This window comes from Cyanistes caeruleus, chromosome 1 (genome assembly GCF_971803275.1).
Source record: "Cyanistes caeruleus chromosome 1, bCyaCae1.hap1.1, whole genome shotgun sequence".
NCBI lineage: Eukaryota > Metazoa > Chordata > Aves > Passeriformes > Paridae > Cyanistes > Cyanistes caeruleus.
Window position 1 is genome coordinate 15,314,136 of NC_141701.1, and position 72,089 is coordinate 15,386,224.

General features: G+C 37.8%; 2 long non-coding RNA genes across 2 annotated transcripts in view; both read left to right on the forward strand.

Annotated features, from left to right (window-relative positions):
- LOC147655328 (uncharacterized) overlaps window positions 1-924 on the forward strand; it is a 9,708-nt gene extending 8,784 nt beyond the window's left edge. Inside the window, exon 4 of the long non-coding RNA XR_015284170.1 lies at window positions 1-924. This exon is cut by the window's left edge and continues 702 nt beyond it. This is a non-coding gene — a long non-coding RNA (uncharacterized LOC147655328).
- A 28,814-nt stretch (window positions 925-29,738) lies between these two features.
- On the forward strand, window positions 29,739-34,347 carry LOC147655329 (uncharacterized). Its single transcript, XR_015278697.1, has 3 exons — window positions 29,739-31,435; window positions 32,671-32,762; window positions 34,221-34,347. It is a non-coding gene; the product is annotated as an uncharacterized LOC147655329 (long non-coding RNA).
- Window positions 34,348-72,089: the final 37,742 nt, after the last annotated feature.

A 72,089-nucleotide genomic window follows, 5' to 3' on the forward strand; every position in this document is an offset into this window, starting at 1 on the left:
TTGTTTTTTTTACTGCTTGCAATTCATAATCCCTCCCAGAGGTTTTGCCTGCAAAGAAAGGACCAGACATACCTGCACTGGGGAAATACTGAATTTCAGTCAGTCTTCCAATGTGTTTTCATTGTTCAGCTACTGTTAGCTGTAGGCAACAACAGTGGAAGGGGCACATTCATAAAAGCTATTAGAATAATTCTCTCATTGCCTTTCCTTTCTTTTCTTCTTAGTTTGTACAGTTTGGAAATCATTATAAGCCACTCTACATGTTTATATACCTATGCATTCACATTTTTTATTGGATACATAAAACCTTTCTCCCCTATGTGCATAAATCCATAAAAGCAGCATAAGGAGTGGAAAACACGACGTGTCTGGAGAATTTATGCATGTAAGAATTCTGCAGCCTGAGAAAGGCAAAGAATATACAAATGGTTCTTTCTCAATACATTCCATCTATTCAGTGATCTTGATTATAGCACACACAAGAATTGTGTGACAGCTGCTTGTCCCCCATCATTCTTCAAATAGTCCACCCCATCCTCTGCCACATGGTGTGTTTATCTTGGCCACCTACCCACCTGTTCAGTATTATTAGCAGTGTGATAATTTATACAGTAAACTGAAAACACTTCAATCAAAGGCAGGATCCAGTGCTATTGAAACATGTTTCGACAACCATAGCCAGGTCAGGCCAAAAGATATATTTTATTTTTTCTTTGAAAATAATCTGGAACTCTTTTTTTTTTTTATTTTTTATTTTTTTTCTGATTGACAATAACTTACCAGACACAGTTGTCTGTGGTCTAGTAGTGTTGCATTTCACAGAAAACCTGACATAATCTACTGCCAAACCTGGGATTTTCAGCAGATCACAAATATTTTTAAATTAAAAACTCATTTCTTCAGTGATAAAAAAAAAAAAAAAAAGAGCATCTGTTTTGCTCATGATTTTTTGAACCTTAATATAGGCAGTAATGTTTCTATAGGTTACAGTAATTGAGAGAGGTACTGTTTAGTACTGAATAACTTCAAAATTATGTACTGTAGAAGACACCAATACCACTTAGGATTTTGTTTACAGTGGTGGAAGAAATTGTGTTTATAATCTCAGAAAAAGAAGGAGATGTGTTGGGAAGTTAGATGTCCATAATTTCAGGTTCTAGCTCTTGCCACTGAGGAGTTCTCTGGTTGGAAATACTGGATGAATCACTTTGCCTATCACTGGGCTGCCTCACGGCTGTTCAGCACCAAAAAATGGTACTTTGTGGGCTTGAAGAAGAGGTAAACGTTAATTTTCAGAACATGACAGTAGCCTAAAACCAGGTTTGGATGTTTTACAGTTTCCTCCTGTGGTCTTATTCAGTATCCTTTAGTCTGAAGTCTTAAAAAATTAACCAGTCAGCCTTACTGCTTTGAAATTTCTTTTTCCAGTGACAAAATAAGAACAGCAACTATTACCTAAATGTCTTTGAAATGCTCCTGCAGTCCTTTCAAGGAGAGAGTCACATTCAACATTGCATTATTGCTGCAAATTGTAAATTCTGTGCAAATATGCCTCAATGTTCAAGAATAAACATCCTTGATAGATTTAGGTATAGTTATCTTGATTGACAAAGTGAAACAAGATCCACATAGATGTGAAAATGCTGTGACTATACTACAGAGTCCTGTGGGGTAAATCCCTTCCTTAAAATGCTAATTGTTCTTCTGGTGTGGGACTATACAAAGAACAATAGCTTATCTTCTGATGCAAAAAGCAGCTTTTATATCAAATAACGTCCCAGAAGCAGAATACAGAACCCAGGACAAACCCTTTGGCGAGAACTCACATGTTCTTGTATTCTTCCTTAAGGAAGTCAGGTTTTCTGGTTTCAATACTTTCTCTTTCCAAATTTCCAGACTCAATACATTTATGGTTCTGAATATTCCAGATCATCTGGAATGGGTTTAATGAGCAGACTGGGGAATGGAGCAGACTAAGACAAGCAATCTTTTATCCCATAGAACAACCTCTCAGCATTCTCTGCTTCTGAACCCATTTAACACACAAAGAATTGCATCAGTTGAACTGTTTTCAGCCTAACACAGTTGAAAAAGTTGTGATGTTTTGAAGTCCTTGGCAGGCAGGTTCCAAGAGTTCCAAGAATGGTTCATATTAATATAAGTAATATGAATAAAATCTGGTTGGTTTTGCTTACCTATTAAAAAAATAAATTAAGCACACAATGTGTGTGTGTGCATTTTGAAATTATTAATGTTTTTGTGAAATTATCTAAAATAAAGTAGCTTGATGGGTTTAGATGCTACATAAATAAAATTTTTAAGTAGACAAGTTTTAAAATAAGACACTTAAAGGAGTGCCCAAACGATTTAAAACTTTTTTGCTTCCTCCATGTTGCTTTTCTAGGTCTCTGCTTCTTACAGGATCTTAAATGTGAAAGGAACTTTTTTTTGCAGTAATCTTTGCTGAATAAAGACATTATCTTCTTGGAAGATTTTAATTGAAAGATGGGTTAATCATAAGTTTTTCAAATGATTCATTCAAGCTTTGTTCTATTGTCAGATGTGGTTTGGAAAATTCCCACCTTTGCTTATGATATATTTCTGAACCAGAGGCAACCAACCAAACAACATAGGAAATTCAACTTAACTACAGTATTAATTTCATGCTTCTGAGAGACGGCTGGAGATTGGAAAGAAGAAAATTTTCTTTTAGTGCTGCATCTGTTATTGTTCTATCAAGTATTTTGGTTTTAAAGAGAGGAATGGAAGGAGGAACACATTTCTTTGCACTTGAGCTCCCTTAATAATAATAATATTAGTAATATTTGAGCTGCCTTTCATTACATACCAGTGAAGGTAGAATTAAGGAGACAAGTATAAACACTGTGCTGTATGTATCTGATGCAGATTTGCTGAGAGAACTGCTGAGTAGTCACTCCCTTGCTGGCATTGGCCAGGGTGGTACTGGCTGCAGGAGTGTGGAATATGATTTGAGCCATATAATCCCCATGTCTCCCTTCTACACCATTTCTGAGCTTCTCATTTTGTCTGGGATGGCTCTGCCTCAGCTCATCACTCATTCTGTGAGGAGCTGCCTTGCATCCCAGACCCCTACTCTGTATTTGGATTTTCATTGTGTGAGAGAACAGAGAGGAAAAAAATACATGTACATGTTCAGCCCATGTTGATTGATTGTTCCTTAGCTATGAAACAATTTTCTGTACCAATTATGTCTTTGCAGATGACAGAAGCCATTTAGTCTAATGACCATAATAATTAATTTTCATTATAAATCAGATTAGTAAATGATGCTGAAGCCTACATTCTTTGCAGAACTAAAGCACAGTATCTTACATGAGCTCTCTGGACAAATTTTTCTATATAAGGCACTACTTTAGAGATATTTGAGTCAATAGGAGTAGCACTGACTGTCTTTGACCTCCAGGATTCAGTGGGATGTCCCATTGTCCTACTGTTCCATGGTCAGGTCCTTGGTAATAGCTTTCCTTTTGCAGTCACAAAGGGCACAAAGCACCCAAGGCTGAGGATTCACCGCTTTTATAGCATGTTTGTGGGAAAAATTACTTAAGCTGTTGGGTTTTTTCCTTCACCGTAAAAAGTTATGACAAAGCAAACAGTATTCTGGGAACAACGTGATGTTTTTTTATTTTATTTCCAGAATAATGTTCTTGCTGAATTTTTCTAAACTTTTGGTCCTCTGGTCACTTTAATACACATAAAGACCACCTGTAAAATATCTAAGTGGGTAGTGAGCAAACAATCAAAACTTAGTATAACTTATATTTATATTTTTACCATTTAGTCTTCTGAAGTAGACAACCTGTGAAGTTTATTCAGAAAATTCACAGCCTCTTGAATGAAGAATGGTAAGAGATGTTCTCTACAACAACTATGCAGAAAAGCTCTATTTATTATTTCAGGCCATAAAACTTCCAAAACTTCCAAAATACCTCACCAATTTGTTTAATTTTCCCCATTCTTAAAGTCTGTGTGTTGAGTTGAATTGACTGTTTTTATTAATTGTAAGTATGCAATGAAGAATGTGGATAATCACTGTGCAGCTTGTGTCTTTTGATGATTTTAATTTAGGATATTAAACACCCATTATTTTTGGTGTGAAATGGGCCACCATCTCATGTGGTGCTGCTGTCTAACTGAATGTTTCTAGTCATGCAAAGCATTGTCAAAGCATAGATTAACAAACTACAATTGGTGACGAATATACACTGAATTATCTGGTTTGCACATACCAAAGCCTTGCACACGCAGCCAAAGCCAGTGTGCCAGCCTTACCTTTCAATAAACACACTTTGGGGTGCCATTCTGTTCACTGGCTTCACCAAAAGAGTTGTCTTGGGCCAAAATAAAACAAAATAAAACAAACACAAAAGAGTCAGAAAGGAGACAGAGGAAACAGAAAGTGAAAATATGAAAGAAAGTTAACATCACTTCATTGATTTATTCACATTTTTGACTGCATGTTACCAGAAAGGTAAAAAAAGAGGAAGAAGTAGATACCCAAACTGTAAAACTAGACAAGGAAGAACCTGAAGGCAAAGCTGGGATTGCATAGCCAATATCAAGAGGAGTTAAGAATCGTTTTCACTAGGGAGGATACAATTATTCAGTGCATAGGGATTACCTGGCAAATCTGTGTCTGACCAAGGAAAGCTGGAAAGTATTATTTCATTAAATTGTGTCTCATTTATATTCTTGTCATTAGCACATAACTGATGAAAATAATGTTATATGAGCTGGCATGGCCTTGTCAGTTCCTTTGTACAATATTGTTAAATGTGGTGCTCTTCTCTAGCAATAACCTAGTCACATCCAGCTCCTAGGTTAATTTATAGACTTAATTTTTAATCCGTGTATTCCATTAAAATAGAATTTGTTAAAAGAACATCATTGTCAGGATGGTGGTATATTTCCTATGTTATAGCACTGCATTTAGACTGAAAATATTGGACCACTTTAGTGTCTTATTGTCTCAGATATCTTCAAAAAGGGAGAAGAGTTAAAACAATATCAAATATCACCCTGCCGATCTGTAAAGGTTGATGGTACTGTGTCATGAGAGCGCTGCAGGGAATGCAAACATTTTCCAGCCTGGGCACAGCGTGACTGCAGCACTGCTGGCTCGGTTCTGCAGAGCTCTTGTGTCTCCTGGGGCAGCAGGAGCAGGACTTGCTGCAGCGGGAAGGGAGCAGAGACTCCCGCAGGTGCAGCCAGCCCCGGGGAGTGGCAGGTATGCGTCTGCTCGGGCAATCTGGAAAACCTGCTCTTACATTTTAACTAAATGCGTTTTTTATATTAAAAAAAATTTGGTTTCAAGTTGTTAATTTTAGCCCCCAAATATTTTGCTGGCCTGCAGTTGGGAAGTGGTTTCTTAATTAAAATTAAAAAAAAAAATAAAATGAGGAATGTAAAGACGTAAAGTGAACTTGATTGATTTTACCAGTGTTTAGTTTCTAATATAATAAAGGCCCTGCCATAACTACAAAAGAAGATACAGCTTTTGAGAGATCTACCTTTCAATTCTGAAGGAACTTTAAGTTTATTCGATAATATCTCTCTATGTTCTAAATAAAGGACTTCTGGAGGCGATGGGGCTGAATAGCTGAATGCAGAGTGCACATTTTCACTGTAGGGGACAAGCAAAAACAGTAAAGCCCACTTTTATTTCTACCATTTCAAAACTTTGAATGTAATTTCTGTGCCTATTTGCTTCAAATACAAACTAAGGAGTTTTCGGTTTCCTTTCCCTTTCTTCAGTAAGAAGTCAAATGTATATTTTTCTTTTTATTGTGAGAGAAAATTGCAGATGTTCATAAAGAAAACTTACACAGTGTTTGCAAACAGGAAGAAGGTCCTTAATTCTGAGCACCACAAAATCAAAAGGAGGCTGAAGCTCATGTCAAGTGCATTCAGTATTTTGGGTTTATTTCAACAGTGGCCATCGAAGGGGTGAAATATTCCCTTTTCCCCTAGGATCTCCCCTTCTCTGCTGCACTCCTTGAGGAATGCTGTAGCCTCTCAAACATCCTTTGCTGTGCTTTGGAAATGAGGCATACAGAAAAAGGATGTTTTAGCTGAGAAGGTGGGCTCAGATTCTACAGGACCAAGTGACAGCTTGGTTACCTCATCTGTAAAGTACTCTTTTATATTAACTTTATACCACAGCCATTGCTACTGGAACTGAATGGCTGCCAACCGTACATTAAGTTATATGACTATACATCATTGAAATTATCCTGTTCTTTCATCCTTTTCTTATAGGAGAACATATGCATTCAGTGGGAGTTTTGGGGTTGCCATTTCCCAGTTGACCAGTCTGATCTCAGTCTTGCCATTGCTATTAGCACCAGGCCTGCTCAGATGGATCTGCAACACAAAGCACCCGCTGTTTGCTCAGAGATGGCACCACTGCCTGGATTTAAACAGGTTTTTATGGTTTTTTGAGATATATATCTTTATATTTATGGGATAGAAGGCAGAACAAAGACCTGAGGCTTGTATTTGAAACAGGAGGTAGTTAGATTTGTCATGGTCCTTATTTTATTGGAAGATTTAATTTTTTTCCAATTTAACTTAAAAATTTTAATTTCTTTTATTTTTTTTTTTTTTTAATGGTGGGCCATTTCTGTTTCCAGAAAGTCCTTGCTTGGTGAAAGAGTTGTATTGTCCTTTAGGGAAAGAACTGCATTGCTCCAGGGAGTGGGGAGTGATGAACTTGACCACGCTTCACATCTTTAAGGTTTGGACAGTATTTCTGAGCTACTGGGCTCAGAATTGCATGCCCAGAGCCACCTCAAGGCAATGCTTCATTGATAACATCCATTAGTGACTGTAGGAGGTCCAGACACAGAAGAAAATGTCTAAGATGGACAGACACATTTTTGTTTGAAGGGAGTCTCCAAACACAAGCAACCTGTGATCAAACCATGCAGGACAAGTCTGATGAAGTACCAGGAGACAGAGGTGAATTAGGAGTGAGGTGACAGCCAGAATAGCTTTGCTTTACTCATATGTGTTTCAACATTAATGTTATTTTAACAGACACACACACACAGACAGACACATACACACGCACATGCACGCACGCACACACTCTAACTTGCTCTTCCTGAATAAAAATCTCTGGGCATTGCTCCAAGCCGTTACACCACAGTCTACTCTCAGGCAAAATTGCCAATTTCTGCAACGGGTGCTTTTATGGAGCTGGATTTTGAGACTGAGCTGCTACACAGTATCTCTTTTTTGGTTTTTCTTCTGTAACGGAACATCCTTATTTGCCTATCTGGCATAGCTATTGTGAGTTATATTTACTGACTGGAAACTTGGCAAGTTCAATATTTTTTCTTGGTAACAAGATACTACCCACAGTTTTTACTTACTGGGCTCTGCAGCAGCCAGGTGGAACATACATCATTAGTTTACTGAATAACGAATATACTTTAAATCATGATTCAGAAATGCTCAGTTACAGTATATTAAATTAGTAAAAAAAAAAAAAAAAAAAAAAAAATTAATGTAAAACTGGCTTTCCACAGTAGAATTAGCAAAATCAAAATAGGCTTTTTATCAACTTTATTGAAACTAATTCAACTTTCCAAGAACTAAAAATTGGTTTCCTGTCTTGACTGTTTTGGAATTACTTACTGTCATCTGTTTCAGACGTTAAAGGATATGATTTAATATCAGCAATAAGGCCTCTGTTCCTACTTTGGCAGGTGTTAATTATTTAAACACTACTCATTTAAATTTGTTTCCAATCACTCTTCTGAGTGATTTGCTTTATATGTTTCTTCATGTATATTTTCTGCACACACAAATAAAATAGGGGGAAAGTCCCCCAATCAGTAGCTCCATTTCTTCTCTTTTCAGCCTTTCTTTAGATATGGATGTAGAAACAGAGGGATATTTCATGGGTGATGGTTTTCAATGACGGAACATAATATATAATACATCATTTTTATCTCCTTTGAAATAATAAAAACTTATTCTCTTAGGGAGAGTGCTGTGGTTTCTGCATGCTAATAGCTGTACTCTGAGTGAATGAATTGTGAAATGGGTCACAGTTCCTGAAGCATTCGTGGAGGCTGGAATAATATAGACAGACTTCTTTGCGAAAAACATGGGGTAAGAAACCTCTAAAACAACTGCAGTCATTCCTCTACACCTACAATTCCAGTAGTCTACTTGCAGTGACAAAATCCCACAGTTGTAAGAATATTGTCTGGTTCTATACAGCTACTTATTCATAAGATGAGAAATGTCTCCCTTGCTGTATGTGCCTGAATTATCATCTAGGATCATGCTACAGTCATCCTATTTTTTTTTGCTTTTGTTTTCTAACTTTACCTTTGCCTTGCTTTGCAGCAGTGCAGCAGAGAAAAAGGAACTCTTAGCTCTGTACAACAGACCTCTGTCTGGTGTGAAGTGAAATTCTCATTCCGTGACAGATAACTTGTAATTTAATACCTAATTCTTGTCAGTAGAATAACATAAGGGAAAGCTAGACCAGAGGGAAAGGCAACCATAAGAGAGGGAATTTTATGCACCACTGGGAAATGAGAAGCTGACAACTATAGGTATTTCAGTTCTACAAGGCAAGTCATTTCATCCTGGTAATAAATGGAAAAGGTGGGTGTTTGTTTAGATTTAGGCCACTTGGTAATGATTTTAACACTCAGCTAAGCCTCTTGCCAAGACAAGCACTCCAAAGCCAAAATCTATAATGAACTCTCATCTTCTCAATTATAGATTCAGCTCTGACCAAAGTGATATCCAATATTTCTCTCCCCACTCCACAAGTGCAGAGACGTGCTGATGGACGTGCGAGCAGCCAGGTTCTGCATGGCTCCTGCAGTTCCCCAGGACCCCCCAGCCCACCCAGCTGCCACGCTGGGGCACCAGCACCCGTCACCTCCCCTCTTCCTTCTCCTTACCCCCGCCCCCGCCGTCTGTTTCATGGAAAGAGTGAGCGCAGAGAGAGAAATAGTGCCAGTGATGCTGGGAGGAGTAGAAGGAGAGGATGAAGGGACTGTCCTCCCTCCACCTCCAGGATCCTCCCAGCCCCTTCCTATGGGTGGGAGACTGAATCAGTGGAAGCAGCCTGTGATTGTGTTGGCAGGTCTCTGCAGGGTGGCTGAGCACGCCATGGCTTCTGAAGCACTGGGACAGTGGGCAAGGGACACATGGCTCTGCAGCACCCTGCTGCTCTTAGTCCGTGTCCATCTCCTTGCTGCTACTTCAAGTGATCTCTAGTATCTCCTTCTCACTTGCTCTTGTCACCAAGCTCACTCTTTCTGATGCTTGTCCAGCAAAAAAACACAGAAGGTAATTTTTATTCCAAAAATTTTTATTTTGTAATTTATCCTCCTGGCCTTATTCCCTAGCTTGGTTTTTTTCTGCCTTTTCCCATTCCTTTGCTTGTTTTTCCTTGTATGTTTTCATACATAATAGTATATTTGTCTTTTTATCCATATTGAAATGAAGGCATCTTGATCCCACCTGCCTACTGGCTGGCAAACCTCTGTCTTTGTTCTCTTATAATTCCACAAACAATCACCTGTCTCATGCCAGCTCCCACTAACCCTACACTCACCAAAGACTTGGTAAAACTTTTGTAAAATGGGACATGTTTAAAAGGTGGAGAAAATAATTCAAAAGGATTTTTTGTTTGGAGGAATAGATATGTATCTACATTGGGGATAAAAATGTAGCTGTAACTGTGGGGTTTAAAGAACAGAAGAAACTGATGCATTTTTTGCAGGATGATCTGCTTTGTGCGGAGACACAGCCAGGGGCTCTATACTGCTGCTGTGGATGCTTGCTTTTTCCAGCAACTTGTGGTCTGCTGCTGAGTTAAATGGATCACTAACTGCTTTTCTGTAGACTTTTCAGCTCATTGTCCACCTTCTTGACAGAAGCTGAGGAGTAAAGAGAAGGATTACAAGATATGTAGGAAAGAACAAATTATTTGCCATGCAAAAGGAGCAAAAGAATGTCTTTCCACCACGGAGGCAGAGACTGCGATTAATTCAGAAAATAACAGTGGAAAATAATAAATAAATGAGGAAATAAAAGCCAAAAAACCACAACCCCAGACTAGGTCTGTGTTATTAAGAAGTTCTGACTTTTGCTTAGAACAATGAGTCTGTTTCAGCAAGAAAGCCTTTCTTAGTCCTTTGTGCTTCCTTAAATAGTAAAACCTCCCTTTATATGGTTTTGTGTGCTTCATTTATACTGTGTTACATTTTTTTTTAATTTTTTTTCCTGTTCAGCAGCTGGCAGGGGGTGACAGAATTTTAGAGGGTAAGTGCTACACACAATACATAACCCAGTCAGTCTAGTCTTCCAGTTGTCAATTATGGGTACTCAGGCTTTATAACTCTGCTCATGAGTTCAGTGTGACTTCAGAGAAACTAAGAACCAGAAGTTTGGTCTCCTGTTCATTAAAAAAATGTAAAATATGTTGGACAAAAGCCTAGATGAAAAATTAAAAGAATTATTATGATAACTGTTATTAATATTCTCAGATTAAATCTGGTTTTAGTTCTTTTTTCTTCCAGTGACTTGCTTGTGTACAGCAATCTTGGCAGAAGGCATTAAATCGTATGTAGGTTAATCACTTAATGTTTCTGAATTGCTTTGAACATGAAGTGTGTGCCAAGTACTACTAATATTATGTGAGACATTATGATAAGCTAATGTTCATCTTCAGTCTTTTTTCTCAATCAGTAATACTTAAGCTTTGTTTGGTGCTATATATACACCATATAAATATAATTGTACTGCATGAATTCCTTCCCCTCCCTTCACTGTAAAAGAAGAGAGGCATAATATGTAAAGAGAGCAACATTCAAAGAGAAGAACTTTCTCATTCTGACCCAGGACTGAAAGGGATGTACTGGGATTCCTAAGCCCAAGGAAAACGAGTAAAGTCATCTAAGCAGAAAATAAATTAATCTTTTTTTAGGAAAAAAAGTAATTATAATAAATTATAATACCTTTTATTGTTCTAGAAATATCAAGTTCTTCTCCTAGTGAGATGATCAACAATTTGTTTATTTTCACTGCTTGGAAGTTGTGTTTTCATTTTGTGTAAGCTCAAGTTCTTAATGTCATGTTTTCAGAAGTTAAATTTACTTTGTTACCTGCCTTGTCTAATTAATTCTGTGTATTACTTAAATAACCCTTTTAAGACTCCTAGATGTGAATCACCATTTTGGGAAAAAAAAAAATTAATTTTCTGGGCAATCGAGTATCCTCAGTAATACAGACAGCAATTTTCCCCTCCAAAGCAATACATGACATTGACATGATTTACAACTTAATTACAGATGGAACCTGTTAAAATTATTTACCTTTTCCACATAATTTACAGATTAATCAACAACTACTAGCAGTAGATCTGTATGTGCCTGTGGATTTTCAGCTCCTAATGTCTTGGGTGAGTTTAGGAACTTTGATGGATCTTTGGAGATGCATAAGATGCTTTTATAGTGGCAGTGGTCAGACTGCTATAATGATATGCCCCATTTGTTTAGTAGTAGGAATAGAAGTGGTCATTCTAATTCCATTGAAGCTTCTTTGAGGCTTGGACAGGTTCCATTTCAGTAGTGTACATTTTATAATCTAAATAAATATTTTTTCTCCTTTTACTCCCAGACCTTGCACCTTTCATGTGACAAACCTGTCTACGTATCTGCAGACTACAGAGTGAGGGCATCTCCTGGTAGGCTGGAATTCAGGGTACACATACTCTGTCCAAAGGTATTGGTTGCATATTCTGACGGTCTGCTTCATGACATAAAATTGGTTTGGGTTTTTTCCAAGCAAACCATATTTTTAATCAGTCATGTTTTCTTTCCATGAAAACACAGAATTTTTGTCAGAATTAAGGAAAATAACTCTCTGAAAAACCTTTTGAAAACCTATTAATTTTTTTCAAAATATTTTCATAGGCACGGTCCTTTTTTTTTTGATCAATATTAAGGTTAATGTCTAGTTTCAGCAGACCAAAAGCTAGAGCGTGTGTCTAGCAGACTAATAGTGTCTGTGCAAGTATAATTGCTTCCCTAATCAAGCTCTGAAAATGAAGGCCTATGTGTTTTCTGCATCTCACACAAGAAGGAACTTAGGGACTTAAATCAAACCATACAGTAGGTTGATCAAGTATATTGAAACAAAAATATAAATGTGAAACACCAACATATCATAAATAAAATGAAATATATCCAAAACCAGTTAAAATGCAAATCATGAATTAAAAAAACAACACAAAAAAACAAAAACACAAACCCCCCACATTTATCTTACTAACTTAAAACCCAGCTTGGGCAAAGTAGTTTCTATTCCTTTGGTTTCCATGAACACAAGATTTTATGAGTACTGATATTGAATTACTACATATTATCTGAAAGTGCAACATAAGATCTGTCTGGGCAGCCAGCAAGATGTCATTCATTATTGTTTCACCTTGGGGACTGGATATTGAATCTGAAAAAATAAACACCCCATGTATGTTTCATTCATGTGACAGGGCCTTCTGTTACAGCTTCCTTTCTGATATACAGCTTCTACCTGATACCAGATAATGGAAACCCTATCAGATTCACCTATGTTGTAACTTACTCCTTAAATACCCAAAACATTTAGTCCCCTTGAGCTGCTCATTAAAAAGAAAAAGGTTAAAAGCATGTTTTTCTGTTAAGTATTGATATGTGAAGTGCTGCTCCTATTTTGAAAGCTCAGTAAATGTTTAATGTCAGTTTTGTCTGATCTTGTGTGTTTATAAATTGAATTCTGTTGATTAATTTCCTCTGGCAGCACTGCAAAGTTTTGCTACCAATGGGATGAAAGAGGTCAAATTTTAGTTCCTTGTCAATTTCCCTTCTTGCCTATCACTTTCACAGCTTTTTACAATATCACGAATCGCCCATGTTTTAACTGACTTCCTGCTTATGTATGAAGAGATTCGGCCTGCTCTCAAAACTTTACTGATTGGTTCATGTTAGGAAGGTGTTTCCAGAATATCACCTATCTTCTTATCCCTGCTCTTGGAGAGCTGGTAGTCTAGGCCAAAAGAAATCTCTTTTTCCCTCGCTTGTTTGTGAACTCTGCATGTTGGCCCCCTGTTGGCACCACAGACTGCTGGGGAAGGGAAATGTTTACCTAAGGAGAACAAAGCCATACACCTGGTCTTCACTTCCAGCCCTATGAAAGAGTGCTCTGGTCCATGGAAAAGTAGTGAAGATGCAGACCTGCCCTTCCCATGCCAGAAAGGACAAATCAGGCCATTCTCTCACCTGAATGGAACTGGTGTCCTGAAACCAAACAACATGAAGCATGACAAAGATCTCATCCAGAAAACCCTGCCTTGCATATACAGTCATTTAGCCAAAAAATGCCCTTAATATTTATGGGAGCATTTGCATTATACTTTGAACAAACTGGTGGTGTTAGCTTGGACTCACACCCAAAGAAGTATTTAGGTTCTGAACTTCTTGGGAGATTCTTTGCCTGGTGATGTCAATCCTCCCTCCCATACCTTTCTTCTCCACTCAGGTACCACCAACATGGATAAATACTGTGCCCAGAAAAGAGACTTCATAAAGGAAAAGATTAAGATTCCAGGGCTATTTGAGACAAATAGAAAAGAACTTAAGCCAGTGTGATTGGCTAAACATTAATGGAATTTAGAGAGACTTTTTAGATAAGCTAATTAATTTTTATGAAATACAAGTGGCAGCATCCTTAAAAAAACATTTAAACATTTTTATTTATTTTTTACTAGACATACTAACGTGCCAAATTATTGAGGCAAATAAAGTGAGTGATCTAAACATAACAGAAAAATGCTTATTATTTCCCCAATCAAATATGGCTTCACACTATCCAGGCAATTAAGGTTAGAAGTCCTCACAAAGAGTCAGTTATCAGTGTATTTGGGAGTGTGAAAAATGATAATAAACTAAACTTTAAATCTAGCAAAAAATGCAGAAATTTTCTATGAGTTTTTTTAAAATTGAGCAGAGAATGTCCTCAAAAACCAGGTCTCTATTTCAGGGTGAGAATCACCATATTTATGCACAAACCTCAGTGTGATTTGTAGTGCAAATGAAAAACTCCACATGAAAATGCCTTGCATTACAATTCCTATTAAATTAATTATTAATTTAATACAGCAAATTAAAAGCCAGTATAAGCAGGTAGAAAACCCCAATGGCATTGCATCCGTGCATGATTTACTTCAGCCTAATACACTGTCTGAAAAATTTAGACTGAGTTACTAGCAACAAATTTTTGAGATTTTGTAGCAGTTGCAGCCAGTTGTCTGACACCAGTAGGAGACAGAGACAGGAGTAGAAGGGTTTTTTGAAAAATAAAGTCAGGGTGCTAATAAAGTGATTGTAAATGGTCTGTTTAGTGAGGTGAGCAAAACCAGGGATGGAGTGAGAGAAAGAAAAGCACATCTTGTTCTTGCTTTTTTTTCCTCTCACGACTGAAAAAGACATAAACCTATCTATCAAAATAAGGGGAGACAGCTCATTAAGATAAATTAACCAAAAGTTCAAAATACAGCCTTGGCCATTTTTCTTTGAAATATGTTAAATATGATCAAATACTTAATATTTGATCTTGGACTTATATTTCAGGTGAGGGCAGCATAAGTATGAATTTAAATTAACATCTTCTCCTGACATGCTCTGACAGTAGGCTTACCTCCCTTCCAACCAGTGCTTTGAAAGGCACCTTTCTGTAACAGGAGAAAAAAACTGGTGCAGGAGCATTAAATTCCAAATGTAATTTATCTTATTTACATATACACAGTAGTTCTGGGAGAGGAGAAGCTACACTGTACGGGGGCAAATGCCTCTTACAGAGCAACCTGCTAATGTGAGCACAAGGTATCTTAGAATATCCTATGCTGCTTTCATTGCTATCCCCACAAATATCACCAAAGACCGATATTTTAAATAGAAAAGCATAACTCTAGTACAGAATATTTGCTTGTACTCCTAGATGATCATGCCATTTGGTGATATTATTGATAAGTACCTTCGTGCAGTACTTTAGTTCACAACACTCTTCTGAATTTCCAGGAAATGTTTTCACCAGAATATAAAAAGTAAAAAAGGAAAAAAGAGAGACAAAAATGCCTTGTGTAAAGTTTTTCATTCTTTTTTTCCAGTTAGATTTCAGGTGCTTTATGAGAAGAAATAAGCAGTAAAGAAATGTTTGGTGAAAAGAAGTTGCAGTGTATTGGAAGGAAGGATGTGGTTAAAGCAAATGCCTAGAAGGCAGCAGATAACAGTTCTGTTCCCAGATCTGGCACAAATGCTCTTTTTGACCTTTCACCAAAATATTTCTGTGCTTTGGAACCAGTTTCTCTGTAAAATGGGGATGATAACAGTGCTCAACTATTCTTTCTGACAGAGAAGCTGGGAAGTTTTTATTTATGCTTGTTTCAAGATATGACAACCTGAGAACAATTAAAACAGGATCGGTTTAGACATGAAGGTTTAAGTTGTTCCTTCAAATAAAACATTTAATTTATAATATTAGGTTCATTTTATGCTAATTAGGTGCATTATAAAAAAAAAAATCATCATCTGATGAGGATTTGCTCAGTCCTGCAAATAATTAGCTAGCAACATTACTTCAAAATTCAAGTTTCTTTTCCTACAGTCAACCAAAAGTAAAAAAAGGAGACAAGGAAAAACTAATAATTCTTGTATCTTGTATGTGACCAAGAAGTTTAATTTCTGGTAGAAGATTTTAGCAGTAGTAGCGTGATCTTGATTCGCTATTAGAGAGAATTAGAGGAAAACAAAGTCTCTTTTTGCACCTTCTAAAATAACTTAGAGGAATGCTTTGATTGTTTTTTAAAATTAAATACACATAAAAAGTGGCATTTCCCTATTTCTTTTCCAATGAGTTCTGGAGCTGAGAAATCCCCTGGGCAAGACTTTCAACTTGCTTTCCTTCTATTGTGGAGCAGAGAAGCGTTGCTGAGGCCTGCAGAGTCTTCCCGCTTGTTTGAAGAAGGAGGAGACTATTTTCTACTGAGATTCAACGCCCAAGCACCGAACAAACTATCTCACCTCTTTCTGGCTTTTTAATATGGGAGGGTTTTAGCCCTTATCCTTGGAACCTTGTTCCAGACAGGGCACAGCTTAAGAGTCTGGCCCAGCAATACCCACCCTTAACTGAAGCAATGCTTACACATAATAATGTTTAAATTATGAAATGCTGATTGTGAAAACAATAGACATATTGAACCACCACATCCCAGAACAAATGAGAGAAATATTCCAGAGCTCCTATCAGAGCTTAATAGGTATAATTTTGCTTGCGATATGGTAATACACAGCAGCTTTCCCTGGACGGCTGTGTAAAACAAAGAACTGGTTGTCAGCCTTTCAGAATCAGATGTTAATGATATTTCATGTCTTTGTTGAGTCTGTGGAGAGCAGCTACTGCACCTAAAAGGGAAATGACTTCCATACCAACCTCCCCCAGCCAAAGTCGTTCAGATTGGGAAAACTGGATGAAGTCCATATTTATACTTCAGAAAGAGGTGTAAAAGAAGATTTCAAGACAGTATTGACTGAGCTGTCCCCCAGTCTCTTTACCCAAAGTTATATCTTATCACTGTGATGAAAGTTTTTAGTTCAATGTATAACAGTCTCTTTCCCCCCTCCCTCCCTTTTTTTTTTTTTTTTTTTTTTTTTTTTTCCAAACATATACGAGGAAAGAATGTAATGTAAGCAAAACTCCAATGTGTTTCTGGCAAATGAGGAGTGTTTTCTACATCTCATATATTTTTGGAAGCATTTAAATCCAGAAGTAATACATCTTCCAAATTGGGAAGAAGGCTTTTTATTAGCCTGATGCCTGCACACAGCAGCGAAGGGCAGTCTGCCCCAGCACCACAGCAAGCAGGGACCGATGCTTTGTCTGAGCTAGGCTGGGAGATTGGAGCCAGTCGAAAGAAGGGTTTCTGTAGCTTTATTGCTGCAACTTCGTTGTGCTCTACTACTGTATGTCTTCGCTTCTGCAAACTTTCTTTCATTTGTTTTAAGAAGAGGTCTTAATTCCAGTGCAAAATCCATCCAGAAAGGAGGGCCCCTCAGCACTGTATTCCAGCTGGTGGGGATTAGCTCAGTCCTTTTACCGGATACGTATCATTTTAATCTTAAGCCTTTAGACACTGTACAACATACTATTAAGTCTGTTACCAAATAAAACACTAAAAGGCTGATTCACTAAGGGTTACACACCCTTTGCAGGGAAAAAGCTAACATTTACAAAGGGATAACTGCCAAAAATCACTTAAATTTCATGTCTTTCCTATTTATTAAATCCCACATATACCATGTGTACAGTAACTTGCTTGGGATATGCCCCTGGGAGAAGCAGAAGTCAAAATAAAGGAGAGAATGCTCCCCTAAAACATGTCTCTGGATCTAAAGAGAAATTTACATTGGTTCACATTAGAAAATCTGAAAAATTAAAGTTATGTTATTCAAGAATAAAATGAAACCTTCCAGAAAGTGTGAATCATTTACTCAACTATGATAACGAGTAATACATTTCCTACAGGAATTAGTGGTTAGGGTATGAACCCAGGGCATTAGCAGACTAAGGGAGTCATTTGCTAATGATCTTGTGCCAGCAACTTTGACTGCAGTTTGTGACTCGGGTACTTAAACTGCAGCAACATTGCAGCGCTTGGTTATTTAGGGAAATGTGGGGGCAGAGTCATTGGACCTTGAACCACTCACTTGTATTGCTAATAACAAATGCAGATGCCTGACTTTGCTCCCTGTGGAGCTTCTTAAACCATGCTTTATCTGTCTGTCCGGGGTGAGACAAAAAAAAATCTCTGATATTTATAATGTGCTCTGGATAAAGGGAGTGATCTAAATGCAAACTGTGATAGCCAGTGTTTATTGGCTAGCCTGTTGCTCTGACACAGGCTCAGAAGCATCTCACCACGTTATTTCAGCCATTCATTTGAAGTTAATCACTATAGTTCCTCATACTAAATTAATGCCTATGCTTATGGTACCATCTCAGGGCATGGAGATCATCTCAGGAGGTCATTAGGTGTGGCTGTGGCAACAGCACTGTGAATGAAACTGCACTGATAGTCTGTGTCCTGCTGAGCGGGTAATACAAATGATTTAGGTTTTCTTCCAGGGGATTGGGTTGTTATTGTTGTTTTCAGTAAGAAATAACTCATCTGTTTTGGAAAACATTGTTTAATGTATAATGGAATATTCCACTAGCACTGACAGGCAGAGCTGTGCCATGCCAGCCAGCCAGCCCTGGGAGTGACTGCAAATCAGGGAGCAGGCACCCCACTGAGGCTGGGTTCTGTCCCCACCCCCACTGTTATTTTCCACAGAAAGAACCCTGTTCTAAGGCTTGTTGGTTAGAAAAAATTAAAAACCTGAATGTATGCTATGACCGAGTTTTTTGTTAGGGGATAAACCAGCATAGAATAATGCTATATAGAATTTGCAAAGGTTTTTTGCATTCAAGATATTTGAGGAAGATAAATGGTAAAATCACCATATTCATTAAGCCCTGGGATAAAGTACTATTGGTCCTGCTGTGCAGATGTAGAAGTTGAACTAGAGGCAAAGATTTTTTGTCTGGGAACTGAGGTAAAGATTTTTGTCTGGGAATTGAGGTAAAGATTTTTGTCTCAGACAGGTTTATAATTCAAAGTTTCTATTCAGTTGCCCTGTGTTCAGACCATGCAATTCTCCCTAGCTCCATTTTATTGCAAGGATCTTGGTGTCTTCATTAAAGACCTAGTTTGAGGGTTCATATGATTTTTGTTAAAATGTCAGTGTTCATATATCAAAGAAAAACGTTTCAAGGCTATATATTGTGGGAAAAGTCTGGAAATAAAAAGTATCACTCATATGTAGCCTGAAGGCTGAAAGGACCACTAGACAATGTAAAAAACAATCAAAACCAAAATGTGCTTGTTTATGTAACAGTCATGATTTTAAAGAGAATTTTGTGATTTTTAAGGGATTCAGCTCATGATTTTTCAGTACTTGGCTAGCCTGTAGTGGAGGATTTACATCTGATGACCAAGTTCCCCTGTTGCTTCACATGCAGTCAGTTTATTTTGGAGGATCATCAGACACAAACTCTGTTACATGTTAACAGCATTGCCAAGCTCAAGGATTCAAAAAATCATGAGCTAGTTTATTCTACATGGCAAAGCGATTAGTGAGAGAAAATGCAACAACAACAACAGCCCAACAAATGATCTTAATATTTGCTCCGTTGTCTCCTCTCTATGAGGCCTTCAGGAGTGCCATGGTTCAGTACCATCACCAGAACCGGCCTATTTATCTTTAGGGATGAGAGGGATTTCTGATGTTTAATGACAAAAATATGGGTCTTGCATGGTATTATCCGTGAGCTGTTTTCAGGGGGAATGCAGTGAGAGACTTCTACAGACCGAGGTGGTCTGAACAGCCTTTACTGCTGCAGAAATTGGAGGGGCAGCCCCTGGGACCCTGCATTTTCATTTGCAGAGCACCATCAGGGGGAGCTCGGTCACAGACTGAGCGCCGCTGTTCCGCCGCTGCCTCACCTGGAAAAACAGCACCTCCTCCTCCTCCGACCAGCAGTAAACAAATGCAGCCAGTACATTCGTCCTTAGGGTACTTCCACCGCCTTAATCTCACTGTCGTCGAGGCTGGCAGCCAGAGTAGAGGTGAAAATTTCCATAAAGACCAAAGAGGAACAGAATGGCCCGTTCAAAGTAAATAGGGACAATCCTGGAGTCTCAGATAGAAGTTGCTGTGATTACTTGTGTGGTTCTGCTGCCTTCTTTGATAGTCCCATTCAATTGCAGAGCCTTGCTGTAAGTTTTTGTGACACTTAATAAGGTACCTTTATCAACAAAATGTTTCTATAGAGGGACTGCTGTGGCTTTCTCAAGGAGCCATTCATTCAGCTGAAGCCCCTCTACTCTGAAAAGTCTTCTCTTGAATCCTATTATATGAAAGAGAGTGGGCCAAGGAATTGCACTGAATGTGTGCGTGATACATCTTGTGATCCACTATGCAAGAAGGTACAGCAGCCACAGAGACAGCAGTCAGATGCTTTTTTTTTCATATAAGAAAGGAATGCTCTTATTTTTAGAAAGTTAAAGTGTTTTCTTTTTTTAATTCTGTGAAGTACAGAACTTAGATATTGTGACTTGGGCTCTCCGTGGCCTGAAAATCTTCAATAAAGACTGAGGACTCATAGTGTCTTTCTTTAGTAAGATGCAATGATGGGTAACAATAAAATAGAGGATTAGGATGATCTCCATTTCATCTATATGTGGGAATAAATGCCACATAGATGCTATGAGTAATGGAAAATGTTGAGTTTTTCTGAAGGATAACTAAGAAATAATTAGTTAAGGAAAAGAAAACTTTACCCTAAAATCCAAGCAACAGTTTGGCACAATAAACACAGATTTGTTGCTAAGATTAATTCTGTTTAAGCTAAAAATTTCTTTCATTTTTAATTGGCCTATCATTCTTATGGCTGAGAATATGTGAGAACCTAGGAATTAACTATACATTTTTTCATGCTGATTATGGCACTTAAGTACTTCTAAAAATTTGCAGAAAATTTCCTCCATTACTCAAATTATGCTGTGAGTGAACCCTGATGAATTCATTCCCAAAGAAATAGATTCAAGTCACTGCTGTACTATTGCCAGCATCTGTAAAACTGCCTGGAAAAAAGCATGGAAACTGTTAATGTAACATTGCTCTGGCCATTTGTACAACAATGCCCACATTTAAAATAGTAACCTTATTCTCCTTTGTAATGGGGCAAAGTAGAAGGAATAAAGTTACAATCATGTGAATATTGCCAGAACACCTTCTGAGAAACATATTTTTACCATGGTGATGCTTTAATGGTTTGGACGGCCTCTGCTCTATTGATCCTAGAACATCAAGGTCCCACGTAAAAAATGAGTTTCCATGAGACTTTACAAGAAGATGGTTACTAGAACCTTTCATTTCTGTCATTTCCAAAATGTAAAAGGCAGCATAAGCATTCTTTTTGCTGGGATGTGAACTTATTCCTGGTGCATAACTGCTTCATTTTGTTGATGTCTCTTTGTCTTTCTTTCCAGTCCATCACTACCTTCAGCAGAGTTTTTGAAAGACTAGATCATGAGGTCCTTGTGGCAGGAAATCTCTTTCCTACATTTGTATTTTAGCTGCTAAGAGAGCCCACAGATGCCACACAAAAGTGGTAATGAACATAACAAGACTACTAATGTACTTTTTGCATTGTGAAGGGAATGACATTTGCCTGCTTCTAATAAATCTTGAATAACTTATGGCAGCATTAAATATGTTGCATCCCACCTACAGGAGAACTGCTGCAGGAAGTATCTCCAACCCAGCAGAAGTCCTGGTATTTCTCTCTTGAACTTTCTCTTTGCCTCATGCAGACAATAGTGTACAATAAAACTGTTGCAAAACTGTGAAATCACAATAAACCAACCCAAACTACCAGAGCAAACAGACTTTTATTCCAGCGATGCCAGGACTCTTTTCAGCCTCAAGGATGGGACTGACTACATTGAATGGGGTAGGAATTGGATCCTGACTGCAGCTCTGATGCATATAATAACTTTCTTACGTTAAATGTGCTGAAAACAGTCACTTCTTGGTACTTTGAACTGTCATGTTTCAAGACTTCACCATATAACTTTATTTCTTCTGGAGTAGAGTATATTGCCAGATCAAGAATTCCTTAGAATGTTAGCTGTGTTTGTCAACGTGGAAATCCACAAGACTAGGACATCTGAAATATTTGTTATTTGTAAGATTTCAGGGCAGGGGGCCTGGCAGTATGTTTAAAAGTATAGCAGAAAGCAGTGCCTTAATGCATCATACCTATATGGAGGAGTGTGTTGATTTATACAGAAAAATTTCAGTATGCAACTATTTGGTTTTGGGCAATACAGATAATCCTGGAGAGGCAACATCCAGCCTGTTATGCATAACCTAGCATGCTCAAGACCTTACTTGCCTACTTTACTTTGAGGTTAAGGTAAATGTCAGAATAGATCAGATGTTCTGATTTCAAAAGTATATGGGACTGAAATGGAGCCAATCATGATTCTTCTTGAAAGGCATGAGGACCTCTTTGAAAACCATGGGAGCTTGAATTGAAGACTTGTCTGGAATGGTCTTGGAGTCCATTCCTCACCACAACTAAAATTACGAGGAAGGGCAGCAAAATAGGTGAAGACATTGGACAGAATTTCCTTTCCAACTCTTGGAACCATGAACCATCAGAGAAGAAAGACAGAAAGAGTGACAGAGAGAGATAACCGATGCAGTGAACAAGTCTTGGGACACATAGCCTTCCAATGTCACCAATACAGAGTGCTGAGGAGAGGCACACCAAAAAAGTATTAAACAGGCAGTAGCTTACTTGCTGACCCAGAAGCTACAAGGCATGAGAGAAGGATGTGACGATGGAAGCTTCAGGGGCTATAGTAAAGAGGTGACAGTGACTCAAGCTGAATTAGGGTGTGCAGTAAGGGAGTTAAATACAGGAACCTCTCGAGAGCTCCATCGCTGAATGATGTCAGTAAAGAATTTGTGGCCAGCAGAACTGGGAGAGCATTTTGGAAGGTGCATGATTGTCCTGCCAGATCCAGTCCCTCAAAAATTGACCTTAGGGAGTGTCTGCCTTAGGTCTTACAAGGTAGGTATGACCATCTGTGAAAAGGTCTGTAACAAAATTCAGTAGCTATTAGTTACAACAAAAAAGTGAAAAAACTTCCGTGCTTTCCAACTCCGTCCAAAATACACTTGAGAGTTTTGAATAACTTTTTCTATTCTGCTTCCACATTCTTCTAGGAGAACCTCTGAACTGCTTGATTATAATTGATTTGTTCCTTATACACACTGTGGTAAAGGGTTTCATGACTAAATGGTCTCTAAGTTAATAGGAATCCCTGTTCCTTCAATTTTATCCCTGTTTCTCCAACTTCCTGCTGCTGTCTGTTGCCAATCAAAAGTCTTGAATCCATGTTGATTTAGCTCTGCTTATGAGAAAGAAATGTAATATTGTGAAGGTAAAATTTGAAAAAGATGAGCAGTGACATGGCAAATGGAATCTCAGATTATTCATACGTTAATCACCAATACAACCTTGGCGAACAGAACTTCAATAAAACACAGAATATGGATTCAATCCTGAATTTAACCCAGCTGCTGGTACAGGGTAAATTGAAGCCAATGAAAATCATAAAAAGAAAATTCTGTAAGACTAGAAAATTATAAAGACAAACTTTCTTCTTTGAAAAATGAGAGATGAAAAAATACTACAAAAAATGTGTGATCAAGGTTGACCAAGAAGTGAAGTACTTGTTTTGAGGGAAAAAAATTACATCAGCAGAATCTCTTTAATGGAAATTAAAATTGCTCTGATGTCAACACCACCCACCTTTCCCTGGGAGATTTCCACTCCACAGAATGGGCTGGAAGGTCCTTTTTTATGTGTCCTTGTACTACGTACAATGAATCTGGTTTCTGTTGTATTAAGAATACAATACTTATTTCAAAAATGAAACAGTCTTTGAGGTAGTTATGGGAGCAATTCTGCAAAACTAATTCAGACGAGATATATTGATGCTGTTAGGAAAATCCTTTCACTCAGTTTTGAAAGTATGGTCAGTGTTTCTATGAACAGAAGCAATTCATTGAAAGCAGTGGCTAAACATCTTTATTTTTGTGGAATTTGACATGGGATTTTTGTGGGATTCATAGCTAGTCTAAATCTCACTACATGTAAATGGATTTCTTTAGCATATGATTTGCAAGTGGCATAACTGCTATGTGCAGACATGCTTAAAAATTCACCAGTTCTAACATTCCTTCTATACAGTAAAAATCCCAAACAATTCCAACCACAGTTTTCTAATCAGCATTAGTTTAAAATTCAGGACTTTCTACAGACAGCAGAAAAACTGTTTCTAGGTATATTTTTGCAGATATAAATCTATAAACTTAAAATTAAAATACTTCCATTAATTTAAAATATTTATTAAAAAATTGTCCATCAAATACTGTGGAACAATATCAGAGAAAATTTGAAGACTTTCAATGTGATCCATGAGTAACGTTTATTTTAATCTTTCCTATTCAATTTTAAAGAATTAGAATTATCAGAAAATGCTTGCCAAGCTCTGAGTGTATTTTGCAGTTACAAATCTAATGAGTTGGAATCCAACAGTTGCGTGTTTTATTTAAGAAAGTTAAAATGTAGAACTTCATCATACTTCCACAGGACTGTTTCTTCTAATTTGTAAAATCACACTGTTCACTGATATGCTTTTAAAGATAATTACAGTTGTAATAAACGTAATGAAACTTGCCAGCAACCTTCTGTTATGTCAGTAGAAATACACATTCTTTGACTGAACCACCAGTCCCATTCATTTTTAACTTCAGTGTCAAATTAAGAGTGTATTATGACCTGGGAATAGTACGTTTTTCATGTAAATAATATTTTTATACCACAATGTTTATTGCTTGAATAAAATCATGCAAAAAACATTTCACCAAATGCAATTTCAAAGTTTTGTCTTCTCTGTTCCTAGTGTGTGAAGCAAAAAAAGCCTGCATGCTTTTCCATTCCACTGTGCCCTCAGTAGAGGTAAATAAATCAAGAAAACTTTGAATGCCAGCAAACCTTTAGGGGACAGAGCTGTTGTATTCCATTTATTGGTAGGTGCAGGCAGGGGGATCCTAACTTTTAGAATTGTTTGACTTGTGATTTGTATGTGTCTGTCCTCTGTCTTTCAGAGAGGAGAATTCCTTGTCAGGAAGAATAATTTGTCAGGTGAGAGAGATGTCAAACGTGGCCTTCTGTATCATCATCAGGAAGGTCTGATGTGTTATTCATTGAATTTATATGGGATTTACTGGGAAGTGAAGCTTTATTCACCTGCCAAAGGCACAACAGCAGATAATTTTGGGTCGTGTAATTAATGATTGGCAGAAAGTAACTTTCCTTAATTCTTGGACTTTTGCAGGCATGTTTCTAACTTGTGGAAAAAAAATCATCTAGAGCCATGCAATACCAAGGACCTTGCTCATCCTCAGACATGTTTCATGGAAAAATACCCTTAAAAATGCACTGCTATTAAATCTAAGACAAATGTCTGGTGGTAGATGGATATAGGTATTGATAGAGGTAGACTGCTAGAAGCCAGGTCTGAAATGATTTTGACATTGTTTTAATTTCCTGCCCTGGTCTAAATAATCTCTCCTTTTCCTTTCTCTTCTACTTTTGTCCGAAACATCTCACGTACATGGATTTTACATCAATGTAATTGGCTTTGGTGGCCTAAGCTCTCTGGTGGCTGTAAATTTAGTTCAAGATTTATGAGGTTGCAACTAAGATTAGAAACTGGATTTGAGAACAGCATATATCATGCAGAGATATGAATGGATTAATTTCTCAAGAAAATTAGATGGGTGAATTGAAAATGTTTTCTTCTGCTAGAGTAATAGAGAAAGGGGGTTGGTATGCTCAGTCAAAATTATGGCCTCTGAATCAAATCTTTAATATATTTTTCAATACATGATAATTTTGTCTGTCATCACTATCAAATAGCTGTAATGTTGTTCACTTAACATCATTCTAGAAACAGCTTAACGAATGTCTCTGACAGAGAATTCATCTTCTGTTATTTCTCCAGCTGTATTTTCCTTCTTACAATCCCCAAAATGACTCTATCACTGACTCCTCCTCCTAAATTACAATATCCAAACAATTTAAATTAGTATGTCATGAGATTGGAGTCGTTTTGTGTTTGACCTAATTATTAAAATTACTTTCTGAGAACTAATGGCATAATTACTCTTATAATTAGTAAAATAAGGAACCTGTAACTGCTCAGACTGGGAGCAGCTGATATGATCAAGCTTTAAATTGAAAAAATCCAAAATTTTCTTGCCCGTCGTCTGTAGCTCAGTACATTTCAAAGGGAAGGCTGATACATGCCTGCACTGACTGTGTTTAAACAACTAAATCTTGTCTCCACCTTAGCATTTGATTCATTACTCACTGATGAACCTTTGTCCCTACTTGCCCGTTACTGGGAAAACACACAGCAGTGTCTACTACAGATACCAAAACATACTTGCCATGGCACTAGTGATACTGCCCTGTGATAAATCAGGAATGGGAGGCTGAGTGAATATGAGAAAAGGGCTCAAGTTAGAGGCTGACCTTCCCAGAGTATGGCTCTGCTAAGCTCACTGCCCAGCAGAGCTCTGGGGCAACCATGTCAAGCATTGCTTCCATCACCATTGCAATTTGCTATGGCATAAAGCTGGGACCAGGGGGATTAGGAATCTTTTCTGGCTATTATTTTCCTCTCTCCTTTTTCTTTTCACTTTATGTACCATCAGAGGGCTGCCTACCTTTCTGATGCTCCCTGGGACATTCTTGGACAAAGACACCCTAGGATACACTGTTTGGAATACAACCTACATATATTGAGTGCACATTATGGCTTTTTGCACAATTTCCCTCCCGAGAAAATATATCCCTGGTATAATTTTTTTGGCTATTTTGACTGTAGATGACACAGGCATGTTTGTCTCTCAGATTAGACCTCCTAGGAAAAAGTACCTATCCATTTTACTTGTGTATGACCCATTCTAGAAAACCTTTAATGATTATTTGTAGTACAATGCCATACATGGACTTTTTTATTATTGCATGAATGGTGGAACCCTCTTCTGCCTGGATTGCATTTCTAACCTTTTATTTTGTTAAACAATCAGCCAGTGAGATGTTTATATCTCTCATTTTGATGCTAAAGATCCAGAGCACTTCAGGTAGATAGTATTGTGTTTTACTGCGTTTACTGTGTTTTTTCTCTTGATTTACAGCCCCAAAATGCCAGAAATGCATTTTGGGTTCAGTTACATTTCAGCAGAAGAACACCCAGACATTCCCTCAGTGTTCAATTAGAGTAAACAGGATAATTGCTCATAAACTTACTAATGTGTTAATATTTTGGGCTCAATACTCACTTATCATGAAAGCTATGTACATCTTTGCTTTGAACACATGACCAGACAAATACATAATGAATGTCATGGAATTATGTTGTGCCCTACAGAAGTATCCTGTGTATTTCAATTTTTACATAAATGCAAAATGCAAAAAGGATATGAATTCATCAAACAAGAGAGGGAAAATTCTTTAAATACACTTTCTTTTCTGTTAATAGTATAGAAAATATTTTCCAAAAGGGTGTGTGTAACTCAAAATGGGCTTAGATCCTTCTAAATCTACAATATAGCTTAGTCTCCTGTAGCTGATTTCATTCAAACATAAAATGACACAAATGAGATGCTTTACCCACATTATCCTATAAGGAAGAATGAATAACAAATGTACGCTTTTTTTTTTTTTTTTTCATTTTCTTTTCATACTGACATCTCGAATAAGACATACAAAGTTAAATATTTCTCAAAATTCAAACGATGAAGGAATTGTTACCCTAATTATTAATTAAAATACTTTCTACATCCAAAATATGCAACTGAAGATGTTGAGGCCTGCACTATCAGAAGCATGCATGAAATTCTCTTACACACAAAAGCTAAGATGGGCTGCCATGACTCTGAGCGAAGATGAGAGTCTCCAAACTATACAAAGATACCTGTGTTTGACCAGACCAGACAGGGTAGGCTGGTTCTCCAGCACAGAACAAGGCAGTGATTGGAAGAGCAATGAGGACACAAGTTGCTTGCCTTCCAAGGTTCTGTGTAGCCATCACATGAGTAATGTGCCCTAAAGAAATATTTATGGTTAATGCTAATGGATCATCCCTTGCTACAAGGACTTGGATCTTGACCACATGTGACTACTAAAATTTGCTTTTGGTGGTTTTTGTAAAGAAGGAAAACTATGTGCACAAAGATAGCTCCCTGAACTGCACCATGGAATTCCATTAATTTTAGCCTTTTCTGTAAAATGGTACATCTCTGAAATGAGGACAGGCCATTCATACATTGGCCTGAATCTAGCCATTGTAAAGTTGATATATCTGCTGCACTTTCATTAATTCAGTGGGTATATGACATGTTTTAAATAGAAAACATTACTGAAATAGATGCTAAATTTCTACACAGAGTGAATTTCTACACAGAGAAATTTTTTTTAGGAGCAAATTACAGTGGAGTTACACCTGGAAAGAAGAGCTTTGTCATATTTGCTGTTTTGTTTAACTCCTTAAGCACATTTGGTTTTGCTACATTAAGCTAAATTAAAATCCTACATAAATCCATAATCATATAATACAGTTAAAAAGTACCAGTTTTATTTCATGTTGTTGCATACTGTTAAAAATGACCATTGTTATTAGGTGTTGGATTGTAACACATTACAGGGTCCAAGGAGAGTTCACTTGGGACTTCAGTACAGCATTAGCTTATCAGAGACATGTACAAATATTTTCACTAAGAAAGTAGCCCTTAAAGTCAGGCATGGAAATAGAACTTAATAAGCAAAATAAAACATTGTCTACAGCAGTCTCGTTTTTAAACAAAATCCAGGTAGCTTTTTCAAGTGGCCATCAAAGCTATAGGTACTCCTTTTTAAACTATCTTGAACTTTAGACTTTTAATTAAGATCAATCTCACTGATTGCAGTAATAAAGTGAAAGGAAGACAAACAGCACTTAAATAACAGTGCTTCCGACTTCCAACAGGAGCAGTAGATACATACAAGCAGCATATTAAAACTGAAGATACTACACATGTACTGATGTCAGATAATGCTTAAAACCTATTCCTTCAAGAACTTGCTGTGAAGGTTAGGGAACATGCCATTGCCCATCCTGTTCCATGCCACCTCCACTCTCTGCTCCAGGCTATATGCTTCCAGGAATATGTACCTATGTGAATAAGATATATCAGTACTTTTCCCCAAAGACTTGTGGGTTTTAGCTTTAGACAAGATGTAAGCAATTGTTATACTGCAGGCATGTAGAAGCCATGTTTTTGAGGTTCACCAGCAACAAGAAGGATTAAGTGAGATTTTATAACTAGGACAATAATGTTTGTTTTACGTGGTCTTTTTACAGCATCTTTCCCTTGACAGCTGAACATTTCCAATGATTTAAAATGGATCTCATGCTTCCTTTCCTTCCTATCCTCTTTCATTTTCAACAAAGAAGTCCCTTGTTGTTTCTGTTGCCTTTTCTCTCCACATGTAAGGGAGTGGAAATGTTGTGTGCCTCAAACCTGTCAGAAAAGTTCATGTCATCAAAAGGATTTTGACATTTTGATCCCAAAGAGACTGCATCTCCAGTCGTGTCTTGCAGAAAGGAGGCCCATTGTCTGTGACCAGCTCCTGCACATCTCCCCACTCAGGGTATTCCTTCTGTTCCTCTAAAGCTGAATTTAGAACAGCTCACCTGGGAAAATGCAGTCACAAAAAGGTAAGCTACCCTAGCTGCCCCGAGCCATTAAAAGAAAACATTTCAGTGTCTTCCTCAACAATGCATCAAGCTTCCCATGCATGACTCTGCTATGTAAAAGAGAGATCTTACTCAGTAAAAGAGTAGTATTATGACCTATGTGATGGCCAGATACAGCAGCACCGTTTGCTTCCAAGGGAGCCAAGGAGCCATGCAGAACTGCTGTTACTAGCAAAGGGTGGTCAGGATAGGTAGGCCAGAGAGAAGAGCCAGGGAGAATTACTGACAGTTCTCTTTCAGTTGTTATTAATGAGAAATTAATTGGTGGCTTCAGGTATAGAATAGCACAGTTTTTTTCCACCCAATGAAATCCCTTGAGTAGATTACATTTTAAACTCAGTACCTTGAATCTTCTTTAGGGTATAGAATAGAATTTCAGAGGCTATTGAAACAACGTTTTCTGGTTTTAAAAATATTCTGTTTTCTAATCACTAGGGAAGAAATCAACTGTTTCCAAATGGAAAATATATGCAATTTTCCATTTGGAAAGTTATTTCAAATAATTTGGAATTATTCAGGGCATCATAAAGATAAAAAAGAGTTAAAAATCCAGATTTATCCACAATGAAAGAGAATGGAAATGAAAGAATATGAGCAGAGAGTGGGGCATAGTATTCCTTTCCCCATCCTGTGGACATAAAAGACCATAAGTAGGAAAGGATGATGGTCTCACTGCTCTGCTTTCTTAATCAAATCAGAAAAAGTGTTTTGTAGTGTTTCTTTCCATCTCCAGATTTTTCTAAAAGCCACACAAGGAAGATTTTGCATGGGAGCTTGTTGGTAACTTAGAGTTTCTATAAGTCTTGGAGAAGTGAAAGCTTCCAAAAGTGGTAGAGGAGATAGGATGAGTTTAGTATCACTGTGAGTGCTTTCTAAGCATTCTTATCAAACACAGCCTGACAGGTCTCACAAGCTGCAGCATGCTGGACACCAGAATTGTTGTCGTGTGGCTCTGAAACAGAGAGGAACCAAGCTCTCTTACTATACCTTGTCCCTTTTGAATTTCTCATTAGTTTTGCATGTAGAAAGACATGTTAAAAAAGAGAATATATTTAATTGTAGATATATTTAACTGATAATTAATATTATTGCATAGACAGATTAGATGTTTTTGCATAGACAGTACACTTCCACCTCAGTCTAAAAGCTATCTTAAATCCAAAGCTCGCTTCCAGTACTTCAAAATCTGCTGACAACTGAGTGTTTAAAATGTATCTTTGTCACTCATACAGATGGAGTTTTGCATTAGCCATGATGTATTTAAAAATGCATAGGCAGCTCTGACTCTACACAAGTTTGCCAGGAACTGAAGGTTTGGACATATGAACTTTCCTCCCTATCCACGTGGAGAGCAAATCCCATCTTCCCAATGGAAGGATCAGGCAAAAATTCCATAAGCACAATCTCACGTATACCCTGTGCAGAAATAATCCACAGAGGGGACTGTTTGGCTCTTGCTGCACTCTTAGCTGGTCAATCACAATAGCGCCAAAGATTTCTTGCCAACTCTCACACACTTCTCTGACACAGTTTCTTTCACATTCTTGCTCATTTTCCTCTTATCTTCTATCTAAAAACCTTAAGGAAACTCACAGAGGGGAAAAAAAACCTGTTCTATATTTATTTAAATAACATTAAAGCAAGGGTGTAAAATGCCTAGCCTGGACTGCAGCTTCAACAAGGCAAAGGACTATTTAAGACAGCTGGCAAAGCCTCAGCAGTTCTTCAGTTCCTGGCTGTCTTACACTCTCCCTTCCAAACTGACTGTGATTCACCCCTCCTTTTCTAGCTCCCCAGAAGTCCTCTGCCACACTACCACAGGATCATAGAAAGGTAAAAAAACTGTATTTTAAACATATTTTCATAGACTTTTTCATTCATATTTAATTATTATTCAAAGTAGCAGCTAAATTATCCTTGATTACTTTCCATGACCCCATGCTTTGCAGACTGGCTGTAAGCTCGACAGAAAAAGGGATCAGTTCAAGAGGTTTCTCTTATTGATTTGAGGACTGGATTCCCTTTATCTGGTTTCATGTTACACCAGAAAGAGTTCTTTGAAATCTGTGGTGCAAACCTGATTTAAGCTGGTGTGAGAACTCTTGGGAGACACCTCTGATGATCAGAACTCTTCCTGCTGCCCCTTGCAGGTGCCAGTGGTCTGATCACAGGCATTTGACTACCTTGGTCATCCTTCTCAGACTGAAAGCTCAGCTCAGGTGTGGTGTTTCATGTGGCTGTGGTGTGTCCACTGAGCTGCATTCCAGGGCAGTGGAGTGCTTCCATACAATGATGATGATGAGGATAGAAAGGGTGGGTCCCAAAGATCAGATCATCACAGTCTATAAACAAGGCACACAAGGCTCTCAACGCCCCAACCCATGCATAAACTCTTGCTTCTGGAACAAATGACCCCTTCAGGGAATGATGATGTGGAGGAGGGATATGAAATGTGCAGGGTCTGGGCTGGCCAGGACCTGGGCTTGTAATAAAGATGCTTTTGCAACATTAATATATGCCTGTTTTCTTGCCAGCTTTGCAGAGCGCCAAAATTTGGCCCTAAACATTTAATGAAACCATTGAGATTTAGAATCAGACAAAGCAGAAAAGAAAATAGGAAAGAGAGGAGGGAAGAGGAAGACAGAAAACTGTACAAAAGGCATCTGATTAAACCAGTGATAATTACTGATATTGTTCCTCTCTGAGCTAGGATCACACTTCAAAATAAAAAGTGGAAGATAATTTTGTTAATAATTTTAATCAGCTTCCTTTTCATGAAAGATCAGAGAACACTAATAGGCAGCTTTCCAAAAGACAGATGATTTGTAACACCATCAATTCAATAACTGAAACAAGACACCTATTCTCTCTTCCATTTGTCTGAAGTAACGGGTTCCTCCATTGGAGGAAAAATAGAGAGAGATTGAAAAGCCTTGATTTGACCTAAATGAAATATATTCTATTCTAGCAGATGTTTTCTCCTGTAGTTTATTTTTCTCTCTCCCCACAATGAGCACAACTGTGTTGTCCTGTTTGTTTTCAATCTTTGTTCCCTTTCCCAATACCAGGTTGAAGCCTGGCTGGCTTAAGCAGTTCAGGGTATTATCTGAGAGGAATTTCAACTTTCCTTGGCAACAGGAGACGAAAGAAGCTCAGTAAGGTACATTTTTGAGAGAGCACATTTTGTTTTCCCTTTAACCATTCTTGGTGGGCATCAAGGAGAGAGGAGCTGGTTAGGTTCAGAATAATCAGGTAAATGGTGGTAAATGGAAAGGAGTAATGTTTGGTTCAGTTTTGAATCTGGCAAACAATGTGAAGCTGCCACTGCTGTTAGCATCCCTGCTTTTTGCCTAGCAGGTATCAATAATCTTTATACCTAACAAGATTTGAAAAACAAGTGATTACAATAATTACATGATCCGTATGATTTGATTTAACTTTTGTATGGGAACTAATGCCTCCTAGTTTTAAAGGCTACATGACTTACATTAGTGGGCCTTTCTATATAATTGCTTCCTGCCACTGTTTTCTGTTGTTGAGAAAAGTCATGTAATGCCATTGCAGATGTGCTACCAGCTTGGAGTAAACATGGTACTCTAAATCATGCATAGTAGAATAAATAATACTCCTGACATTATGTTAATATTTTTCAAATCTTTGCATTTGTTTTTCTCTGGAGTTGGAGGAAACACAGTAGGAAGCGATGTTGTGAAATCCCGAAGAATTTCATTGTCAGTAGAGCTGCTGGAGAAATTGTGCTCCTCCTCTTTCAGTATGAAAGGAAACATTAATTTGTTTAAATTTTGTTTTTTAAAAAGTTTTCATTGGAAACATAAATATTCTATTTTCTCATTGAAAGGTCCTATGTGGAAAAGAGTTTTTTCCTTTCACTTCATTTTTCAGTCCAAACACCTTGGAAAAATCCTCAAACAAACTAAAACCCCATAATAATCAACCAATGGTATCTTCTGTTTGTAAGAAGAGTTCCCTCTCTCTCTTCCCGCTACTGCCATCCTAGTAATTTCTCTGTTTTCTGCCACAGCGAATTTTGGAAAACAATGTTTTTCTAGTTGCTGAATGCAGTTTGGAATACTAGTTGTTATTCTCCTCTTTCAACCATATGTAAATCTGTTTTGCAGATTCCACAAGATAATCCTTTTTTATTTTTTGGCGGGGGAGCAGGGGGGGAAATGTTTGTAATTTAAAACTTTATGGAACAAAATCCTTTTGTGTAAACTTTCCATCACTAGTGTCAGACAGAGGCAGGGGTTCTTTTGTTTATCTTAAAGGCATGAGCAAAGTTTCATCCATCTTTCTAGAGGTTCTCATGGTTTATAAGCAGAAATAAAATAATGAACCACTCCAGATTTTCCTTTAAATTCTCATCAGAACTATTTTACTTGAAACTGAGGCAAAATTTTGGCTTTGCAGTCTGTGCTTTTCTATCTTGGAATGTGAGGGCTGGGAGACAAAATGCTTATTCCTTTTTGGCTCCTGAGTGAAATCCGATTGTTTTCACTCATTTTGAATTCTTTAGCATTTTAAGAATCTTACTAATATTATTGTATTATAAAACTGGGAACTTTGCTGAATGGGTTAACCATCTTGTGTCTTGCAGAGTGTCCCACCACTGAGTGTACTTCCCAGAACATGCTGCTTCCCAGTGTCCTTGCTTCTGCTGTGGATATGGGGAGACGAGCTTCATGATTATTAGCAGAGTCTGCACAATATATTTTGTATGTGTCTAATAATAGTAAGCAATTGCTGTTATATAATTTTTATTTTTCTATTTTTCTAGTCATCATTTATCCAAATACAAAAATTTTGGCATATTTTGTAGATTCTGAGACATAGTTCAGTTGTAGCTCATTCAGCAGTAGAGATCACTTAGATGATGCCCAGATGCCTATTTTTATAGCAAATGGTTTTTATTACATTTCAGATCCCTGTTGCAGGAGTTTTTGCTGGACTTAAAAACTGATCTGCCTCAGGTCAGAGCCTGATATATCCTATTAAGGACACCCAGCTAAAGAGAATACTTCTCGCTGACACAGAGGCTTAACAGATTAATGAATTAGTCTGTAATACCTTCTCCTTCTAAGGGCTGGTTCAAGTTCTGCTGCTGTTACTTTGATTAGCACTATCTCCTCTGGTGCTGAGCCAGGCAATTCTGTATATTGACTGTGCTGGCATTTCTTACTGCTTTGAGAGAAGCAGAGAAAGAATCCTGCCCTATGAAGTTTGCATTGATCCAAAAGTAAAATTGTAAACATAACCAAAAGAGCTGTATTCTGGAAGGAAAAAATGGGGCTGTTAGTAGCATGGAACAACTGATGTTGTATCCAGCCCATCCTTCTTCCTTTAAATATATAACATTATATATATATATATATATATATTATATATATAATATATAACATAGCCTAAGTTGTTGAATATACTTTATATCAGCAGTAATCCTTTGAAAGTTGGTCATTTCATGGCATTATTGATATTACAATCCACAGTGGTTTATGTTATTAACTGCCCTCTGTTTACCTCAGGTTGTTAATCAGAGAGCCAGCCATTAAGTCCTGGCAACACACGATTTCTCTAGGATTATTGCTAACATTTCTGCTGCAGTCAGGAGGCTTTTTCTGGCTTACCTCAGCAATGAGGAAGTCTGTAGCTGATCAAATGTGCTCTTGCATGCAACTGTCACTGCAACTGATGTGAATTAATATGGAAGGTAAAATCTAATAAAGAAAATGTTACTTTAAACCCATTCTTCAATCCAATACTAAATATTGAAAAAAACCCACCCCAGGATTCTAGAGTACACTGCTCTGATTATGACTGACCTACTCAAAATTATAAATGGCAAGCTGGGCAATATAATATCCCACTCTGCCTCACTTGAATTGTCATTTTTAATTAAGGAATTTCTATGTCCCACATGACATTTCTCAGCAAAATTTCTCTTGTATTTTTGGGAGGGAGAGGAAGAAGAAGACTGGGAGCAATAAGCCCCAAAATAGGGTTGTCTATTTGCTGTTTTCCCCATTCAGATTTAAGTAGTCAGTGTTGCAGCATTTAGAGACTTGTCCAAGCAATTCACTTGTGCATTAGCTGATCTTAGCTCCAATGCCAGGATTTTGTGAATGTTTTAAGCAGACTTCCACTAAGGAGGCAGTCTGTGCCCTGTACTATCATTCTGAAAAACAGTCATTCTGGCCCTGAAAGCAGGACCTTATTGAGAGATTTTGCATTTAGTTCCTGGGATGTAACCTACTGTTATCCCCATTCTGGAGATTAATTTTGAGCCATAATAGCCATCACTCAATAAAATATTTCAGAATCAGAATATGCGTAGCTAGAAGGAATGAAAGGATCATCAAGTCCACCTCCTGCCCTGCACAGCACCATCCCTAAAAGTCACACCATGTGCCTGAGAGCATTGTCCAAACACTTCTTGAGCTCTGTCAGGGTGGTGCTGTGACCTCTTCCCTGTTCTAGTGCCCAGACACCCTTGGGCTGAGGAGACTTTTCCCAATATCCGACCTATGCCTCCCTGACACAATTTCAGGCCATTCCCTCAGGTCCTGTCACTGGTCACCAGACAGAGATCAGTGCCTGCCTCTCCTCTTCCCCTCACAAGGAAGTGTCTTTGCACACCTAGCGTTCGGTTAAGCAACGTATCAGGAGCCTTAAACCCAAGTAGTGTTTTTTGGAAAACCCTGTCTAATTAGTGGAGACATCTCAAATGTCTTTGGCACATGCAATTTCATGTGGAAATGCTGCAATGAAGTGTGAGTGTTCTCCTGGTGGTTGCTTACCTCCTGTCAGAGACTTTTTGAGGCTCAGAGAAGAAATATCTTTGCACTTCTGTCCTCTGTGGAGCTTGCAGTGCTGAATATGCTCAGAGAGAGCCTTTCATACCTCATGTTGTGGAAGACCATGGTGGTTCCTGCTGTCACACTCATGAATCAGTGATTGGATGAGTCATCTACAACTTTGGTTCCCTGGAGTCTATTTGGCCTGAGGGTCTCTCCAGACACATCACCCATGACTCTATTTCCCACAGCAAGGTTGCCCTCAGTGCAGGTGGAGTCCACCTCTCATGCTGAACATCAGCCTCTATATAAGAATGCATTAGATATGAGCATTCACAAAACAAATCATAGAGATGTAATGAACATTCCCGAGGTGTCCACTTACCTTTGAATTCTTCTATTTCTTTACTATTAAGACAGTAAAAAAAAAAAAGTCAAAACTAAAAGCCCCAATTGCATCTGCACGAAATATGGAAGAATCGCTTCCATTGCATCAGTCAATTCACGTCACTAAAATTTTCTTATAGAAATTAGTCAAGTCACAATCTGAAAGAAGATGATGAAAGACAGCAGGATATGACTGGTCTCTGATGTAAAACACTCCACTGAGAAGAACATTGTTTTTTCCCAGAAATGGTGTGAGTGATGACAGTGTAAGGTCATACTCTTTGCTTGCTTGGAGGAAAACATGGCTGTATTTTAAAAGAAGGAGTCTTTGGTCTAACTTTGCTTCAGTACAAGTCAAATCACACTCATATTTGTGATGCACAGGGGTGAGCAAGGGATGTGTCATATGAGGAGAGGCTGAAGGAGCTGAGACTGTACAGCGCTGAGAAAAGAAGGCTCGGGGGATCTTACCAATGTAAGACCTAACAGGGAATGGTGGTGGGCTGGAGATGGAGCCAAGCTCTTTCCAGTGATGCACAGTGACAGGACAAGAGGTAATTTGGCACAGCTGAAAAAAACAAGAAACTACATTTAAATGAAAGAAAAAGCTTTTTCTGTGTGGATAATTGAACACAGGAATAAGTGGTCCAGAGAGGTTGTAAAGGTATTCAGAAGCCATCTGGGGATGGTCCATGAGCACCCTGCTCTAGCTGACACTGCTCTGAGCAGGGATATTAAATTAAGTGGCCTCCTGAAGTACTTAACCAGACTCAGATTCTATAATTCTATCATCTAAAAATATTATTCTAGGATATAAGTTCATATTTTCAATTATTTTACCCATTTATACATTGCTATATTGCAGTAAACTGTCTACAGATAGACTTTTGCTTTCCAAGTATGACTCTCAATGTTTATATATTCATAGATACTTTATTTAAAGTTACTTTTTATTTAGTTATACTTGTTACATACTTTTATATAGAGCTGCAATTTTTTAGACATATCTAAATGTACAAAACCTCAGCATAAAAATTAGTCTTAGCAAATAAAAATGATCCCTAAAATTTTGATCTCTTTCTTTCACCAGCCCTTTAAAACCAGTTTTTTAAATAAACAAAACATTATGTTCCCTGATAAGGAACCATTCTTTTAAGCTTCACCTTCTTTTCAATTTCATCCTCTTCTTTCTTCACCTTGACATTCATCTTACTTCATCAAAGAGCTTTGATTTTCACATCCTGAATTTTCCTGATACACCTTTAAGTTTTCCTTTCTTGACTGGGCTACTGCATTTATGCATTTGTAGACCATACTGAAGAACTGGAATTTTAGCAGACAATGTCTAATCTCAACTGAATTAGAGTAAAAAGTGAACACATTTTTTTTTGGTTCCAGAACTAAATAGTGGCAGGGGACCAAATTAATGTCCTGGCACACAATTTGAGAGGGCAAAAGTGATCACCCTCCTCTCCTCTATATGAAAAGAGCAACTGCAATGCAGAGCCCATGTGGAAAAAGTCCCTATCTGTGCTTTGCCTTGGGCTGCTGCCAGTCCCAGGGGCTGTGTGGATCTCAAGGGTTTTGGCATTGCACTGCCTCCTTTACCTGGGAGCACATACAGCTCGAGCAGCCTGTGCAGGGTGAGAAAGATTTGATAAGGTTGGGTTTTTCTCTTGTCCTTGATTTTTTTTCCATCCTTTTTTAGTCAGGGGCAGTAAAACCTTGAATAAAAAAGCAACTCAGAAAGAGGCTCATCAAGTATTTATTATAAGTCTTTATTTTATCCATATAGTTACCTGTTTTCATAGGGTGTTTTAGAACACAAAAAATACTGTTTCACAGCTGGATTGTTTTCCCTCTGTATTGTAGGAGAAGCTCAACACTTTTACTCATTTCTATTTCTAGTTTCCGCGATGTAATTTCTGTTCATCTCACTCACCTGTTGTGGAGATAGCCATATTTGTTTTCTGCCTTATCACAGTCTACTTCCCCTGTGTTGCTTAATATAGTTCTCCAGCTTGTCATCGTATTTCCTCTCTTCTGCCATGAATATTTGAATGCTCTTTAGTTCTCATCGGTCTCAAAACCATCAACTAGAAATGGAAGGTGTTGACAACATTTTCATTTATCCTCTTAAAGAATATTAAATCTTTTCATAAGCTGATCTGCTTCAAAAGCAGGCTGTTGGAAAACAAGCTATTACACATCTAGAACTTGGCTTTAATTTTCTTTCCATCATTTTTCTGGTTAAGTCATTCTCTTCATTAATGCACTCAAATAAAATTAGAAATAAAATAAATTACATAGCAGATAGAATCACAGCTATAGATCTCATCTCTTCTCCAAAATGATCATCCAGTAAATGGTGATATTTTTTTACTTTCCTGCTCATTTTAGAAGAAACACTTACTAAAAGTTTCTAAAACGCTGTTGAAAAATATGCTCGTTCACAACCCAAAATATCAGCAGATTTTATATTTGGTATTCATGTTTTGAATCTTCAATATATGCCAGAAAGACATAGACTATTAAACAAAGACCCTTTGGAAATACAAATATTTTCAGTATAAATCTCCTTTTTAAGGACCTGTTCTGCCAAGCTCAGTTTGTCTCTGATATTTATCTGCTTTTACTCCTGCACATTTCTGTTCCATCCATTTCTGTTCCATCCATTTCTGTAATTTCCAAGTTATGTATGTTTCAAATCTCTCACTGTCTTGATTTCAGAAAATCTTAAGGCCAAGATTAGTGTCCTTAGTCAGAGGATGTTCAGACATGTTCATAATGTGTCTCTGCAAGTGTGTTTTAAAACAGAATTTTGTTAACAAACTCTTTGCTCTTTGCTGCCTGATATAGTGTGTCACAGGTTTCTTACAATGCCAGGCCAGCTCCATGCATGTTCTTATCCTCCCAGAACCAGTACACCCAGCCATTGTCTTCTAAAACTTACCTCTCTTCCATCACAGTTCTCACAACTCATCTTTAAACTATGGAGTCATTTTTAGTAAACTGAAGTATAGGCAAGTTGGGACAAATTATTTTTTTATCTTCTTTTTTGCTTCACTTTAACTATGTCTGGTATTGGATGGTAGATGTTCAGAACAGGGTGGTCTATTTTATATTCCTTTACAGTTTCACTTTCTCAGAAAGCTGTGATGTTTTACTTCCCTTTTTTATCTAATTTTGCTGTTCTAAAACTGGATGTGAGTATTGTTTGTTATTTTTCCATATGGGCTAAAGTTACATAAGAGTTCATATGCTGACCTTATTGGCAACCCGGAGACACGGTAGGATGTCTCCTGTGGTAGGAAGGAAGGATAGAGACTGTTTAGGAAGGCCAGGCAGGGGAGATAAGATGTCATCCTTTATGTCAATGACATTTGGAATACATGGAGCTCCATTTGGGAATAGATGAGGAGAATATATGGGTCAGGATTAAAGGAAAAGCAGGGACAGGTGATGTTATAGTGGGATGTGCTGCAGACCACACAACCAGGAACACCAAGTAGGTGAGGCCCCACAGAGACAGATGGGAGCAGCCTGTCTTTCACAAGCCCAGAGCCTTATGGGGGACTTCAAACACCCAATATCTGTGGGAGGAACAGTTCAGGAGGTTCCTGGAATGCATTGATGGTAAATTCCTTCTCCAAGGGATGGAGCAGCCAGCAACAAGAGGTGCTACGCTAGACCTTGTTCTCACCAACAAGCAGGAGCTGGGGGGTAATGTGAAGCTCAAGGGCAGCCTGGGATGTATAGACAGGGAAATGTGGGGGTTCAAGACCCATAGGGCAGCAAGAAGTATGCCCAACAAGCTCACTACCCTGGACTTCAGCAGAGCAGACTTTGGCCTCTTTGGTGATCCGCTTGGTGAAGTAGCATGGGATAGAGCCCTGGAGGAAAGAGGAGTCCTTAGAAGCTGGTAAATATTCAAGGATCATCTCCTCCAAGCTCAGGAGTGGCATAATGCAACAAAAACAGTCAGGATGCCTGCATGGATCAACAAGGAATTTTTTGACAAATTCAAGTCTACATAAGGTGGAAGCAAGGATCTGTATCTTGGGAGAAATACAGACCAGTTGTCCAAGCAGTCAGGAATCAGGTTAGGAAAGTTAGAGGTCTGATAGAATTATATCTGGCCAGGGACATCAAGGGTAACACTAAAGCTTCTATATGTAAATCAGTGCTAGAAGAAAGACTAGCCCTTCTCCAGAAGGAAACAGGAGATGTGGTTACCTGGGATATGGAGAAAGCTGACTCCATACTCACTGACATTTTGTCTTGGTTTTCACCAGAAAGTGCTCCAGCCACACTATCCAAGTTGCAGAAGTAGAGGTGGGGGCTGGTAGGATGGAAACCTCTCCCACTGTAGGATACCAAGTTTGAGATCATCTAAGGAACTTGCAGCTGCATAAGTCTATGAGACATGGATTTGCCACAACCACACTTTGGCAACCATTTCCAATGCTTGACTCTCTTCATGGGAAAAAAGCTTTTTCTTACATCCAGCCTGAACCTATTTAGCTTCAGTTCATGCCTGCTCTCTCATCCTCCAGCTGTTCAACTCTGTGAAAAGTTAGGTTTCACTTTCTTCGTAATGTCCCTGCAGGTGCTGGAGGATGCTCTCAAGCCCATCCCAAAGCCATGCCCTCTCCAGGCTGCAGCAGCTCAGCTTGTTCAACCTCTCCTCAGAGGGCAAGTATGCCTACCCTGAATATCTTGGTAGTCCTTTGTCAAAGTCATTTCAATAGCCCCATGTCTTAATCAAAATTGCTATTGTTTTTGTTCTCAAGTTTCGGAAACCTTTGTGTCTTCCTGGCTTCTTCTTGGGACAGCAGGAAGAAGAGTGGTACAGATGAAAGGCTGTAACCTCCTGTTGTCACTGAACAGGTCTCCCACTGCTAACTCATTTGTGCTTTGGCCTCACTGAAGTACAGGCCTTCGTGTCTTCATGGAAATACCACGTTCCTCCAGTTTTATTGGTCTGATGGATGTCAGGCACAGCCTTGGATATCAAGATATCCATGCAGTCTAGTTTCTCCTGGTTCTTTCCCAGTATTTCCATTTATACTTCATTCATATCAGACTTTGTATTTCCATCACAGAGTTCTATGTTATAAGCATTGGCGCATATATCACCCAAGAATTAATCAAAAAAAGAGACAATTTCTCAGATTGTCCACAAAATGTAGGAAAAAGTAGACTCCTGTCATGTTTGTATGTATGAGATCTTGATTCCTCTTTTTTTCTTGATGCTTGTATGAATTTTTGGAACTTCCCCCTTGGGAATAATGGAGAACTGCCTTCTAGAGTGTGATCAATCCACTGAGTGCAGGAGACTGAACCAGATTCATGGCATTGATGGGACTGCAGAAAGGATGTGATAAAATAAAACATTCATCCTTGATGAGGTTCCACTATAGCTTAAGAAAGGGCATGACCTTGAGGTCAATTTTTTGAAAGAAGGGAGACCTTGAGCCTCTTTATAGAGACTCCAAAGTGCTCTCCTTATCAGTCTTTTCCATGCAGATTGTAGTATTCGTTGTTACTTCCTGACTTCTCAATGGTAAGTGAAAAAGTAATTGCTTAAATATATTAACTTCATAAATCTGATCATATGGATAGACAGACAGAATAGTTCTACTTTATTAATAATGTTGCTGCATATCTGTTAGGTTTCTTTATCTTTGCTTTGACTTTTCTTCTCCCCCATATTGAGCTAGGCAGAAACAAGCTGAAAGTCTGAACTTGTGAGGCATTTGTTCCAATTTTGCTGATATGAATTTGGATAATTTTTAAAAACTTTGGTTGTTTATACTAAGTGAACTTCTAATCCACTTCGGTTTAATTTGGTGTTATTGTATGTCCTCTTCCTTATTTTGAGACTATTTTCAATGTTCATGATAAAGTGTATTTGCCTGATGAAAATATTGGGAAATTTTAATTCTGTTTACAATTAGAGATAAACTGCAGTCAAACCTCTGTATCTCAGTATTTCCACAATTTTGAGGAAACTTAGAACCAAAGTCTGAAGCTCTCTCTTTTTTTTGGAAACTTTACTATGTAAATCATACAGCCCTGCTTTTCAAAATGGCTAATTGTCAGTGTGATTCTTATCAGTAGAAATAAGAGAGACAAATTCTGGTGTTTTTCCCTAAAAATTGAATGTGGATTTATTTATTTATTTTTATATTTTATATTAAAGATTTGGTCAGGATGTCATCACACAGAGAGAGATTCTAAGCAACATCTGAATTAATTTCCAGAATTTTTAGAAGACATGAAGTGTCTGAAAAGTAGTTAGTTTTGCTCATTGTCACACCTACATTTTCTGCAAAAATATAATTCATTTTCATCATACTCAGCAATAGGGAAGGGTTAGTGTACTGGAAATGATACAGGTAAAAATTCTCCTTTAGATTAACTGTAACTGTATGTTGAAATGGGTTTGCCAGTTTTGAGGAGGTCAGTCAGAAACTGGAAGTCAAGGTCAGATGGAGAGAACATTTTCCAGTCTGAGAGCATGCACATTTTGTTTCCACAGAGTTCTATTGGATCTGGCCACCAGCATGCACAAGACTGCTTTTCACATTTGTCTATAGACTTTCCCTACAAGGAAAACAAATGGAAACTGAGTAACAGGTTTGTTTCCAGAGAACACAAATACACACCTATATAAAGAAGTAACCATTTTCAGTGTACATCTATCCTACAAAAATTAGGAATTATGCCATGTTTTTTTGAGTGTTGTCTCCTGCTATGAAAGCTATTGCCTGACTGTTCACATACAAGCTCTACAGTACTCTTGTAGCATTAAAGGTATCTGAAAAAAAGGCTCATATCCTACTTTTTTTTTTTTTAAATTATAATGAAAGCTGATTATTAGAAAAATGGCTATAATTGTTCCATGCCAACTCAAATTCTGTGGGATTTAAAATATTGTGATTTTTAAGGCCTTGTCAAATCAAAGGTTATGCAAATTAAACCTCATGTCTACTTTCACAAATCAGAGAAAGCGTTAAGAAAGTTTTCCTGTATTCTGCCCAAAACTTACTGTTTTTAAACCTATGGAATTTGATTGCAGCTGAATATACTATTTGCAAAATCTTCGGCTTCCCTCTTTTCTAAAGTGTTTCATGTCAAAGGAATGGATGATAGATAGTGTCCCTCAAACAAGGAGGTCATTTTGGGGCACAAACTCATTAACGTAGTAAAAAGAGCTTTAAATGAGTTTTGAAAGCCCACAGGGCAAAAGTCCAAAGGCAAATTAAAACCCAAACAGCAGCAACACAATTATTGATCTAGTCATTTGGATGGAATCTGAAGATGAGCAGAAATCAGACGTGCTGCTGAAGAGACAAGAATGAAACCAAGGCAAACTGCTGACAGAATCCATCTATATGCAAGATGCAAGTATTCAGTGGCTCGAAGATTCAAACAAAAATGACATAAAAAGTGGGAGAGGATGACACATAACATCAAATTACCATGCTGGTGGCAGAAGACCACAGCTTGTACACAAGTCAAGAGAGGAAAAAATTAATAGGTGCTATTATACACATTAAATATAATAATGGAAATTGAATTGTATGGTGATTTAAGGTATTTACAGATATATTAATTTTTGGATTTTGTGCTTCTGTAAATCCACTTGAGCCATTAGACTTTGGTGAACGAATGAATTCATATGCTTTTTATATCTAACAATGTGTGCCTTTCTCTTTTTTATGTTGTTTGAAGAAAATTTCTTCAAGTAATTTTATCAGCCCCACGACATAAACGACCAGGCTGTTTTGATGTGGTCCAGTAGAGGGCAATGACAACTATACCCAATAGCTGTGCTGGTACACCCTGAATGAACACTATTTCAGTTGTAGTGAGAATAATCATAACACTCCCCACCTTAACCTTTCAGACATCAGGTTAATTAGGCAGAACTCCAGTTTATACATACTATAGCAAGGGAACATGTTACTGTATATTTTCCTTTTTGATGTACAGTTGCAGTACTAAGTCAGGCATGATTTACATATATGAGCCTAGGACCCTCAGTGAGTCTGCATACTGTGGATAACTGGTTTAGCTTGAATAAGATAAGCTTGAAAGCATTACATGATTATCATTTTTATGACCGAAAACATAAATATTTCATATTGCTGGAAATGTTGCCCTATGACTGAGCCAGTGGCAGCCTCCATCATCTAATTCTCTCCAGTGAAGATTTATTTTCCTCTGAAGACAGGCTGAGAAACTTGTGGTTGCTCAGCCTGGAAAAGAGAAGGCAATAAGAAGATATTATAGCACTTGCCAATACCTTTAAGACAATATCTTTAACACAAGAAAGCTAGAGAGGGATTTTTGACAAAGGTATAGAGTGATTGGACAAAGGGTAATGGCTTCAAAGTGAAAGAGGGCAGATTCAGGCTACCTGTGAGGAAGAAATTATTTACAATGAGGGTGGTGCAGCACTGGCACGGGTTGCCCAGAGAAGCTGTGGGTGCCCCATCCCTGGAAGTGTTCAAGGCTGGGTTGGAAGGGGATCTGAGTTACCTGGTCAAGTGAAATGTGTCTCTGCCCATGGCAGGAGGGCTGGAACTGGGTTGCCTTCAAGGTCCTTTACAACATAAACTGTTTTATGATTTTAAGGTTTTATTACATTTTTTTGCACTTATTTAGCATGGTCTGTCTTCTAAAGATTTCACCATCTAAATCAGTTATAGATAGATGAGTATTAGGTAGGAACTATTTGAAGTAAGGCAGACTGCTAGTATTTGTCTAGGTAGGTCATAAACTGTTAATTTTGGAAATATTTCCTTTAATATTTAAAAAAAAACTTCCACTCATACTCATCCATATCTAGCCTCAACTATTCTTGTTGATGTAGGTTAGGTTCATTCTCTGTACTACTCTTTCCACTGTCTATTAAGGCAATAAACAAGATATTGCCCTACTTGAAGGTGCATTTTATAATTAAAGCCATCACCCTCTAATGCACCTTCACTTTGTCTTTCCTTGCTGTGTTAAATCCAAGATAAAGTATGAGTTTATCAGGGTATATCAGAGCAGATCCTTCTATCATACCTTGATGTAAGTCATTATGGAAATTTATGTATTTCATGTCACTTGGAACTTTAACGAAGTTATCAAGACATTTTATATAGGAAGCTAAAAGCTCATCCAAATTCTCAAAGGTGTAAATTATGTATTGATGCTTACATTATGAAAGACATGGATTATTACTCAAGATCTGTATTAAGAAGCTTGCACTCCATTCCACTACAATGACTGAACAAATAAATTTAGGAGGCCTCACTACTCAGTGATTATGGCTGATGAGTGTGCTGAACTCTTAACTCTGTACAGAAATGGATAAGAGGACAAAATCCCTGACCAGAAGATTTTGCAGCCTATTATTAGACAAATACTATGATCAGATGGAAAAGGATTAGACAGAGAGGTTATGGAGAAAGCTATAGAGGGATTGTCAAGGATCTGATCATATGATGACACATTGTAATCATGTGCATATGCTGACACTTCTTAGTAAAAGTAATGTTTATATTTGGGAGGGATCTTGTGCTGTTTCAGCTGAAATGGGTTTTGGTGAAGGATTGAAGGAAGTCATGTTCTGAGAGGATAGAATTAACAGTTCAAAGTGCAGGTGCAAGAGATCTGGGGAGGCAGAAATTAATAGGATGGGCATCATTTGCAAAGAAGAAAGGAGAATGGAAAGTTATTATAAAGGAAGACTATGGATTTACCTAAGATTCATCCACAGTATCTTGGGTTATTTTTGCACTAGGACAAACCTATCTCTCCTCCATCTCACAGAATTTGAATTATAACACTTACAGGAACAATGAGAAAAAGCAGAGGCATTAAAGTGGGTTTTACTTGAGGTTACCTCAACAAAGTATGATTTGTCATACTTAACAAATAATTCATTATTATTAGCTGTGTGTTAATATTAATGCTATTTGAGTTGCTTGGGACTTTGGTGGTGGTGGTGTTTTATTTTGCTTGTTTTTCTACTGTGAATACATTGAGGTAATTTTTGATCATTCTTTGAAAGGCTGAAGATGCCTGTGAAACCCAGTTTCTAGAGTAGTCTGCTTTTGTTTGAAATGGATAATATATACTTTAGTGTTTAAAATAGAAATGAGTCAAGCAAATCATATGTTTACTATTTCCAGAAACTTTTTTAAAGGTTTGAGGGTTTTTTTTTTTTGTTCTGTCTAAAGTTATATTAGACAGAATTTCCACACAGCTACTGCAAACCTGAATAAAATCTGTAACTTCTCATCTAAATTTATCATGAATTTTTAACTATTACATAGACATCCAGATACATTTTTGCACTGAAAGCTGAGTTATGGCTTGGGATTTACAGTGGTCTAAGGAATTATTAAAATATTTATGTATTCAAGACGGTGTGAATTTACCTATATGCTATTCAAAACCTAACCTTTAGAAAAAAGATCATAATGCTCCACAACATAACTGTGATTAGTAATTTAGAGGATGATAGATTCTTGACTATGGAATGGTCCAGTCTTGATGCAGCAGGCTGGCTTTTGTGTCATGCTTAATATAACACACTGGGACAAGTTAGTCATGTCCAGATATGGAAAATTATGGCAACTGAGATGTGGTCCATTTTCTCTAAATTAGATATTGTTCTGCAGATTTCTGCATAGTGTCCTGCCAATGAACCAAACCTGGCTGTCTCTGATTCAAGTAGTGACATACTGAAAACCTTGTGGGCTTGTGATAATGACAGTACTGGCTTTTTGGCACTCTGGGTTTGCTTTTGTTCTTATTTTAGCATGCATTTTTCATGTCATGACTGTGCATATTCCTTTTCAGTGTAGGTGTGGAGCATCTCTAAGTGTCTTAATGCACTGAGATAAAAAAATGTGTTCTAGAAATGGCATTTTGAGTCATGGTTCACTCATTTTAAGTATGAAAATGAGTACTTTGGTGCCTGAAAATTTGTTGATTTATTCAGACTTGTCGAGTTAGTGATAACATAAATGTTTGCTTTATGGTGGATTTATGTTTTCTTAAAACAGTCACATTGCTGTGTCAATCCAAATACTGTGTGGGACATATAGAGAAGATTTATCTTCTCTGATCTATCTTTAGGCTTTCACAGATTACACTGTGAGATGAATGACACAAAACAAAAAGGGTACAGTCCATCCTAACTTAGTTTATACCTTTTCATGTTGTTCTCTGGGAAATATCCCTATTGTCTCAAGTGTCATCCTATATAACTTCCAGTTTTGGAAACTCCATTATTATTCTCTTTGTTTTCTGTGCATTAAGGGTTCCAAAGGCATGGCTCAGATTTCTAAGTCTTGTAAGACAAATATTGAATTCAGATTTTTCCAAGTAAAAAGCCCTTAACATTTATTTATTTGTATGTTTAAATAAACACATATTTTGTTAATCATCTGGGATTTTGGTTTTTTATTTGCAAAATTTGTACAATTGAACCTTCATATAAAATACCAAAATATGTGACTGTTTTTAAAAATTATTAGTTTTTTATAAATCTATAAAACTTTTTGTTATAAACTTTATTAACAAAAGCAGTAGTTAACAGATATAAAAATAAGCAAGTTACATAACCATGGCAGGCTCCTTCAGTCTTTAGCTTTTCCCCACAAATGACATACACAACATTCTTGGCTGGAGCTTTATTCAAAACACATTTCAAAGACACAACTGTAAAACATTAGACCCTTCCAAAGAGCAAATTGACTAATGGGAAGAAACAAGACAGACCTGCTATGTAAGGAAAAAGAAGCCTCCACATAACCAAAATTCTAGTTTCCAAGAAAGCTATCACCTATAGAAGTCAGAAAGATGCAATTCTTCCTTTAAATCAACTTTCTAGCTTGTGATAACCATAAATGGCTTTATACAGTCTGCAATCCCCCTGCTTATATCCCTCTTTCCATTTGTTGTGTTTATGTCTCTGCTGAATATCTTCCCAAGATATGACATCAGTAAAGATTATAGTCAACTTGACTTCTGAATGAAATCATCTTCCAGTCTAAAGATCATGTTCACACCCAGGAATACTGGCAAATCGATGTTCTAGCATGAGGCAGACCACCAGCTTCTTACGTTTAAATGCCTTCATATTTGCTTTAGATCTGAGGTAAAATATTGGTGCACACATATTTATTCAGAATTGAAACAGTCTGCATAATAATTCCTAATTTTTCCCTTTTCCTGCCTCTTAATGCTGAGTGATGACTTTTTGTCCAGCTTTTTAGTTTTATATTAGACAGAGCTAATGCAAATAGTGAGGGAGGGGTGAGGAACACACAAATCAATCAGTCGAAGAGAATCTTCTCTACTTCTCTTAAAATTTTCAGAACTTCCACTTGAACCTAATTAGCCTACAGTATTTTTAATTACATTGTGGCCTTGCTAGAATTCATAAGCATTATCTGAACAGATAAATTTGGAATAGAACATTTTCAAAGGAGACATGGGTATTAAAGTGAGATTGGTGTCTTGGTGATTAAAAACAATCTCTTTAAGGGAGTATTGAACTTTTGCCACTAGAAGGCAATTAAAGGAATATGGTGCTATCATCTTTGTACTTACATCCATTTGCATGAGAATGACCAATAACAGCAAACTTGGAGCTGCACTGAACTCAACTCAGTAACAATTCTAGCTGAATATCTGCTTTGCTATTGATTATGATGCTGATTTACTCAAATGAAATACTTACACTCACATTGAAATTTTTGTAAAATGCTGTCGGGAATTTTTCCCCTCCTATAAAACATTATGGGACACTTATGCTTACAAAACCTCTGGGTTTAAAATTATGCTCAAGACTGATGAACTATTGAAGAAAATACATTTATTTGGTAAATGTTGTAGAATTGTTGGAGTGTTATGTATAATCACAGAAGAATGATCTCTGCCTGCACAGCTACATTCCCTCTTTTGTGCTGTTAGTCACCTAACAGTGATATACACAATGATGCAATTTTTCGAAGAATCACAAGGATAAAAGCCACCTTATGATTGCCATCTTATTCTAATGATTGTGTCTACTCACATGGATATAATTAATACCAGTAGGCCATGTGGATCATTGTGCTGGGAAGATGCGTTAATGGAAAATTTCATAAGCCTCAAGGTTTTTGTTTGTTTATTTTTGGGGTGGAATGGAATAAGACAGGAAACAAGGGGGTATTGTAAAGACAAAAGGCTTTTTACAAAATCAAATACTTCAAATATCTTCAAATCCTGTCAGAAAAAGGTGTAGGACTTTTGCTTGTGTAGAAGTGACTATGAAATTAAACAGTTTTGGGGTTTGTTTCTGTCAAATGAAAATGTTAAATGAAGTGTTATCTCTTGAAATGTTTTGATGTGGTGGTGACATTGTATAAACCAAATACTTCTCAGATATATACTGGAATGTATTCTCAAATTTAATACTGTTTAGATGTGAAGAGCTGCCTTCAGCCTATCTCAATCTCTGTGATTTAATTCCCAGAATCAACATTTCTGGACTATAATTATAAATAATAAGCATAATCTATATAGTCTCCTTTTTTCTATTGTGTGCTGTTAGATAGTGAGATTAAGCAGAAAGATTAAGGTCCCCTCACATCTTCTAGGATGGCACTGAGACAGTACCATGCATTTGTTCACTTTTATATGGACAACATCTATTTGCAGAAATAGTGAGAGAATGTGAATAAAATCAGAATAGAAGGGAAGAATGCATGTATTTTACTTCAGCTGTTATCAAATAGTTTTACTGGTTTTCCTAGCTGCAGTAAGCACCAAGGTCATCCACAGTTCACAACAGCTCTTTCCTGACTGTAGATGACATTACATCAGAAAACACATCTAGTCATTTATGTTTCATTTCGCTTTAATTCTCTTATAAAAATTGTTTCCTAGCATTCTCTTAAAGTAGAAGAAAAGTAGCACCCACTTTAAAAATGTATATGAAAATATTTGTGTGTCAAACTTGCTACTGAAGCAAATAAAGGTAGGTCCCTGTCTGGCTGATGTTACCTCATCTGAGATAAAGAATAATTGGTATTCATAGATGTGATCAACATTTCCATCCACTGAGTAATGAGCAAATTAACAAGACACCTACTGAGTTCTCTTAAGACACTACATGTAAAAAGAACTAATTATTATTCTCTTTGGAATACAAATATCCATTCATGGCAAGCTGTGTTCCTGACTTTGTAGAAAATGGAGGACAATATCGAGCAGGTGTATTTTTATGAAATATCACACCCTTCTTAAAGGCTTCGACAGTGACAGTCCTTCAGAGAAGAAGGAAAAGTAGCCTGAAGTATCTCTGCATGTTCCTTCATGTTTGTTGGTGAAATTTCAGTTTCCTTAAAGGTTCATTTATACCATACCCATCAGCATAGCATCTGATCTTATTCCAGTAGTGAATTAAGCAATGTGACAAATATCTGTCACATTTTAGTTCCCTCTTTCTCTCCCCGGGGGGGAAAGACTAAATGAATATAGATGCACAGGGATAAATTCAGACCTGCTGTAAGTAATTGTGATTCCATTGATGTCAGACGAGTTGCACCCTACCACTTTTGATTTGAAACTGGAACAGAGAGCTGCATTGTTCTTTGCAAAATAAAAATAAACAGTTTGTGAAGATACTTCCAAACATTTCAATAATATTATCTAGGACAGATTCCGCTCCCAGTTAAAACTATACAAATCCATTTGAGATAATGATTTTACACAATTATAAATTGAATCAACCCTATACACAGTTACAAATAATTGTGATTGTTAGATACCCATTTATAGATGCATGGAGATCAACATGCAAAACTGCAAGTTTGGCCTTCTGTCTTTCAAGAAAATAGGTCAGTGGGATGAAATGCCTTTTGGTAAACCATCCTTCACAGTTTTTATGTACCCTGTATTTTTAGCTGAAAACAGAAATGAAAAAAAAAAATTAAAATAATTTTTCAGGTGAGCTGCTTAGGATTTACTGTGCTCTTATGAGCCACATATATGCTAGTGAACACAGTCTGAGGATTACCAAGATAGGATATCACTTTGATTTGGTTCACATCTTGATGTGATGGACCCTATTTCTAATTTATCCAAGGAAATAATAGATTGAAAATATAAATAACCTTTAGTATTAATTATTTGAAGTTAGGATACACATGAAAGTGAAACAGCCTAAGTTTTTGTAAAGTAAGTTTGTGGCAATTCTCTGTCGTTTGACTGGGTGCTTCTCAAAAATGATGGGTATGATGACTGCTTACTAAGAAGAAAAGTGATGGCATTTTTCATCCCTCTTTTGTGAGGTTTTAACTGAACTGACCAATGTACTGCATTAATGTACTGTATTTTAGCAAATGAAAAAGGTTTTCCATCATGTGTAGTGTAGTCAGCCAAGTAGAAGTTTAAGATTTGGAAATATCCATCTTTTAAGTTGTTGATGAGAAGAGTCACACATTTATACTCCTTTTTATCTCTACTTTTAAAGAAATGCATAAATTATGATTTTAGTTAATTCCCTAGGAGAAAAGAGTAGGCATTTTTTTTACTTTGTTTCTGTTCTTTCTCTTAGATTCATATGCAGAGCCTTCATTAAGGCACATTCCTTATTATCATGACCACTCACAACTGGCAAGTCTGACTACTCACTGGTGGCCAGCACATGAAACATCTCTTTGCCATACTTGCTGCCCTAAGGAGTCCCTCATTCCAGCAGAAGAGGAAGCTTCCCAGCTCTTCTGCTTCTGAAGAAGAAGTCTTGGTATGGGTCTGGTTGTAAATGAGAGCTTTGTTTGGGTTTGGACTAAAACACCCATGAAAACTGCTACTAGCACACTGTTTTGTGGAGTCAAGACCCTTTGACTAGAACTTTCCAGCTCTCACATGCAAATATGTGTTGTTGGATTTTTTGTTATGTTCCATCTCTGTGTAATGGCAGGGCCTAACTATATTGGGCTGTTTCTACTGACTCTCAAGGTTTCAGAAACTCAGGAACAAGATCTAGAGAGAGGTGCTCCCACAGGTTTGGAATGTTATGGATTTATTGTGGGTAGATCCAGCCATAGCATAAAGATCTAATTCAATTTTCACTACAGTAAGTGAAAATTTTTGCAGTTTTAAAGGCCTTTGGTTAATGAACAGCACTAATTTAACTAGATACAACTGGAACACTGAAAAGTCTATTTGTAATTGTTTTAACACAAAGAATTCATAAGCTCCAAGCCCCATTTCTGAGAATGACTTCCTGTGGAGATTCAAATGATTTCTATGGTGATCTTTTACAAGAGAAGAACTTTTTTTTTTTCAGAGCAATACTACATGGACCAATTATAAATGAGTTTATGTTGGAAAAGAAATAGACAAATACTATCAATACAATTGCTGCCTTTTTCACCTTGACTCTTGAAACTTTGGTGATTTGCAAATAACAAGTTCCTGGATCATTTGTCTTGAGATTATCTTTTCATGATTATTGCTACCATGTTTTCTAGAGACAGAAATGTGACATACTTTTCCCTCACTTGCAGTCTTAGCTGTATGAATATATTTTTTTGTGTCTAATATGTTTTTAGTTACCTACCATGGAGGAATTCTTTGAATCCTATGTTGACCTATTATTGATCATAAGGGGTGGTCTTTTCTCCAGATTCTGGCTCTAGTCCTCTTAGCTGGGAGCAAGGCTTAATAAAACTGAAACAATAAATATCTTATATCTACATAACACTTGAATCCAAAAACAGTTTAAAAAGCAAGGATGAATTCATTTACCACTGAAATGCCAGCCACCTCTGGGGTAGAACACATGGTTCTTATTTTCACAGAGCTAAGCAGCTGTTTAACAGTATAAAACAACAGTACGTTATAGTTTAAGTCATGAAATGAAGAATAACCCAGTATCCAATTGAAATGTAAGATTAAACTTAGATGGGGGGTGGGGGGGGGAATAATTACCCAAATTGGTAAAATGATCAGAACACAAAGACTAACAATGTTATTTTGGCACAGTGGACCTTCAAAGCACTAAGGACTGAGTGTGGTAAGAAACATAATTTTTCATTATATCTGAGAGCTGTTATCTTCAGTTAGATTGACTTTTCTGCAGCAAAAATATTTCATGTTTAAAAATGCCAGTCCATCAATATCCAGCTTTTCTGTGGAAAATATATGACATTAAGACAGAAAATGTTTTTTTGGAGTCCGTTGTGGAATTTCTGATCAAATAGAGATTGAGCCAGTAGCACTAGTAACCTGACTGTTATGCACATCTCCCAGGATGTGGGAGAATGAAATTTAAGTTCCTGTTAAGATTACTTCACAGTGTAGACTTGGACCTGGGTTTCCTGTGTCCCAGAGGAAAGCCCTTAATCTTGGACTTGCAGCTATTCCGATCATGTTTTCTTCTTATTTTCCCATGGAAAAAAAAAATAAAAAAAATTGAAAGGTCTTGGGTTTGGCTCAGTGTAGAATGTGAATTTTGCAATTTCATAAACTTTCCTGGAACAGGAAAGTTATTTTCCACCCAGTTTACCTCCTGCTGCAATGTATTCGTTTGCAATATGATGAAAAGTTACTGAATTTACTGCAATATTAACTTAGAGGAAAGACAATTATTCTGTAGGATTCATATGGGTTTATATTATACTACAATGTTTCTATACATTCAAGCATATAGCCTATACATCAGGCTAAGTCGTCAGAAAATTTAATCTCAAAGTGGCAATGTATTTAGAAATTGCAGCAATCAACTTTTAAAATATGCTGCCAATAATACTAAAATGAACACATACCTACCTGCTCTTAAGATGGAGTTAGTAATCCTCTCAAGGACCTGTTTAGAGCAGGCAAAAATCACTAGAGGGGCTTGTATGTCCCTGTTCTTTCAAGGATTATTTACATGACCATGCCTGGCAGAGAGATCTTTTCACATTCTTCTCTGTTGGGCAGGTTAAGGAGTCAGAAGATATTTTTGTAGTTAAGTAGTGCTATCACTTTCTTTTGTTTTTGGCAATGACTTCAAGTAATATTTATGTTCTTGTAGCTGCCACCCCTGATAGTGGTAAAAACCAGCATCTTTTGTCTATCAGGAATCCAAAAATAGATTGAAGACTGTTTACATGTTTCAAATCCCTCAAGGCCAGATGCCAACAAAATTCTACCACTAATGAACAACGTTAGGTTTGATTTCATGATGATTTTTCCACTTTATATCAAGACACTGAGCCTCCAGGTCTAACAAGGTCTATTGATTCCTGCAGGTTTCTAATATTTATTAATCTGTCAAATTCATTAATCATGTTACTGAAAGAGCTGGTACACAATTTTAAAGAAATATCTATTACTTTCAGCAATATAATTTCTGCCTGGTATATGGACAGTAAAGGTGTTGAGCCCAGGAACTGTGAAGTCAAAGAATACATTTCACTGAGATTTGGATGAACTCAAAATATTTGTGCAACCCCATTGGCACGGAAGTCTAGCATTGAAGAAACTTGAGTCTAAAGATTCCTCAAGTCTCTTGTTCTCTTAAGGCCAACTTTTATGAAAGTCAATGGAAGGCTAGTTTCCAACAAAATTAATGACTGTATATTAATGGTTATTCATAAAATTGAATTGCTTGGTCTTTGAGGAAAACACTAACCCTTTCTATTGTATTTGGACCACAGGAGGAGCGGTAACATTTTTAAACAAGGTAGGAAGGGTAGTTTGGGGTTTGGGAGAGAAAGAACAACTCCAGTAACAATAAAAAAATTATCAGAAAGATTAGTAAAAGGACAACAAAAAAGAAAGGATAGCACACAGAGCCTCTCAACATAAATCTTTTTTCTCATCTGATGGACTAGGTCCTGAGGCCTTTATAGTTAAATAAAATTAAACTTCAGTTGTCATGTATATAGTCACATGTATACATAAATATATTGTGTATAAAAAGTCAACACCAATGTAAAAATATATTAGATGCTCTTGTTAAGAATAAACAAACATTGCCTTGTTTGGCAAAATTTTCAAATGCATATTGCTTCCTTTATTTATTTTTTTATTACAATAAAAATGTGGTTTTTATTAAATCTATTGTTATAAAGAAATTAAGCGCTGAAATCTGCCAGCATGGCTTTTTTTCCATAAAGTGGGAAAAAAAAAGTCCTCCTGTTTTAGATACTTAAAAACATCAGAAATCTGAAAATGAAAAGACCAGTCTTTGCGTAGCAAATTACTCCATAAAAATAAAAAGAATTCTTCTGTGTGAACTTAAATGGTTTGAAGGCAGAACACAGCAGAAGAGAATAGTGTGCATGGTCATAAAGGAAAACAGAGGGTTTAAGTCAATCTTTACAGATGTATCAGAGCCATTCAGGAAGAAAAATAATAAAAAATATATAAATCAGAGGCTATTTCACAGAGGTTTGGGTCTCATTCCTACTCTGCTGGGGCAAAGATTATTTTCTTAAGCATGCACTTGTAAAGAAAATTCCAAGAAAATCCTTACAAAAAATTACTTTCCTTGATCGGTTCCTTAACTTTCAACAATATGGACAAAACTTTACAGCCTTTCATCTCTATTAAGGGGTATGACTTGGAAGGCCTAAGCTTTCAAACTTTACTATTCAGGGTACTTAGGCTCTCCTTTCATCCTCTGCTAGGATTTAACCTACACTTCATACTACACCTTACAATGCCCTTGTGTCCATCTACATTTTTTTACTACCACGAATTCTGTGTAGCAGGTTACATATAACTCAGTGATATCAAGCTGTGCTTGGGTTCTGTTCTGCAATGTGCTTTACAAATTCTTAATACAAGACAACCCTTGCTCCAGAGACTAAAGCATTGAAAGCAATAGAAGATTGACTGGAAGCTTGCAATCCTACAATTTCTTCTGCCTAAGATTGCAGGATCAGTCAGTGGGAAAACCAGAAATAGTATCTTGTCTGCGAGTCCCTGAACACAGCTTGCTATCTCTTCTTGCCTGATTACTCCTTTCTCTCTCAGGAACTGTTTTAGAGACTGCTGTAGCTGCCTCTGAACATTCAATTCAGTAAGAATAAACATCTAGATATTATTAATCAGGTCACTTGTCAAGGTAGAAATGGTCTGAGTGTCCACAATGGTCTGAGTGTTCAGTGAATAAAGAGTTACTGAGGGAAAAAAAATTAATATGTTTTGCTTTTTTTTCCTTCTGAGAGGTAATCAGTGACTTGGCTGATAACAGAAGGGGATAGTCTTGAGCATAATTCATTCAGACTTCAGCAAAACCTTTGACAAAATACCAATCAGGAAACATGGTGAGCTCTGTGACAGCGTCAGTATCTGACAGGTGAAAAGACTAAATAATTAGATATGTGGCAACACACAGATAGTATAAATCTAAGTGAAGGAAAGGTTGCTGGCAGAAATATAAACATTAAGGGCCTTTATGACTTGGGACTGGGACAAGTTCTGCTCAACAGCTATGTATAGACTTTGTGCTTGTGTGCATTTCTTGACTGAGTTGAATCATTGCAGTGTCATGAGGCAGATGCACTCAACTTTAAGCAGAACTGCCAGCCTTCCAATGGATATTAGGAAGAACATTTAAAAGAAAATTCAACTGATATGAGCACCTATCATATTAAAGGTATTATGTGGCAGGTGAGGTCTGCCACATGTTTTTTTCTGGTATATTCTGGTAGTTTTAAATGGCTGGAGGTACCACTCAGCAGAGGTGTTACACAATTTTTTTGTTTTTCAAAAAGTCCTGAACAGGACCCCACCAAAATGTGGGTAGTCCTGGTTGGTGTAATGAAGTTATAGATATCTGAGTAAAATTGTAAGAGTCCAGTGATTGCTTCAGACTGCCAAACCCAAGCTCTGCTTTTGGTCTATGATATTTAAAAAGACAATATAGATAAGCTACCACCCATGTCTGTAGCAGATTTTGAAGAGATATTAGCAGTCATTGTATATTATTCTGCTTGCTTAGTAAGTTTGGAAGTCTGCTTTCACTTGGTTGTCATCTCATAGCTGAAAGCAGTCTTTGATGTGAGTCTGAAATGATGCTTGATCATAGCTCTTCATCAGCTGCAAAATGTTTACCTGTGTCCACACTGCAACTGTGCAAATATTGACTTGGAGTTTCTACTGTCACACTGGATCATACCATGAAAAGAACACCCATGGGTCCTTATATTTGAGAAGTATAGAGGTATGGGCAGGACCTATTAAGGGCTGTCTTCCCACAATAAGGAAAAAGTAGGGACTTTTAGAATCTGCTGGCTATGCTGGTGGAAGGTGAGACACCACTGAGATGAGCTTAGATGAATGTCTTTCAAAGAAGGAAGCACCAGCGATAGAGAGCTTATGGAATGCAGATTTGCCAAATCAGACAAAGGGACTTACAGTATAGTCTTGCAGATCTGATTATGGGGTAGCACAAATTTGGCGTACAACCAAAATTTCCTTTCCATATGGGCAGAACTTGAGATTCTGTGAGGAGACCATTCCTGAATAGGATTAGCCTGGCTCTGTTCTCAAACAGTTTTATCCCAACTAATTCATAGGATGCTGCTTTTTTTTTTTTTTTTTTTTTTTTTTGTCTCACATAAGATGTCCACATGTATTATCCTTTGCAAGACAGAAGAGACAGAACTTAAATGAAATCCAGTCTCAAACACAATGGGGATGTTCTAGCGAGCATGGTGGCCCACACAGATTTTGGAGCTCTTTACTTTACAGTCTGAAGAACATGCATTGATGTGGGAAATGTAAATTTAGATTAAATAACTAAGGCCAAAGACTTGCTTCTACCCAGGTTGATGTAAAGTAAACTCTTATTACCGTTTTCATGCAGAAATTGCAAAACCAAAGTTTCAATCTAGCTTAATATCTCTCAAAACAGGTGATAAAAATCAAAGAGAACAAATGATCTGTTAATTAGGTCAGCTGCTTTGGACTCTGGAAATGGGTTGCATTTTGTTTCTTACACATCCAATGACTTGATTTTCAACCTCTTGCCAGTCATCTAAGGTATCCTAAGTCACCTTTAGATCATTTATATGTATACATTCATTATAAATGTAAAAATGTCTTTAAGACACATTTTCTTTCCTGGCAGGTTAATTCCTAATATTTGCATGTATTTTGGCATCCTGAAATTGCCACACTCAGAGTGTGTGACTCTTTACTTCTTTTCCATCCTTGAATATAGGTCAATATCATGCTGATTTGGTATGGAATTTCTACACTGTAGGAGACGTAGAATTGATTACTTGCTTGCATGCGTTGAACAGAGTTTAGGAGGAAAGTGGCTAGTTTGCTAGAGGATCCTGATGTGAAGCAACAGAAATAGAGAGTAATTTTTAATTAAAGAGCATACAGTAAAAAGATGCTGCTATGATGGACACTACTTCCCCATTTGTGGGTCAAACAACAGGAAGGTACATGACTTACTAAAATATAAGACTGGGAACTATCTGTAGAATTTTAGGCTGTTACAGAACACTGTAGAATTTTAGGCTGTCATTCCTTCTCTGTTGGGACAGGATCCAGAGAGCAGAGGTAGTACTGTCTTTTGTCTGAAGACTTCTTTTCAGATTTCTTTTAAAAACTCTTCCAAAACAGCAATTTCACAAATCATCTTAGAAGTGCCACAGATGAACAGAATTATTGACTGTTAGGAACATGATACTTACTTGCTAGGAAAATAACAAAGTGAGAGTACTAGCAATTCTATTTGAATATTTCTAGTGTATGCTGCTGCCTTCATCAAAACCAGAGAAAGTACTTTGTGGGAAAGAAAAGAAGAAGGATAAGAAACAGCAGAACAACATTTTGGATGTTAATGTGCAGTTTTTCTAGTTTGTTTTCCAAGACACTCAAGCATGATTAAGCTTAGCAGACATTCCTTGGACAGAAGGCAAAGTTTTATAACCAGGCAGGATCCTGACATTCTGAAAGAAGACAATACTTTTGAAAAAGAAGCTTTGAGTCTGCATATGACATAACAAATGAACATTCAACCCTCTACGGTGACTTTTCAAAGACTGCAACAGGTCAGCATATTTTGAGTTTTGAAAAATAATTTTGCCATATATATGCACACACAAATACACAAAAACACCTGAATATTCTGGTTTGTGGTACTGTTTGTCCTAGCATTGTCAAGTTCTCTGTGTGCTTTGCTTTGTGCCAGACTAAGAATTCTTCACCCAGGGTATTGAAAATAATTGAAAAAATCTGCCTATGTGCCTTGAATAAGTAAAATTCATGTATGTTTTTTTTTGTAAAAATGCAGGTATTTGGTAATTTCTATTTTAAAAGGGGGCTGAACCTGCTGAAAAAAATTGCAAAATTATCTGTGTTTGCTCATACTACACCTTCAATTTTTTATTCAAAACTAAAGTAAATGGCTTCTACCAAAGAAGGCAAAACTGGTTCAGTCTATTCTCAGATGGATGTTTTTATCTTTATAGACTCCATTGGCAGCAATTAACATAACTAAAAATATTTGCATCCAGGTTATGTCTCATTTCTCCAGTCTTCCTGTAGTCCACAGAGAGACTGTTTTATCCTGTGGGTGTTACAGACTGTCTTAGTTTACCATTGTGACTATCAAAAAGTGAAACTCACGTCCTTATTTAAGCACAATAGCCATATATATGCCTGCAACTCCCCAGTGTTTGTGATTTCACTGCAACACGTATTTCTTCTTATTTTACCCCCTTCATTTCATAGTGAAAAATAATTCTTTAGTGGTTAGACAAATGTAACAGGACCTCATTATGTCCAATTTTCAAGGATAAGGTATCCATGAAAAGGATGTATCTGGAGTATATAAGAGAGCGTCAAGTTATATTTTTAGAAAGTTACTCATCAGGAAGTGTCAGAGGAGAATGATTGGAGAGAAACAGTCAAAATTCATAGGTTTCATAGTAACTGGTTTTAGATTTCTTTTATTTTTACTTTGCAAGACATCAGCAGGCTCAGCAGCTCTCCACAAAATTTTTGAGAAGCCATCAAAGGCCACCAGACAACTAACCACATCATTCAGATTATCTTCACAACAAGAAAAAAAACTAATTGAACCACAGAGTTGAGAGTAACTGAGCAAGGATACTGAGGGCATGTAGATAACAAATTAAAACAACACAACTAATTGGTTGCATTGGGAAAAATCAGCTTAAAATAAAACCTTATTATTAGTTGAATGCAACTAAATACTTGACCATTTTAACAAATTCTAGTGAAATACATCATTGATTTAAAAGTTATGTAATATGTCTGTGTTAGAAATAATTTACTTATTTTGTTATGCTTAAGAATGACAAGAAGAATTAATGATATGACTTTTTTTCCTTCCTAACATTTAAAGTTTTTATGGAGTGCTTAATTGCAAATGAAGCCAAAATATTACATATAAATTCAGTTATCTTCAGCTTTTCCTAACAAGCTGGTCTGATTTACAGGTCTGTATTGTCTGTGGGTAAGACTCATGCTAGCCTTGAAGTTCTGAAAATCAGATTCCAAAAATATACTGAGGCTATGAGACAGCCAAAAACTATGGATGACAATTACAAAGAAGTGCAGGAACACTTGGAGTGCTTTGTGGACCCAATCATTCCAGGTAAGCCAGAGCTCAAACTTTGTTTTGCCTAAAAACTGCTTTAGGAAAAGCAGACACCTGGAACTAAGTCTGACATGTAGGTCCCAAAATACCTGAGCTTGCTCCATGTATGCTGGCACTTGAAACAGAAAGAGTGGTACTCCCTATACAGACATACCAGACTGAGAGCACAACAGGGTGACCTGAACACACAAATGTCGTGGATACATCAGCACTGTGCTGTGTCTGAACTAAATTATCAGTGATCAAGAGTCAGTGCAGTTCTGCCAGCTGTGTTGAGACCTTTGACAGATGGAGGCAGCTGTGGCCCAGGTGGGTCTGTCTTCAATTGAAAATTATAACCTGAGAACCTGTCTTGAAGTGTCCTTCCTTCCTTCCTTCCTTCCTTCCTTCCTTCCTTCCTTCCTTCCTTCCTTCCTTCCTTCCTTCCTTCCTTCCTTCCTTCCTTCCTTCCTTCCTTCCTTCCTTCCTTCCTTCCTTCCTTCCTTCCTTCCTTCCTTCCTTCCTTCCTTCCTTCCTTCCTTCCTTCCTTCCTTCCTTCCTTCCTTCCTTCCTTCCTTCCTTCCTTCCTTCCTTCCTTCCTTCCTTCCTTCCTTCCTTCCTTCCTTCCTTCCTTCCTTCCTTCCTTCCTTCCTTCCTTCCTTCCTTCCTTCCTTCCTGCCTTCCTTCCTTCCTTCCTTCCTTCCTGCCTTCCTTCCTTCCTTCCTTCCTTCCTGCCTTCCTTCCTGCCTTCCTTCCTTCCTTCCTGCCTTCCTTCCTGCCTTCCTTCCTTCCTGCCTTCCTTCCTGCCTTCCTTCCTTCCTGCCTTCCTTCCTGCCTGCCTTCCTGCCTTCCTTCCTGCCTTCCTGCCTTCCTGCCTTCCTTCCTGCCTTCCTTCCTGCCTTCCTTCCTGCCTTCCTTCCTGCCTTCCTTCCTGCCTTCCTGCCTTCCTGCCTGCCTTCCTGCCTGCCTTCCTGCCTTCCTGCCTTCCTGCCTGCCTTCCTGCCTTCCTGCCTTCCTGCCTTCCTTCCTGCCTTCCTGCCTTCCTTCCTGCCTTCCTGCCTTCCTGCCTTCCTGCCTTCCTGCCTGCCTTCCTTCCTTCCTTCCTTCCTTCCTGCCTTCCTGCCTTCCTGCCTGCCTTCCTGCCTGCCTGCCTTCCTGCCTGCCTTCCTTCCTTCCTGCCTGCCTGCCTGCCTGCCTTCCTGCCTTCCTGCCTGCCTTCCTGCCTGCCTGCCTTCCTTCCTGCCTTCCTGCCTTCCTGCCTGCCTTCCTGCCTGCCTGCCTTCCTTCCTGCCTTCCTGCCTTCCTGCCTGCCTTCCTGCCTGCCTTCCTGCCTTCCTGCCTTCCTTCCTGCCTTCCTTCCTGCCTCCCTCCCTCCCTCCTTCCCTTTTTTTTTTATACAACTTTTTATACAACTGCTCAAAGTAGGAGACAACAGTGCGCATTTCAAACAGCTCCTCCAATCCCTCTTCTTGAAACTGTAATGACTAAATATTTGACAAGAGTTTGAGCACCAAACTACACCTATGGTTTTAGATACATGAGCCAGTAATCCAAATCTTAATTTAGAATACTTGAATATAAATTGAAAAAAGGACTGGAAAACAGATCTCATCCTTGTCAAGTGAGTTTCATCATGCACACACTAATCTAATAGAGCCAGAATTATATACTTCTTGACTCTATACAAGTGAATATTTAATTATTCCATGCAAGTTTAAAGACTTTGAGCAGAAGAGGGCTGAGGACATCTTGTCACAGACTACTTTATATCTTGGTCATTTACATATTCCCTAAGAAGATAGAAAATGCAGTTAGAAGTTTTCCTGGGCAAGGGAAGTCACAGAACTCACATCTTGCACGTGTTAAGAAGAATCATTGCCACAAACCTACTCTATAACTTAACACTAAACCGCAGACATTTTTTTTTTGTCACATCTAAATGATATGTATTCTTTGTGGATATCCTGGCTGCAGACCTTGCAGGTTGATCCCTGTTGGATTTTTGTGAATAGCTGCCCAGGGCTTGTGCAATTCTAGATCTATGCAGGTATTTCAATACTGCACTAAGGTACCCACAGACTTATAGTGTCTCATAGGCAAAATATCTGTGCAGAGAGAATCACTACTGGGTGTGTTTTATGTTGAGTAGACATAGGTATCAGTGTCTTTTGGTCGTGGGAGTCCTTCAGCTGGTGTCAGCTCACTAAGGTGTGCATTTGACAGCAGATGCTAGAGCTGCACTCCATACCAGTCTTCTGAGTACTGGCACAGAATCAGGAATCAATTTGAAAGCAAAAAAATGCTTGTTTCTAATACTGGTCTAATATGATTTATTAAATACAGCAGATGAACATAGAAAATTAATGTTACAAGGATATGAAAGGTTATTTATCAAATACTGAATAATGAGAACACAACACACAAATTAATCTGATCATAAGAGAAAAGCTCAGCACACATACTAATTGCTGTTAGTAAACTGTGATGACCTGTGGTCCCACTCAATCCAGGAGGTATTTTCATTATAAGAGGAAATAAATTGGGTCTGACTGTGTTTTCACTTACATATGTGCAAAGAAGGAAACATTCCATTAAAAATGATGAGGCAAAATGAGCAGTGGTTTGAGATCAGAACACAATCCCTGAAGTGTTTTGCTATATCTTAATCAGTCTTTATAAGAGATAAGTGTTAAAAGGATCCCTCTTGAATAATATTATCCTTCATTTCTTCTTCTGCATTAGTGTTGCTTCAGATGCTATCAAGCACCAAAAGGGGAGTAAAGAAAACTGTGTCTTCAGGCCTCCACCCATAGTAGGTATTGCATAAATATAGAACACAAACCTGACAAAAACTTAAAGCAGAATAGAAAGACAACGATATTCAGGAAAAAACATCTCTGATTTAGGGACAGGCAGTCTAAAATTATTCTTGGATAAAAATATAGACCAATCCTTGTCAAATAGAGTAAAAATACTAAAAACCTTAAAGACAGATTATTCAGCCTCTCTACTATGAAATGAGGATAGTAATCATCTTTGGCTTCAGCAGAAAACTCCAACCTGAATGAAGGGTGACAAATGCCCCTAGGTTAGAACTTGCCTTTTTAAATGTTCACCAGTGGAGCATAGAAGTTGCTTTGGCTTCAAATAAAGATGTTCCTGGCACAGGTACAAGTACTTCATCCCTTCAGGAAAGCTTTTCAGATGACAATAGATTTCTTTGGCAGTGAGCACACAGACAGGATAATGTATCTGACACATGTCTTTTAAATATCAAATAAAATACATTTTCTTTGACATATACAAAAATAGTTGTCTGAGAAACAAGTGGGTGATCAGACATCATTGGTAAAATCTGAAATATATTCATAATTTGGTGCCAAAACTGGCAAGAATCTCCAACTCACTATAATACTAATTGTTTTGAGGACAATTATCTTGTCAAATTTGTCATTATTTTTAGCTAAAAATTAATAAATATCTGTCCTTAAATTTACTGTATTTTATGATAAGCTTTTATGTGGGCAGATGCACCTTAAAATGTATTCATAAGAGTTTCTTGATAGAAAGTGAACTCTCCTCTATACAACCTGAAGTACATCAGTAAACTCTAACTCAGAGTGGACACTGCATCATGTTTTAAGTAACAAGTAGTGAAACACATTTTACAGCATACACACAAGAAAGCAATGTATCTATTCCTCAACTCTTTCTGAGTTGTAAATTGTGAATGAAAATTGATAGTTTCCTTAGTGTTTAGTTTCCACATTAAATATATACACTGATCATGGAATCATTTAAATGATAAAACCCAGTTAGGATGTTATGTTATGTCTTACTAAAATGTGTTTGGCACTGTTCAAATTTAGTTCGCCAAGTAATATGCTCAAATATTAATATCTGATGTACTATGGACTCTGTGGTGGTTTTTGTCAGGAGAGGGTATAGCAAACTTTTGAGCTTTGATTATGTATTAACCAGTGGCTTGTAGAACAGATATTGATGGAGGTGATGAGAGCTTCTTAAATACAGATGTTTCCAAATACATAAAAATGATCGAATAGTCTGGATATCTCCAGTAACTCCAGAAATATTTTGAAAAGCACAGTGAGACATTTGCCAAAGGTTTAGACATTGACAAATAGTCTCCTTTGAGCAATTGAGCTCACTCCCATTCAGCCATTCATCCAAGCCACTCGGAAATGGGGATTGTTCATAGGCACTGGGGGCAATGGAACTGTCAGACTCACTTGGTCACGTTCAGAATGAGATCATGTGGTTTGATCTCATTCAAAATATGATTATTCTTGGTTTGGGTGTGACCTGAGGTTTGAATGTCAAGAAATATGGAAAAATAAAGAGGGTAGAGGAGCAGAAACTAGGAATTTTGAAGTAGAATCAGAGAAAGACAAAACAATCAGCACAGATGGCTGTACATTGGTCTCTACTTGCTGAGTCAAAAGTAAGTCTGAAATAATCAAAAGAAATAATGCTTTTAATTGAATGCATTCCTTATGCATGCTTACTCCTTAGGAGCAATTGTCCCCCTGCTGAGAACATGCCACCATCGACGCCTTATCAATGCCATCTCCCAGCCACAATTTCTTTATAGCTACTGTTGTGCTTACAGCATAGATACTGCACAGACCAACACCTGAAGCTTCTCTGGCTTCTGTAGTTGCATCCCATCTTTCAAGAGCATAAAATGAGGTTTTAAAAGTTCTCACCTAAGTGCACATACGCCAAAATTTGCAGGTAGTATAATATCCACTTAATTTTTAAGGGTTACACTGGTCTTGCTGTGGGCAGGCTTATTTTACTGTATGGTCTAAGAATGGAGTCCTTTAGTACTGGGGGTCAAATCATTGGACTGCAATTAAGCAAGGTCTTGGAGATGTGCTACCAAAGTAGGGACTGGTCTTTGTGCAGTTGAGAGAAACTCCATGAGCCAGGCACTCTCAGTAAGGTCTAACCAACCAGAATGAGTCATAAATTTTTTTGTGATGATAGGTAAGAACATAAAAGAAGGGGAAGAAAAAGAAAATAAAAGAAAGTAAGGTTCTAAGGATGATTAAGTTGGTTTAGAGCTTTGATGGTCATCTTTAAAATCAGATTATTAAGGAATCATATAATTTGAGGGATATTTGGTCTGATTTGAAATTTCTTTTCATAAACAAATGTCCTTACTTTATGGCCAGGTGTTTGGCAGCACATCCACTGAGGTAAAAGTCAAGGAGTTGGCTGATTCATGTTCTGTGGTGTTGCACATTTTTTTGACAGTCCAACGAGGTCTTCTGGTTCACTGTGTTTTCTGTGCTTCATCTATTGCTGACAACCTGTGGTGGAAGGATCGGCGCAAATCCACTGCCCCACAGATGGCAGCTGACGCAGGGTCCCCCACATTGAGAGGCATTGACGCAATTGCTTCCATGAACCACTGTTCATCAGATAATTTTGTGCCTCTCTCTTGCTAGCCCTTCTCCAGCACTCTGCTGGTCACATTCAGAATGAGATCATGTGGTTTGTTAGCTAACTGTGGCTGAATAGCAACAGGTAGGAAAAAACAAATGTTCACCAGGAATACTGAAAATTATTGATAGGCATATCCCTAAGTATTATTTTATATTTAATTGGCAGAGTGTCCTTTCTTTCCTGCATGGCTATATGCCAGAGGAATGTGTTTCTCCAGTGTTCCACAAAAGAGCTACACTTTGACCTGTTCCATGACCTGCTTGGGCTGGAGCAGAAACAAGAAATGAAATGCCTAATAATATCTGTATTTATGGCTTGAACACATCCAAAGCCTGCAGGTCTGTGGATAATGTAAAAGCAAAAGAGAATGTTTTTTCTTTTCTAGTGGTTCCTGTAACTGATGGCTGAGGCTCTTGGGGGTGAATGCAGTAGGTACAGAACAGGATCCACCACATCAGTCCACCGTGCTCTCTGTGCTGACCTAGGCACAGCTCTTAGGATTTTGCTGTCACCTACACAGATGCTGTGGTTTTGTGAAGTCATACATTGTCTTGTACTGACAGTAATAGAGATCAATTAATAGAGATAACTTCTCATCTGTTGGCAAACCGTAATTTAAACAGAGTGGGCAGATGGAGAGATTTCCATTGATCTGCTTTTTGAAGCTGCTTCGTCCCTCTTCCAAAGAAGTTACACGTTGTCATTGATAAATGATATTCTGTACATCTCAGAATTAATTATTTAAATTCCATTAGCTTAATAATAGTATACAATAACTCTGCCTGCACACCATTTTAGGTTTTCTTCTTTTTATTAAATTGGTATTTTGATTGATTCTAGTAATTTTTACAGAGAATAGAAGTAGGTCTTAGGCCAGGATCTTGTAAAAACCTTCACATTCTTTATAAATGCAGGATAATATTTTGTACTGAGAGTGAATATTAATAACAACCCAGTGCTGAAAAGAGGAATCCTACTTGCTCTTTCATTCTCTTCCTATCAACCCTTTTTACTGTACTGGTCTGCATTAATTAATTAATTAATTACTTTACTTTGACCCTAACAATGATTTTTGAAGAGCCAGTTTTGTTCATCAAGCAAACTCGTAAACAATTTAACAATTGTTTTTTCTGATGGCTTTCTTTAGATGGGTTACTTTTCTATAAGTGTGGTTATCCAGAAGGTAAGGGGCTAATATGTATGTCTTAGACATTGATAACCAGATGCTTGTGAAGCCAGCCAAGAATTGTTGGCAATAACCAAGGGTTGTTGATAATAGCACACTGTGGAAAAGAACAGATTGTGGCAGGAGAAGGGGGTGATGTCGAGGTAGGGCAGCACTTTTCCAGGACAAACATCCTTGTTCTAGTTCCTAGAGATAAGCACAACACAGTACAGTGCAAGCATGGGAATGAGATCCAGAAGTGGGTATGGATTGTATGGATATCAAAATCACCCAAGATAGTTTATGATAATTATTTTGCATAGGTGGGGAAAATTTCCTTTCCTTTCCTTTCCTTTCCTTTCCTTTCCTTTCCTTTCCTTTCCTTTCCTTTCCTTTCCTTTCCTTTCCTTTCCTTTCCTTTCCTTTCCTTTCCTTTCCTTTCCTTTCCTTTCCTTTCCTTTCCTTTCCTTTCCTTTCCTTTCCTTTCCTTTCCTTTCCTTTCCTTTCCTTTCCTTTCCTTTCCTTTCCTTTCCTTTCCTTCCCTTCCCTTCCCTTCCCTTCCCTTTCCCTTTCCCTTTCCCTTTCCCTTTCCCTTTCCCTTTCCCTTTCCCTTTCCCTTTCCCTTTCCCTTTCCCTTTCCCTTTCCCTTTCCCTTTCCCTTTCCCTTTCCCTTTCCCTTTCCCTTTCCCTTTCCCTTTCCCTTTCCCTTTCCCTTTCCCTTTCCCTTTCCCTTTCCCTTTCCCTTTCCCTTTCCCTTTCCCTTTCCCTTTCCCTTTCCCTTTCCCTTTCCCTTTCCCTTTCCCTTTCCCTTTCCCTTTCCCTTTCCCTTTCCCTTTCCCTTTCCCTTTCCCTTTCCCTTTCCCTTTCCCTTTCCCTTTCCCTTTCCCTTTCCCTTTCCCTTTCCCTTTCCCTTTCCCTTTCCCTTTCCCTTTCCTTTCCTGTCATCTGCCTATATAGTAGGTTAGGGACTAACATACCAATTTCCATTCAAAATATGCAATTTAGCAATAAAACTTTGTAAGCTTTATAAGAAGAGAGGAACTCCTGATTTTTGTCGTTATTTTCACCCATGAATATCTATGAATCTTGGGTGCTCCCTTACACTTTAGGGTGGGACATTACAGTAAGTTAAGGTTTTGATTAGGTTAATGAGCAAAAGAGTCATGTAATGATTTACAGAGGGTCTGTTAATTTGCTGTGATGGTCTAGATAGGCAGCTGGATGATGTAGTTCATGGGTGGGGAAGGTGGGTAAATAGAACTGACCTGGATCTCTCTCATTGGGCTGTGCCAAACTGTTTGCACATGTTGGTCACAGTGTGTATGTCTTCATAATTAGTTCCCAGAATTAATTCCCATGAATACCAGCAGGAGTCAAGTCAGCTTGACAGTGGGATCTGAATATTTTCAGGATGTAGATAATCACTGCTCAGTGTAAGCTTAGCAAATTCTTTGCTAGTTATTATAATCTGCAAATGCTTGAAAAAGCAAGATAAATAGACATTGACAGTGGCAGAAACAGTGAACTGGGCTCAAGCACAGGGCTGAATCAAAACCCAGGTTGGAACCAGAGGCATTCTAGTCTGAAAGGCAGACTTTTACAAGGGAAATCATTCTTTGTTGTCGTGGTGAAAAGTCTGGTGTAAACAATCAGGTAAGCAGCTTACATACCAAATTCTGCCATTCTATAGATTCCCTATCCTGACTTTTGTTTAAATATAGACTTGATTTCATGCATTCATGCATGATTTCATGCATGATGGTTGGGCATCACATTTGAGGGATTCACTACACGAAAGTGCTGAAATGTCCATTCTGTAAGTTAGAAAAAGGAAGAATATTTCTCTCCCCCTTCACTATTATAACTTCCTATGAGTTTATCTTTACTTATTCCTGAGCAAATGGTACATTTCTTCCCACAAAATGATAGTGAGATTGTATTTGCTTGGCACCTCAGAAGTTTCCAAATCACTGTATCAGGTTTAATAACAGTTTATATTTAAATGCATAGTGAAAATATCTGTGCTATGCAATGTCTGATGTTGAAACAAGATTTACCCTAAGGCTGGAATCTGTCCTGTTTGAATATTATTGATACAGCTCTTAACACAACTGATCACAGGTTTCTTTCACCAACTACTCCCTGGCTCTCCTAATGGGTTTATCTCCTCTTTATGCCATAATGGCATTTCCTATGGTGGGTTCACTTCCCAGCCTTTTCTGATAGACCCTTTTTCCAGTCCTAGTTTAAAAAAAAAATCAGAAATCATACTAAAAAATTCCTAGGTGGCCTCATTTTCTCAATTAAAGCATGTTGAACACAATATATTGAGCTCTGTGCTCTGTATCAAAGCTGATTTCTGCGCAAATTAATGTCCCAGCTGGGGAACTCAGATGAAAAGTGGTTCTGACTACCAGCCTGCTTAGCCACTGCTTTGGGAGCATGAGCCTGCATGGCCCTTTGAGGTGTGATACACTACAACTTGTTTAGATACAGCTTATCTACCTCTGTAGACTGCTCTCTTAAATTGTAAAAACACTTCCATGAAGCATCCCTGAACTTGAGCAGCTGAAAACAAAATACAGCAAAAAACCCAAACAGAGAATCAAGAACCTTAGGATCTCCAGCATGGCAAATGAGATGAAAATTATCAGCACCCACTTCAGAAAACCTTATTCACCAGGTATTGCAGGAAAGTTATTACACAACCCAAGTTTGATAACCCTGTTTTTAGAAGTGACATATAAAACCTCCTTCTACTTGTATAACATCTAACTAAAGTACAAAGATAAATGAGAGTGGTTTAATTTTTAATTGAAAACTCCCTAAAATATAGTATTTTTTTCAGGTATGACCAAAAAAGGCAAAACATGCTGTTTTCACAATTCACAGTCTTGTTGGAGTAATTAATTTTGAAAGTATGAAGGTCCATTAGGGGAAGGGTATAGACTATTGTATTGTTCAACTTTTAACATAAACAGAAAGCTTATTTGTCAAAGTCAAGAAATAGCTCTTTTTGGAGACATTTTCAGCTAGATTAATTATTTATTTGCTTCTGTCAGTAATTTTAGATTAGGGTCCAGATCCTTTTGAAAACATAATTTGTGCAATCCCTGCCATAGTTCTAAAGCTGATGATATTAAGGATGTGTTGAACTGTACTCAGATAGTTTCAGCCTGGCCAACAGTTTTGCAGCAGGAATGGCGAGGCTTAGTCTAAGTGCATTACCCTGTGTTGTATCCCACATCTCCCCCACACCCCAAGTCTCCTTGGTTCCTGGCTGGAGGGTACATCTGGGGTTGGAGGTTGCTGATCTTGGCCTGAAGAATCCTAAAAGTTTTGGTGGGGGTTCATGAGACTTTTGTGGGCAGGTGAACACAGGGCCTTTGAGGAGTGGTGTGGAGCCAGACAGGCTCTGGAGGAGCTGAGGAGGGACTGTGACCCCTGAGGCAAAATCCTGCATGCAGATCTCCAGCACACAGGTTTGGGCACGTAGACTGCACCATTCCTCCAGTGCATCCAGCCAGTTCTGCAGGCTGGTGCAAGGGTAAGTGGATTAATGGTCTGGCTCTTTTTCACTCCTCTGGGGTAACTTGGGAAGCCAGGAAAGAGCAAATCTGCTCTCATGACAAGACTTGCCCATTATCCACATTGCACAAAATAGCCACAGCCCACTTGTAAGGGCTCCTCCAGTGCAGTCACAGCCCCCTGCCTACTCAGGCTGGAGGCAGTGGCCAGGAGTTAGGCCAGTCCTGCTCCAGGTCATATTTCCTGAGGTTCAGAGTCCTTGGCAAGAGCTGGAATTGGAGCCCGAAGTACAGTCAAAAGGCATGCTGTGGGCAGCCTGCCTGTGTGTCTGGGTGTTCAGCACACCTGAAACTGGCTCTCCACTGAGCACTGCTGGCATAGACTTTATGTTCCAGAGGAAATATGTTTTCTTCTCTGTCTTATCTATAAGAAGGATGTACTAGGAGGAGGAGGCCTTCAAGCTTCTCTTCCTTCCCCACAGATTTCTACTAGAACAAGACA